This window comes from Bufo gargarizans, chromosome 3 (genome assembly GCF_014858855.1).
Source record: "Bufo gargarizans isolate SCDJY-AF-19 chromosome 3, ASM1485885v1, whole genome shotgun sequence".
Lineage (NCBI taxonomy): Eukaryota > Metazoa > Chordata > Amphibia > Anura > Bufonidae > Bufo > Bufo gargarizans.
The window spans coordinates 614,589,864-614,661,952 of NC_058082.1; positions in this window are offsets into that span (position 1 = coordinate 614,589,864).

The window sequence follows — 72,089 nt, forward strand, 5'->3', positions numbered from 1 at the left end:
CTGAATTTTCAAACAATTCTAATGAGCCCAAATTTTTGGGACTCAAATTGAATAAAATTGACAATTCAGTTGAACTGGACCCAAATCAATTAAAAAAATGCACATCTTTAATTATTTGTTATTGATATTATGTATTTCCAATAAATGCAATAATATAAATACAAAAACTAAAATATAACATTTATGGTGACTCAACAACATAATATAATGCAAAATTTAGTATGGCATTATATTAAAAAAATCCAACAAAGCCAAGATACTGTATACTCAGGCCAACACTGATAGCACTGTAGATACAGTAGTAAAGAGACATTTGAGCCAGGCATGTGGTGTCACACTTCCTGTGACAAGCACATAGAGACACTTTTGACCATGTGAATCTAGTACTCTGGGGCACTGGGAAACTTTACTAGCTCACTCTCATTAGTCCAGGATCTCCAGTGAAATTGCATATTATTTTTATTTATTTTTTTTATGGGAATAGAAAAATGGTATTGACACATGCAGCATATGGCAGACACCAACAAACCTAAGTGACTATATCGGGGTCCGTCAGGTTTCCAGTATGGAATCTGACATTCTGATGGACAAAATACCACTGTACATAGTTGTATCTTATCCATGCTTTGCCAGAACCTATTGTGAGGGGGGAAAGAGACCAAAAATAGCAAATTATAATGAATGCAACTTTTTATTTGCAATGTGAACAATTTTCCTTTTTTTTTATTTTTTTATTGCTTATTACCGTTCTTAGTGTTGAGCGGAATCAAAGTGTCCGAAGTTGATTTTGATCCGAATTTCAAGGAAAATTTGATTCGCCGTGAAACCAAATTTCTTCGTACTTCGTGGTAACAAATCAATTTTCCCTGAAATGGGGTTAAACAATATCATACTTACCTCATCCGCTTGTGCGCCAAGAGCCCACAATTGCCATCTTGATTGAAGATCAAAATCTTGTAAGCTGTGACGTATGACATCACCATGTCAGCCGATGCTATTAAACCATCACATGCTGTGTGAGATTTTGTCCTGGATGTTCAACCAAGATGGCAGAGGCTAGCTCTTCGTGATCAAATAAATGAGGTAAGTATGATTTTATTTTCTTATTTTCTTTTATTATAGACCTTAATATTAATGTCAGATGCCACAATCAGCGATGAATGTGGCGTCTGAGGGGTACAATGAGGGGTAATTCCTAACTAAGCAAATTTTTTTAGTAAAATTTGGCAAAGCAGCCAAATCGAATTTTCCCTTATACCTTCCAGTCTGGTGAAAAACTAGCATTCATTGGCTGTTGCATAGCAAGGGCTCAAGGGTGACAGAGTGACCAGCAATTTATAGTAATGCTGTGATTTTACCACAATTGTGTGCGACTCTGCACTGCAAATGTCATGCCCATGGTGCAATATTATAAGTATTGTAGTATTCAATTTTATATATATATATATATATATATACAGTAATTGTCTGCAACAGGATATGTCTCTTTTAACCTCCCTGGCGGTATGATTATGTCTGGAATTTTGTACCAAAAGTGGTACAATTTTTTGCATGAAATTTGGTGTTATGTTATAAATTTATTTTATGGGCACAAATTACAGTTAAATTGCAGGCAAGGGGCACTGTACAGTAATAAAATGTCAGATCTGAGGTTATACAGTGTAATCCTCTCAGATTACAATGTATAACCTATTTTATGTGTGTGTGTCACTTTTACTGTTTATATTTTTTTGAATTTCCCGCCCAGTTCCGCCCCCATGCGCAGCTGCTGCTCGCAGGGAACGGAACCAGGAACTAATATGCCAGCCGGCGCTCACAGCAGAGGACATCGCCGGATCGCCGGCAGAAGGTGAGGGAGGACTGCAATGTTACCCCGAGCGTGACTCGGGGTTACCGCTCCTGGCAGCGAAAATTAACCCCGAGTCACGCTCGGGAACACCGCCAGGGAGGTTAAGCATGCAATCATCACACCCATACTCAAGCTCTCCCTGGACCCATCATCTTTATCCAGCTATCATCCCATCTTACTACTCTTATTTGCATCAAAACTCCTAGAGTAACATGTCTATCTTAAACTGTTCTTCCACCTCCTATCCCACTCATTTTTTGATCTGTTGCAATCCGGCTTCAGACCCAATCACTTCACTGAAACTGCACTAACCAAAGTCGCCAATGATTTCCTTGCTTCCAAAGATAAACATCACTACTCTGTGCTCCTCCTCCTTTACCTTTCCTCTTCCTTTGATACTGTCAACCACCCTCTCCTGTTACAAACCCTCTCTTCCCTCAAGATCAAAGACCTGGCATTTGGCATTCTCTTGGATCTCCTCGTACCTCACCAATACAACCTTCAGAGTTTCCCTTTCATATACCACCTACTCATCACGCCACCTCTCTGTTGGTGCCCCTCAAGGCTCTGTTCTGTGTCTGCAGTGTCCTGAAACACACTGCTTAATATTTTGATTGTGTTTCATGAAAATGTGCCTGTTCCTCAGTTCCCATAAAGTTGCACAGGGAGGGGGAGGTTCTAAAAAACCTCACAGGGTGGCCTGCTCTCTGAGAAGAAAGAGGAAGGAGGGAAGTGTGAGGAAAATGCTGCACCTCAGCAGCCATTTTGGAGAGTTATCTAAACTCCAGAGTTAGTTCCATGTACCAGCCCAAGATTATAGAAGAAACAGGCAAACCAGAGAGGGAGTGAGATAATTGGCAAAGGTAATAGGTAATTGTCGCTTAATAGGCTCTAGTCTCCTTTGCATTTGGTGGAAGATTCTAAGCTACCAGCTGCACATCATGACTAGAGATGAGCAATTTTTTTTTTTAAATGATTCGGCCGGTTTGCCGAATTTTTCTGAAAAATTCAATTTGATCTGAATTTATTTGTGGCAAATCATGTTAAAAAAATGCAATTTCTTGGCAGCTGAGAGCCTTTATAGTGGTGTAGAATACTGCAGTAACACGCATAGGGAGTCTGCTTTAGTAGTGAAATAATACTGTGAGTCCGTATGACATGCAGATGACAGGTGTCGCTCTTATAATCACTGCATACTTCACTTATTTGGGCAGTCACGGGGCCAAAACTGACTAAATAACTCAATTATCAACTCAGCCTTACATGTAGATGTTAGCGTCAAGAAGAAGCGTGCTCCTTTTACACCATTGTCAGCTGATTCCACATAGATGACTACAGAACCTGTTCTATTAAACGCTTATACAAGTAGAGTCCCCCGACAGAGTGGAGAGGGTGTCAGCAGTAAGTTTGTGTTGACGTCACTGATTCATTTTCCCCATTCTCTCATCTGTCAGAACAATTACCCAGAAAAAACGGATCCTGTCTGTGGAGCATACGCCTTCACTCGGTCAGCATTTGCTCAATAATCCATCAGTATTGCTAAAGGCAAAAAAAACTGAGAGGATCTAAAACAGAGATGACACATGAATGGAATATTTGCATGTCTTCTGTGTTTTGTACCCACTCCTGCTTTTGGGTAACAAATCATAAGCTAATTATGATGGAACCATACAGGCCTTAAAGCTGCTACACCTCCAGACTCTGTTATGCATCTCATTGTTCCTTCCTTTTGACAGATCAGAATAAATCTCAAATAAATGATGATGTCAGCCAGGCCGAAAGTCAAAATAGTCAAAATAGTGGACCAGTCATCATGAAGTGGGGAGTGTGGGAACAGCATGAGAAGTCCACAGAATTGACCTATGACATAGTGGTGAGGTGAAAGCAGCATGAGGAGACTACATAGTGGCCCAATGACAGGGTCTGGAGGTGGCAGCAGCATGAAAAGACCATACAGCGGCACCATCAGAAGGCCACAGATTGGCAAGGCGACATACTGTGGAGGTTGGTGGCAATACCAGTACCCGCTCAAGATGGTAGGTGAAAGAAGAAGCAATTGGCATCAGATATGTGGCATCAGGTGGGTAACAGCATCAGAATAGTAGCTGAAGCAGATAGCCAGAAGAAACAAATCTCTTTTGTCAAATGATGATGAGCCACAGAGTGGGACAATGACAGGGTCTGTAGGTGGAAGCAGTATGAGGAGGGGCCACCGAGTGGCACAATGACAGAGTCTATAGGTGGCGGCAGCAGCATTAGGAGAAGTCTGGAGGTGGAGGCAGTGTGAGGAGGTCACCAAGTGGCACAATGACTGAGTCTGCAGATGGCAGCAGCATGAGGAGACTACAAAACGGCACAATTACAGAGTCTGGAGGTGGCAGCAGCATGAGGAGACTACAGAGCGGCACAATGGCAGAGTCTGGAAGTGGCAGTAGCATTAGGAGTAGGCCACAGAATGGCACAATGACAAAGTGTGGAGTTGGCAGCAGAATGAGTAGGCCACAGAGTGGCACAATGATCAAGTCTGGAAGTGGCGGCAGCAGCATCAGGAGTAGGCCACAGAGTGGCACAATGACAGAGTGTGGAGTTGGAAGCAGCATGAGTAGGCCACAGAGTGGCACAATGATCGAGTCTGGAAATGGTGGCAGCATCAGCATCTGGAAGAGGTCAAGGAGTGGCACAATGACAGAGTATGGAGGTGGCAGCAGCAAGAGGAGACCACAGAGCAGTACAAAGAGAGAGCCTGGAGGTGGCGGCAGCAGCATCAGGAGTAGACCACAGAGTGGCACAATGACAGAGTGTGGATGTGGCAGGAGCACGAGTAGACCACAGAGTGGCACAATGACAGAGTCTGTAGGTGGCAGCATCATCCGGAGGAGGCCACAGAGTGGCACAGTAACAGGGTCTGGAGGTGGCGGCAGCAGCATTAGGAGAAGTCTGGAGGGGGAGGCAGTGTGAGGAGGTCACCAAGTGGCACAATGACCGAGTCTGCAGATGGCAGCAGCATGAGGAGACCACAGAGCAGCACAATTACAGAGTCTGGAGGTGGCAGCAGCATTAGTAGGCCACAGAGAGGCACAATGACACAATCTGGAGGTGGTGGCAGCAGCATTAGGAGTAGGCCACAGAGTGGCACAATGATAAAGTGTGGAGGTGGCAGCAGCATAAGTAGGCGACAGAGTGGCACAATGATCAAGTCTGGAGGTGGTGGCAACAGCAGCATCAGGAGGAGGCTACAGAGTGGCACAATGACAGAGTGTGGAGTTGGAAGCAGCATGAGTAGGCCACAGAGTGGCACAATGATCGAGTCTGGAAGTGGTGGCAGCAGCAGCATCTGGAGTAGGCCACAGAGTGGCACAATGACAGGGTCTGGAGTTGGCAGAAGCATCAGGAGGAGGCCACAGAGTGGCACAGTAACAGGGTCTGGAGGTGGAAGCAGCATGAGGAGGCCAACGAGTAGCACAATGACAGAGTCTATAGGTGGCGGCAGCAGCAGAAGTCATGGCTGACTTCATATTAGGCTGCCTTTCCAGTGACCCGCACGTTATACACATTTTAGACAACACAGATTACTGGATGTTTACCCTTCTTGACCCCTGCTACAAAGAGAACTTCTCATCTCTCATTCCATTGGTGGAGAGGACGAGAAAAACGGTGCAATACCGGAAGATCCTTGTTGAAAAATTGATCCAAGAATTCCCCTCTAACAATGCTGGCGGCAAAGACTGTAGTTCCTTGGCCAACTGAGGAGGGGAGACAAGAGCAACACATAGCAGTTCCAACAGAGGCAGAGCAAAACACTCTCCAAAGCCTGGGACAGTTTTATGACACCCGCCAGCACCCTCACCCTGATGCGCTGCCTACTGTCACAAGGAGGGAACATTTTTGGAAGATGGTGAAGAATTACATAGCAGACCGTGTCAGCATCTTCAATGATCACTCAATGCCTTACAACTACTGGGTGTCCAAGCTGGACATGTGGCACAAACTGACAATCTACGCTTTGGAGGTGCTGACCTGCCCTGCCGCCAGCGTTTTGTCTGAGCGGCTGTTTAATGCTGCTGGTGGCATTATAACAGATAAGTGTATTCGCATGTCAACTTAAAATGCTGACAGGTTCACTGTTATAAAAATGAACAAGGCCTGGATTGACATAACTTCTCCACTCCACCAGAGGAAAGCTGATGAACATAAAGGCACTTTAAATGTGTTGTTTATAATGTACTGAATACACTGTATTCCCATGCACCCCTTCCACCACAAACAAGGGTATATGGTTGAATCTTCTTTGTCTCATCCTCCTTTTCCTCTTCCATTATATCAACATGCTTATTTGTTGCATATAATGCCCTTGCATATACGCCCTTGGCATATAATTCTTTACAGGGTCAGCTCAGCTTCAGGTCCTCGTATATAATTTTTTAGAGGGTCAGCCACCAGCAGGCCCCCACCTACAATGTTTTACAGGGTCAGCTCGACAGCAGGCCCTCACATATAATTTTTTAGAGGGTCAGATCACCAGCAGGCCCTAGCATATAATGTTTTACAGGGTCAGCTCACCAGCAGGCCCTGCACCTAAAATGTTTTGCAGGGTCAGCTCACCAGCAGGCCCGCACCTCAAATCTTTTACAAGCCCTCGCATATAATTTTTACAGGGTCAGCTAATAAGCAGTCCCGCACCTAAAATCTTTTACAGGGTCAGGTCACCTGCAGGCCCTCACATAATTTTACCTAATTGGTAATTTTCGTGCATGCTGCCTTGCTTGGATGCGGTAGACATAGCCGTTTCTCTGGCTCCCGCTCCATAATCGAACACTGATTCATCGTTACCCGTGATCACCATGGTTTGCGCTGAAAATAACATTGAAAGTTGATAAGGCAGATTTCCGAATGGATTGTTGCCGTCACGGGGATGTGCGATCGGCCCCAGGTTATCTAGAGTCACCAAAGCAGCAGCAGGCCCTCGCCCATTATGTTTTAAATGGTCAGATAAGCAGGCCCTTGCTCCAACTGTTTTTGAGGGTTACCAGCAGGCCATCAATCATAATTTTTCATGTATGATGCCCTCCTTTATGTGTAACAAAGGGTGCATTGGAGTGCCAATTCCTAGTGATTTTTGGCAGCCCTTCCACTTAGTGCATAGGCTTTATGAGTGTAGGAGTCCCACTACATGAACAATTGTACCACAATGTGAATGAAGCCCTCCTTTATGTGATAAATAGGTTGCATCGGAGTGCCTCTTCCTTGTAATTTTTGGCAGCACTTGCACTATATATACAAGTAAATATACAGGAAAGAATGTTTCCTATAAATTTTTTCTCTAAAATCGATTTCTTTCTTCGGTTTTGTGTGTATTATTGTCAGTCTGTAAATGTGGCATATTATTCAGGCAACATCATTCCCAGCAGCGATCTGCGAGTACAAGGTGCATCCAGACATCCGCCCCATGCTGTTCAAGAACCATTTGGGTGGTGTTTACATACATTTCTCACATTTTCCTATGAACCAGGCACCCTCCCCTCTTCAGAGCAGGTGGTACCTGGTTTATTGCTCGGGGCACTACGATGCTTGATCAAAACTAGTCATCAGCATTAGGAGCCTGGAAAACCCCTTTAACATGAAAATAATGCATTTTACAGCCATATAGTAGCCTGTGCCTAAATAGTGCAGTCGCCAGCTGTTTCCTGGTATTTATTTCTGGTTATAAAGAAAGGCAATATAAATATATTTTTTCCCCTGCACTTGTGTGTGCTCAGCCTGAATTACCATCAACATATGTGAGATAAAATATAACATCAGTTTATAAGATATGCTTGGGTTGGTAAAAACAGCTATTGTACAGCTGGATTTATTCCAAAGCAAATAAATTTCCTTTTATATATTTTTTCTCTCTTTAAGCCAATATTAAGAGAAACCTTTGTATTCCTATTTTTCTTTCTTACTTGTTTTAATCACTTTTTGTTCAGAAGCGCTTTTCATAAAATTCTATTTATTACAAAGTCTATGTCTCTCCAAGTTTCTTTCTAATGAAACCATATAAGATCTTAAACTAGTTATCTGAGGAAAGTAGTTTCTTAATATATTGCAGCATTGCAGGGTGCATTTGTAAGAAAAAGAAATTTAAACCCAATATAAACCTTTTCAAGTGTTCGGACTGTTACAGAGATTTTATAATATTCTCTCTTTCAAGTTTCCATGCTTAAAATTTTCTCTGTAGAGTTCTATGGATGAAGTTTTGTCTATTCATGCTTTCATCAATTATGAGACTAAGTAAGAGATAATGCTAGTTTTATAAACTGGTAATGTAAGTAAAATTGCATTTCACACTTGAGTTTCTGATAGCACACTACTTCTAGCTATCATAGGATTATGGATGATACTCAGATGTTATTCTTTTGTGTATTTCAGAATGCTTTAAGACTTTTTGAAATCCATTTTGTGATATGCTACAGCCAACATCCTCACAGGGAAGATGTACGTACTGATTAAAGAACATAGTTATAATCCATTTATTTTGGATGGTCAACTACAAAGTTCTAAGTATGCAAACTGTTAGTCTTCACAATCACTATCTTTATGAACACATTTAGGAGAATATCATGCACAGAAAATATTTCATAATACATCTAAACTATATACATGATTACCTAAATTTATTTGGCTGGATTCACACATGTAGGTTTGGACTAGTCCCTACTTTGTACTAGACTATGTCCACTCTGGAGATATCTTCTATTCTGTTGGGATTCCCGAATTTTTGATGCCAATAATAGCATAGTTTTACAATATATTTTTTTTGGTCAAAATATCAAATGGAGATTTTAAATACATCAAATATAAAAATATCTTATTCATTAGGACCCATATGGAAAGAGGATCTATTATTAAATCAGACTCTTTTATACTAACCTATAGACAAGCCTAAAGACAACATATGACTGCAGTACCACACTACATAGAAAGTTGGAATATAGTCTGTCACCATGGAGGCACATAGGTCCACATGGCTCATTTTTATCAAGAAAACATACATATGTTAAAATTGTCATCACCCCAGAGACTTTTGATCTACAACTCAAAGGCAATTATATTATTTTATCCACAGTGATATCTGCATGTAACTTATGTCTCAGATTTTTCTATGGAATTGCCAGCAGACTTTGCCCTTTTATTTGTAATGGATGGCATCAGTGACTACTGCACAAAATGTTTGCATTATGTAGCTATCTGCCACACACACACAAACCACCATGCATCAAGACTGTATATCCTAATGCTTTTGCTTAATTCTGGTAATTTAGGTTTACTTCTCAAGGACAGAGAAAATCGGCGTTCTATAAACTGAATGGCTCACTTGTTTATTAGACTCTGTTGGTCATTTTCAAGCTGAATTAAATACAAATAAACATGCTAATGAGCTCTGTGAGATTAGATTTTCATCCGAATAATGTGTCATGTGCTTTAAAATGTATATACTATTATTTAAAGTTTAATTGTGCAGTAATAACTTAAAAACTGCAGAAAATGCAGATATTTTGGATTTCACAATAAAATGTGCAACATCATCTAAAACAGTTTTCCAAATAATAATTGGCCAAATAATACACGCTACAGTCAAGAGATAAGCAAAGTGCACCCTCTTTGAGTTCTATAGTTTTTCATATCAGGACATAATAAAAAATAAATCTGGTACTTAGAAAATCTTAAAATTAGATAGATGCAACTCAGATAAACAACAACAAAATGGCAAATTACATATAATCTGTGTTTAAAAAAATTAAAGGGGTTTCCCTTTTGTGTTGCATTATGACAACTTGGTGCTATAGTACACTTTGATATTTATTATTATTATTTTTATTATTAACTGTCATATAACACACAGAGTAATGATATCTTTGAGTTACACAAAGTTTATCGTGCTAAATTGAGATTTGCTAATATATTTCTTATGTAATTTCAATAGATTTTATACCATTACAGATGGGTAAACCAATTCTAAACAAATCAAATTTCTCTCAAATGTAAAAAAAAAAAAGGATTCTACAGCCTATCGTGATTGTTCATTGCCACAATGTATCTGTGACTTTCACTTTGACATTACTAATGCTGTCTTAGAGTTAAAGGTCTTGAAAGAGGTTTTATACAGTCTCACAACTTTTTAGGGCAATTTAAGTCAAATTTATTTGTATCCAATTCAAATCTTGTGACTGATTTATTAGAATCTTAACTAAAACTAATAAAAAAAAATCTGCGTATCTCTATATACTGTATCTTGTGTTTATTTGACAAGTAGGGCTCAGTTATAGTTTTTACATATATTAAAGAGGTTGACTGGAATATACAAGCTCCTCCTAGAATTAAGCTACCTCAGCATTTAGCAGTTACGAATGGGTGCAGCTTGATGGGGTTGCTCAGAAGAAACATAATATTCACAACCATTCCAATAAATACACCAAGCCCCTTATACTGGAAGCTGATGTTACTGATAAATCTCTAATCAGACTCATGGGGGAAACTACACAATTAAGTCTCTCTTACACATAGGGACAGGGGTTGTTCAGAGAGGACAGCCCTTTTAATGATTCCCCTTAAGAAATTGCATTCAATTTGGGCCATAGTCAGTAGCACAATGATGAGGCATTAGGACATTGCTTGATGGCCCATCATCAACTGTGTTCAACAGTATCCTTCAGCACTCCTGGCCTCAAGACCTGTAATCTGCAAAAATGCATTTATTACCTAAAAAAAAAAAAAAAGTATGTCATGGCATTGGTAGTTGGTAAGGTGTTCAATGTACCCCTATGGTAGTCTGCATTACACCAAGCTCTATGCAATGATATAGACCGAGTTCAGATCATGGAGGCAATAATGACTGTGTTATTCATTGTAGTAGTATCTGGTAAGAGAGTAAAACAATGGATACATTCCCATCATGATTGACTGCTTCTTTACATGATTGATTTTGTATTAAAATCACTGAAATAACTGCTAATAGCAGCTTCAAGGAGTGAAATATAAAATCTTTTAAAGACTGGGGATTATAGAATTTCCCATATTTAGGAAAATAATTACCTAAACCAATGAAAGTATCTGCTGAATATTTAAAATCCTTCCTCTAATTTGTGGATACCCAGCAAATTTGTTTCTGGAGAAACACAATCAATTCAATTTGCTATACAGGACTAGTGATGAGCAGCATAGGCAATATTCAAATTTCGCAATTTTTTTGCTAAATATTCATTAACAATTAGCAAATTAGAGATTTTGTGATTGTAAAAATTGCCCATGTAATATGCAAGAACAATTTCATTACCTATAGCATATAACAAACAATCACACAAAATCTTTAAGCCAAAAGCCAGATATATGCAAGCCAACAACCTATCCATGAGACAGGTACAGTCAGCATACCTTACAATGGCAGCCTTGTTTGCTATGAGACATACAAGACCAGCTCTCTATCCAAAAGGGGAGAGCCAGCAAGCCTCAAAGTTGCATGATTTGGGTTGGATGGCTTGGGCGACCTGCGCAAGGGCCTGCTGATCTGACCATCTAAAATATTATGGGCGAGGGCCTGCTGCTGCTTTGGTGACTCTAGTTAGCCTGAGGCCGATCGCACGTCTCAGTGATGGCGACAATCCATTCGGATGTCTGGCCTATCAACTTTCGATGTTATTGTCAGTGCAAACTGTAAATTGTAAATATGGGTAACGGTGAATCAGTGTTTGATTCAGGAGAGGGAGCCTGAGAAACGGCTATGTCTACCACATCTAAGCAAGGCAGCATGCATGAAAATTACCTTTTAGGTATAATTAGGTGAGTGCCTGCAGGTGAGCTGACCCAGTAAAATCTTTTAGGTGGGGGCCTGCAGGTGAGCTGACCCTGTAAAAGATTTTAGGTGCGGGCCTGTAGGTGAGCTGACCCTCTAAAAAATTATATGCGAGCACCTGCTGGTGAGCTGACCCTATAAAACATTATTTGCAAGGGCCAGCAGGTGAGCTGACCATCTAAAAGATTTGAGGTGTGGGCCTGCAGGTGAGCTGACCCTCTAAAAAATTAAATGCGAGCGCCTTCAGGTGAGCTGACACTGTAAAAGATTTGAGTTGCAGGCCTGCTGGTAAGCTGACCCTGTAAAAGATTTGAGGTGCGGGCCTGCTGGTGAGCTGACCCTGTAAAAGATTTTATGTGCAGGCCTGCTGGTGAGCTGAGCCAGTAAAAGATTGTAGGTGAAGGCAAGCTGGGGAGCTGAATGTCTAAAAAATTATATGCAAAGGCCTGCAGCTGAGCTGACCCTGTAAAAAAATATACTGAGCTGACCCTGTAAAAAAATATATGCAAGGGCCTGCAGCTGAGTTGACACACTAAAAAAATAAATGTGAGGGCCTGCAGCTGAACGGACCCTCTAAAAAATTATATGCAAGGGCGTGTAGCTGAGCTGACCCTGTAAAACATTATATTTGAAGGGCATATATGCGAGGGCATTAAATGTGGCAAATTAGCATGTTGATAAGATGGAAGAGGAGGAGAAAAAGGAAGATTCAACCATATACCCTTGATTGTGGTGGAAGGGGTGCATGGGAATACAGTATATTTAGTACATTATAAACAACACATTTAAAGTGCCTTTATGTTCATCAGCTTTCCTCTGGTGGAGTCGAGAAGTCATGGTCAATCCAGGCCTTGTTCATTTTTATCAGAGTCAATCTGTCAGCATTTTCAGTTGATAGGCGGATATGCTTATCTGTTATAATGCCACCAGCAGCACTAAATACGCACTCAGAAAGGACGCTGACGGCAGGGCAGGCCAGCACCTCCAAAGCGTAGAGCGCAAGTTCATGCCACGTGTCCAGCTTGGATACCCAGTAGTTGTAAAGCATTGAGGGATCATTGAGGATGCTGACACGGTCTGCTAGGTACTCCTTCACCAGCTCACAAAATTTTTCTCTTCTTGTGACACTAGGCCGCGCATCAGGGTGAGGGTGCTGGCGGGGTGTCATGAAACTGTCCCAGGCTTTAGAGAGTGTTGCCCTGCCTCTGTTGGAACCACTGTGTGTTCCCCTTGTCTCCGCTCCTCGGTTGGCCAAGGAACTACGCACTCTGCCGCCAGCGTTGGCAGATGGAAATTCTTAGAGCAATTTTTCAGCAAGGATCTTCTGGTATTGCACCATTTTGCTTGTCCTCTCCACCAGAGGAATGAGAGATGAGAAGTTCTCTTTGTAGTGGGGGGGCAAAAAGGGTGAACAACCAGTAATCCGTGTTGTCTAAAATGTGTATAATGGGCGGGTCGCTGGAAAGGCAGCCTAACATGAAGTCAGCCATGTGTGCCATAGTACCAACAGGCAAGACTTTGCTGTCGTCATCAGGCGGATCACTCTCAATCTCCTCATCCTCTTCCTCCTCTTCAGCCCACCTACGCTGAACAGATGGAATTAAACTTCCATGAGTACTACCTTCTGTAGTGGAGACAACCATCTCCTGCTCCTCCTCCTCCTCCTCTTCATCATCCAATTTGCGCTGAGAAAACTAACTGAGGGTGGTCTGGTTATCACCCTGTGTAATATCTTTTTCAGTAGACACAGAAGTGGCATGGTTACGTTGATCATAGCGTTATTGCTGCTCACCATCTGTGTTGATTTCTCAAAGTTTCTTAAAACTTCAGAGACGTCAGGCATCTATGCCCACTCCTCGCTTGTGAATAGTGATAGCTCACTGGAAAGGCCACGACCATCCACCTCATTAAACTCTAATTGTTGTTCACCACCGTCATGTTCTTTCGAATCAAGTCACAAGATCTCATGTCCCTCTTTAAGCGTGCTTGGCAAGAGGGCCAAATCAAGTAATTACACTGTGGGAGTGTGGGATCACTTGTTTAGACGCACTGTAAATGGTGGGAGGAAAGAGGATCATGGTGAGGATTGTGTGGTCCAGACTCCTGGCTACTAAGACTGGACTTGGTGGAAGACAAGGTAATGCTTAACCGATTGGAAGCATTATCTGCTGCAATCCAACCGACCACCTGCTCACCCTTGGCTGACTTCAAGAGTGGTGTCCTGCACCTGCCTGCAAACTGGGACATGAAGCTAGGTATCTAGGATGATTGCTTTTCTTGTGCTCTGGCAGCAGGGACAGTTTCTCTGTGCCTAGGGCCACGGCTTCTGTGTGCACCATCAGCATCACTGCCACTTCCCCGTCCCCTACTGCTCACCTTCTTCATTTTAAATGTGATATATTCTTGAAAGTATGTCACACGTACAGTAGAGTAGGATTTAGAAGTGTATGTGCAAAAAAATTAATAACAGTATTTGTGATGAGTTAACGTTATACAGAACAGGTACCACAGGTAATGTCATAGTTCGCAGTGTCTACGGAAAAAGTGCACTGGATGTCACTGATATTTTAGGGATGTGCATACTTTAGACAGGAGATGTGTCGCGGATAGTTTAACTGTCCGCAGGGGACACCATGTACAGAAAAACTGCACTAGATGACACTGATATTTTAGGGTTGCGCACACTTGAAACAGGAGATGTGGCACGGACAATTTAACTTTCCGCAGCGGGCACTATTTACAGAAAAGTGTACTGGATGTCACTGATATTTTAGGGATGTGCACACTTTAGACAGGAGATGTGACGCGGATAATTTAACAGTCCGCAGCGGACACCATCTACTGAAAAACTGCACTGGATGTCACTGATATTTTAGGGATGCACACACTTTAGACAGGAGATATGGCACGGATAATTTAACTGTCCGCAGGGGACACCGTCTATTGAAAAACTGCACTGGATGTCACTAATATTTTAAGGATGCACTAGATGTCACTGATATTTTAGGGATGCACACACTTTAAACAGGAAATGTGGTCTGGAAAATTTAACAGTCCGCAAGGAACACCATCTACGGAAAACCTGCACTGGATATCACTGATATTTTATATAGCACCCGATGATGTGTTCCGGCCAGCCAATCACTGTAATGCCAGTAGCCAACATGGCTACTGGCATTACAGTGAGGGCAGTACTTACCTACACGTTTATTGGCTGCTTAGCAGCCACGAAACCTGCAGGAAGGAGACTCGAGCATTGCGCTCGAGCACATGCGATGCTGGAGCCGAACTGGTATTTGGCTAGGTGCATAATAATAATAATAATAATAATAATGATAATAATACTTATTATTATTATTATTATTATTATTAAGTGTTCTTGAATGGCAAGACCACTTACTGTTATCTCAAATATATATTTCTATTATTATAGCCAAATTTACCACCCTAATTCCCGCAGTTTTTACACTACATAGACAGTAATATACCGAAACATGCAGATTATTCCAGATCGGTGTGCTATTACTTTGTGGAACGTTTCGCCGAATGGTTCACAAAATATTGGCATTTTTGTGGTGAAATTGGTACCTTAGGAATCAATGGCAGAATGTTAAAAACTAGAGTGGGAGCTGACAAAAGCTAGAGTGTGAACTGAAAAATCAGGGCATGATTTCTAAACTGCCACTACTCCCTCATTTTCAAGCCCACCTGCACAAATCTTATATCAAAACGTTCAGCTATCACTGATGCCACAAAAAATGTCCACAGCTAAGCCATAGTCCTAATAGTTTTCACAATATGACAATTTGTTCACTCCGCCCATTGACATTTATTGAAACTCTACTCTAGCCACCTCAAATTTGAAGGGCAATTTCTAAACTTTGACTGTGCCTTAATTTTTCATATTTCAGAGACTATGCATCAAAATGTAGGTCTGGGTCTTGTGATTTTTTACAATATAAAGCTCTTCGCTGTAGGAGTTATAATTTTTAAACTACAACCGTTTGAAGATGGAAACCGCCAGTGAAGTGAGTAAGTTGGAGCAGTTTGTTTTTAACCGCTCTTCTCTGTCCTTGCTGTAGAGTGAGTTGCCATAGGAACCCAGGTGTGTGAGCAGCCAGCAGAGTGACAAAAGCTAGAGTCTGAGCTGAAAAATCAGGACATGATTTCTAAACTGCCACCACTCCCTCATTTTCAAGCCCACCTACACAAATCGACTGCTAATGTTTTAATGTAACTGTAAAGCACTTTGGGCAACAACATTGCAATTAAATGCATTTCTCACTCTATCAAGCCTGCCATGTGCACTTTTTAAATGTATTCAATCAATTGGTTAGTGTAATGTTTACTATCTTTACTCACTCCAAACACTGCACACAGTTACTCTGCCCACTCCATAAAGTTACTCTGCACAGTCCAACCTTTCCACAGTTACTCCAGCCACTCCAACCACACAACAGTTACTCAAGCCACTCCACCCAGTTACTCCACCCACTCAAGTTGTAGACTACTGGTGGAGGCAAGAACACTTCACACAATTTCCCCAGAAATTTTAGCTTTTCTATTTATTGTTATTATTATTATTTTTATTATTGAAATATTGTTATTATTCATGATAATAAACATATTTTTACATTTATTTTACATATCACATTTTCTTTTTAATTACTTTTTTGTTATTTTTTGTGTGTACCGTTCTGTGATAGTTTAGATGCTGACATCTAAGTGCGCAAATACTGTAAAGTATTACAAAACCTAATCCTCACCAGATCTTCTATTGTTGTTGTTGTTGTTTTCACAAAGTCCATTAACCAGTTTCTCTTATCAGTGATTTTAGTTCTGAAACTGCTCCTTACATGCCTTGGGCATTATCCATTTTGATGAATTACATTGTTCATCTATTAAAGCCTGTAACAATCTCACCATTTTCAGAACTTTGTTCTACAATAGATAGATGCTGAGCATTTGTCAGGACTGATGTGTCTGTATTGTTTATTATATTTCTTAATCCTTGTCATTGCACACGGTAATGGAACACAAGGGATCATGTTATGAAAGAAAGGATGAGTAAGGCTTCACAAACATAATCCAATATAGACAAGAATGGACAGACATTTGCACATTTGTAAAGAAAGTTGGCGTGGTTATTTTATCTGTAAAATTTTGACTAAACCATTTTGAAAACCCAATTTATTCACTATTATTCACTACTATAGTAATACTGTATATTTAGTAGGGCTCCCTTGGTATGGGTTAATCCCTTGTAGATCATACATTTTGGTCTATCTTATGGTCTTCATTCACATAATGTATTGTCAGCTGAATCTGCCACAAACGGCTGGTTTGGGCAAAAGTGTAAAAAGTGTGGGGAGCTCTCAGTGGTGTTTAATAATAAAAGAATCAGGCACTTTTTTACCTGGCCAACAGCTGTAGGTATCCTCTTAAATTTAATTGTATCTTTGCCCTGCCCTGCTGTTCAGCATCATAGGCCACAGCTATGTACAAAAGGCCTGTGGTCTGCACCAGAGTCTGTGACTTGGAGTACACAATGTGGAAGCTAATAGTGGCCACTAGTGTTGAACGAAGCAAAGTCCAAACATTTCAGGATAAATAGATTTGCTGCAAAGCTACATTTCCTTGTGCTTTGTGATAGATAAACAATTTAACCTAAAATAGTGTAAAAAACAAACAAAAAAAATCATACTTACCTGCTCCATTTTCAGCTTGCTAATGTAATCTCGGGCCACACGAGATTTTGTGCAAGATCTTCAAGTAAGATGGTCACTGCCAGTCTGTCATAAGCAAATGGAGCAGGTAAGCATGATTTATTTATTTTTAAAATTTTGCTATCTGATACCCCGATCATGTATGAATGTGGCATCTGAGCGGTAAAATGGTGGGGAGGGGGAGATTGGAATCATCATTCCCTGTCATTGTAACCACTACTTACAAAGAAATGCACTTCATGACAAAGTAATTCATATCACGACGCAGATTTTTTGGGTAAAACTCAGCGAAGCTGCTGAATTGAATTTTCAAGTACTTCGCTCATCTCTAGTGGCCACCACAGGAGTGCTTCTGGAGCAGAATATTGTGTTGCACTTTGGAATTTGATTCTGCAGGGATGGTATCTTCTACTACACTATGGTGATACTGACCCTGCCTACTTGAGTTGCCCCTTCCTACTTCTGTTAGACTGCCTTTTAAGAATTTGGAGCCACTTTTAGTTGGTTTTCAGGGCCAATTTAAACTCCCAATATGCTTCTGGGGTTCTGTAACACCCAAGAAAACTAACGGTACTGGAGCTGCAATAATGTCTTCCTTTGCCAGGGACTATTTCATGTTTCTAGATTCTAGAAGAGCATGTATAACATCTATATTAGGATAGCCCTATTTATTAATAGTGGACAGATAGGTACTACCTCCTCACACCTGATCATAAAGTATAATTGGGGAGTGTGAGTGGAGAAAAGTACAGTATTTGGTAAAGATGGATGCAATATAGCCATCTAATAAAAAAAAGTCATATTGATAAATAAATAGAACAAATATTGTGTGCTTGCTTTATAATGATACTATTAACATCAAGGCCACAGAATATCACAGATTTTTATTTTTGGTACCAAATTGCCCATAAGACTTTATGTCAGACACATTATTGTCAAGAGGAAGAGCTGGTATTAAAATTTCCATTTCCATTTGTTTTCTATGCTACAAAACTATCACAAATTGCAGCAAGTTACGGGCAACACAGAGCAGAGTATAATTTCAATGCAAGAGCAGTGGAAGAAATGCCATGTAAGTGCTCACGTCCTACCTGCATGGAAGACTAACAAAGGCTTCATTTGAAAACATTGTGTTAATCTCTGTAAGAAAATGTTAAATGCGCCATGGACAGAGCTCTGCCAGATGAAGATAAGCTGTGTTGATAGTCTGAACAAGGGAGTAGATATGTAACTTGCACAAACAAAGTCCGGTCTTAAGTGAATACACATTTGATGTTCGCTAATCCAGAGATCAGAGAATGGCAATAGCATTTAAAGTTTATAAGAACGTAAGATACAATTGGCCAATCTGCTGCTGTGGCATGATAAAATAGAGGAAAATATGGATTTTCCTTTTTTTTTTTAAGATGTAATGTGACATTCAGCTTTAGGAGCACAACAATTTACAATATAGGATTTTCAAAAGTTACAAGGAATATAATTTTTTTTGTCTGGTAAACATATAAAAGGGAATGTGAAGACTTTGCTAATGGTATAAGTTTTACATTGCCGACACAAAAAAAAGGTGATTTCCTTTTCCAGAAACAATGTCACTATTGCTCCATGGGCTGTGTCCTATATCTATCTATCTATCTATCCATCTATCCATCTATCCATCTATCTCTACACAAAAATGGCAGCTCTGGAGAATAAAAGACAAGAAAGCAATGTGTATGCCAAAGGGAACTTGACTATATCCCAATAGGTAAAATGTCAAAAAAGCAGCACACTCCAAAATCTATCTGTCCTTCTACATCTAAATCTGTCCGTCTATATTTATTATTTATCTATCTATTATCTATTGATTGATTGGCCGATCAACTTATCTGCATTGAGTGCACTTTGTTTTGCTAGATTAAATAATGATTTCCCTTTGTATTAAGACCCCATACAACTAATTCATTAATTGGGGATACATTATTGCAAAATATTAATCCAACAAACTATGGAGTAATTTCCACATATCCTTGGTAACATGAATCTCAAATTAAATTAATAATTAAATTATCTAAAATTATTTTAAGCAAAGTCACATCTGTAGAAATTAGTAAAACATAGCCCATGCCAGTGGAAGGCAAGGACCCTGTAATGCACACTCATCATAAACTTTCTAGATTAAGTTATAATTAGCAAAAAATTTGAACTGAACCCACTGGTTTAATTATTTTAATATTTCACCTTACGGTTTCTTGGGTTAATTATAGCAATTCACCATTCAAACAATAATAAAAAGCAGTTTGAGTTTAAGAAATGTTGTCCTTGCTGATGTCATTTGTATCTAATTACAAAAAAAAATACAGCAAGGCTGAATCTGTCATTTGCAGATGTAGCCAGGCTAAAATTGACTCTGATAAGACGTGGCACAGTGTTATCTTGTTTATCTCGTAACAAAAACCATTGAAATCCATTGAAAAGTCAGTTAACATTTTCTTTCCATTCTTTACTTGATGTGTTAAATATCAAGTTTAGCTTGTCTGCAACAGTTTCTTTCTTTCTTTCTACTATCTATCTTTCTATCTATTATCTATCGCATATCTATCTACAGGGCTTTTTTTCTCAGAGAAAAGGTGGTGGAACTCACCCCCCCCCCTCCCCTGGCCACGCCCCTACCCACCCCTAGGACCGCCCCCTAAAACCGCCCCTTTAGAGAACAGGGATGCAAGTAAAATTTGAGTGGGGTTTTAAAAGTCCAGCCCAGCAAAGAAACCCCCCAGATGGGGATGGCACTGTTAATGGGGGATCTGTGGATGGCACTGTTATGGGGGATCTGTGGATGGTATCCACAGATCCCCCATCCTATAACAGTGCCATCCACAGACCCCCCCCCATCCTATAACAGTGCCATCCACAGACCCCCCACCCCATAACAGTGCCATCCACAGACCCCCCCACCCCATAACAGTGCCATCCACAGACCCCCCCACCCCTTAACAGTGCCATCCACAGACCCCCCCACCCCTTAACAGTGCCATCCACAGACCCCCCCCCACCCCTTAACAGTGCCATCCACAGACCCCCCCACCCCATAACAGTGCCATCCACAGAACCCCCCCACCCCATAACAGTGCCATCCACACACCCCCCACCCCATAACAGTGCCATCCACAGACCCCCCCCACCCCATAACAGTGCCATCCACAGACCCCCCCCACCCCATAACAGTGCCATCCACAGACCCCCCCCACCCCATAACAGTGCCATCCACAGACCCCCCCACCCCATAACAGTGCCATCCACAGACCCCCCCACCCCATAACAGTGCCATCCACAGACCCCCCACCCCATAACAGTGCCATCCACAGACCCCCCCCACCCCTTAACAGTGCCATCCACAGACCCCCCCCCCACCCCTTAACAGTGCCATCCACAGACCCCCCCCCACCCCTTAACAGTGCCATCCAGACCCCCCCCCCCTTAACAGTGCCATCCACAGACCCCCCATTGCCGCTCCAGTAGAGTTATAGAATGTGGAAAATGAATAATGATTCTTCAATTCATGCTGCCCCCTCTGTGTACTTTATAACATTCAATATATCCATCCGATCCTACTCACAGGGGCAGGGCTACTGTTCTCTTAATGCAGGCCGGCCGGGCAGACGAGCGGCATCGTCACTGACTGACGTCACGTGCCTGCGCCGCCTACTTTATGAAGTAGGCGGCGCAGGCACGTGACGTCAGTCAGTGACGCTGCCGCTCATCTGCCCGGCCGCCCTGCATTAAGAGAACAGTAGCCCTGCCCCTGTGAGTAGGATCGGATGGATATATTGAATGTTATAAAGTACACAGAGGGGGCAGCATGAATAGAAGAATCATTATTCATTTTCCACATTCTATAACTCTACTGGAGCTGGGGGCCGGAGCACAGTGAACGCACCGGCCCCCAGCTCCTCCTCCCAGTCCCTCCACGCTGATACATCGCAGCCTGCGACGCTGGAGCACGGCAGGCTGCGATGTCAAAAGGTGGCGGAACGCCGTTCCGGTGCGTTCCGCCAGAAAAAAAGCCCTGGTCTATCTATCTATCTATCTATTTATCTATATCATACATATATATATATATATATATATATATATATATATATGTCTATCTACAGTACCTATCAATCCAACAACATAAGCCTTGATAACAGTTCCATAGTATAAGCTGAAATGTTACATTGTTACACAAATGGGTGAATAAATAATTCCTTGTTGTTACTCCATTTGCAAATGCTGCAACTTCTTTGGGCTAAATGCTATGCCTTCCAAGATCCGGAATGGGACTGCCGGCGTTCAACTACCTGCTTGTTTGGACAAAGTGCTGCTTTCCTTCTGCACATTTCACCTATATTATATATCTGAATATAAATGTACTTATTATGGATTCGCTTGTGCCCACAAACTGGTTTACATTTTAGCCTTTTGATTAATGCAGAATAAAACCACATTACGTATGGTTCATTTTAGTAACGCAATTTTCTTATCATGTGAAAATTTTGGGTTCACTTTACACCTTGTGTTTCTCTGTGCCACAGAAATAATTCAATCTGTGATCTAGCAACAAAAAAAGTAAGTCTGTGTAAATTTCTATTTTATAAAAAAAAATCGGACTGTAGTGTGCTATATATGTCACTGTGACATTATTCATGCTTTCTTGGCATTAAAGAGTTTAAAGGGAACCTATCATCAACTTTATGCTGCCCATATTAATGGCAGCATAAAGTAGAGACAGGTGAGTTGATTTCAGAAGTCTGTCATTAAAAAGTTAAAAGTAAGTGGTTGCTGAGAACCAACATCACAATCATTGCAGACTAGGCCTGAAAAAGAGTCATGGCCACCTGAGAAGAGTCATGGTTATTCATAAATTCCTGCTCTCCTGCTGATGACTGACAGTCTTCTACCTAGTTTTCTTCCTTTCTCTCTAGGAGAGAACTGCCAATCATCAGCAGATGGGAGAGAGAGCAGGAGATTATGAATAACCATGCCTTTTCTCAAATCGATTTGACTCTTTTCCAGGCCTGGGCTGCAATGATTATGATGCTGGTTCTCGGCAACCACTTACTTTTAGCTCATGAGTGACACACCAACTGAAATCAGCATTTCTTTCACTATTTTATGCTGCCCTCAGTGAGGTCAGCATAAAGTTAATGGCAGGTTCCCTTTAAAACTGTGAAAGGAGTTGGATACAGTCCTAGGATACCTCAGAGCATCATACACCACTTTTTAGAGCAACTGGATCATGGTCGACTGAGATCGCATTTATTCTGACCAAATCGAATATAACAGGCAATTGAAACTAATCAAACCCAAAACAAATTTGGTGAAATTTGCTCATCTCTGTTAGAAACATTCAATTAGTGAGAAATATTTAAACTATTTATTAAATTAATAAATTCTTTTATTTTAGTGTTCTAGTTTGGCTTGGCTGGAGAGGATTTGGAAATGTGACCTGACATTGCATTTATTCATTTTGATTTATATCATCAAAATCTAAACAAAATCTTTACTTCTCCTTGAACCGCAATCCCGGATTTGACCTTCAAGGCCCTTTCGATGCCTGCTTGTTTTCAGGCTTCCCAGGTTTTCAGTAGGTTGCATGTAAAACACACAGACCCTTGGGGAAACATCTTGGAAAATCAGTCATTTTCTGTTAGCATCCTGTGTATATTCAGGTCATTGTGTCTCCACAATTTCTATCTAAACACTTGTTTTATTTTACTGTGCACTAGAAGACATCTAGCACAGTCAGAACAGGCTTTGCAGGGTGATTTTGCATCTTTGATTTTATTGTGCAATTTGTTTGGAACCCGTTAACACTTTACCACCGCAGATAAAAGATAACTGCAGGGAATAAAACCGTATCTGTTTGCTTCTTATTAAGGAGACAAGAAGTTTTCTCCTCAAATATTTTTCTTTCATTTTATTGGACTTGTCTTTCTCAAAATCATTTACCTGTCTCGTCTATATACAGTATTACAGAATTCTCCAAAGAACCCTCTCCATGGGCTTTCTATGGAGTCTCAAACTTTCTGTTATGCTGATAGCAACCGAACTGCAGTCTGTAGCACATGTCTTATTAAAAAAAAAAAAATTATATGATAAAAGAAAACAGAATTGGGTCCATCGGTGAACATTTCAATACATTGAAAAAAATAATAATTACAAAGGTCATAAAGCCTCATTAAACGTCAGTGTTTTCTATAGTGATTGTAAGCCAGAACCAGGATTGGAGCCTCTACAGACATAAGGTATAAGGGAAAAATCTGCACCTGTTCTTTGTTTAGAGCCGCACCTGGTTTTGGCTCCAAATCACTGACTGAGATCACCGAACACTGACATGTAAATGAGGCATAACTTTGTTAAAAAAACGAAGATGGCGACTATGAAAACAGGTACTTGGTCTTGTACAGAATTTTGCAATACTATGGACTTACTCTTTCAATTATCTTAAAGTAAAACCCAAAAATTAAAAAGTGATCAACTCATTAGCTTTTGATTTGGACTTCTCATGTCTTAAGTTTTTAGCATAGGAGGGGACTAGTTCATATTCCCTCTTTTGTGTAAGGCGATGTCACACAGCAATTTTTAAAACCAAGTTAAGTCAAAGAGGCTTTTCCATATGGCCGTTTTTTTTTTAACGGCATGGAAAAGTGGCCATTAAAAATGAGGAAGACCTATTTTTGGTCATTTTTATAGCCAGAAAGACACTTTAACAGGTGTGCACCCGTCTAACGTCCATTAAAAACAGGTGCACTAGGTAAAAATAGGCCTTTCAGTGGTAAAAAGAATAAAATACCTCATCCACCTGCACACGGGACACTTATTTCCAATTGTGCTCCCATTGTAATGACGTGAATACTCTGGGAATGCAAGTCCTGCTGAGAGTGTCCGTCTGTGTGCAAGTGGATGAGTTTTATTTTTATTTTTTAAGAATGGGGGGCTTTCTTTATACTGGGAGCCATTAATGTTGGCGTTAATTATACTAGAGGGCACTAATAAAGGCATTAGTAATACCCCAAAACTTCTACGCTAAAGAGATGTTAATCATACTTAAAGCCACTAATGTATAAATTAATAATACTGGTAGGCAAAGGGCAATACTGTGGACGATAAATATGGATATTAATATTTGGGACCTTTATGGGGGCATTAAGCATATAGGGAGGCACTATGGTAGAGAATTTGAAATCTAGGGCAATATTGTGGGCAATAAATATACTGAGTGCCCTGCAGGGCTTGGGATAAAAAAAAAATAAAAAAAAAACTGAAGCCAATTGAATTAATCCGTTCATCCATTTTTAAACGCTGGCAAAAACAGATTCATAATGGCTTTAAAATGGATAGACATTCATAAAAATTGATATTAAAAAATAGCAGAAAAAACGGACAGTGTGTACATTGTTCATGACCATTTTTTTATTTTTTTTGCTGTTGTGTGAATGCAGTCTAAGGTTTACTCTCTCTCAGCTCTTCCTGGCAATCAATCACTGTATAACAAACCATCTTCACCAAATAATCAGTCGATCCTTAAAGCGAGTGTCCAAGATAATAAAAAATCTCAAAAGTCCCTGAATGGTGTACAATAAAAAAATAATGCATTACCTTCATGTGCACCACCAGTTCCTCCTTCTACTCCTTGTTTACAGATGGCAGCAGTGACGTTCAAGTACACAGCATGTGAACAGTGCACCCGATCACTGTTTTTAGCAGTATATCACTGAGGACAGTGATTGGCTGTATCACTCACATGCTGTGTACTGTACCTGAACACACCACATCGCTGCAATATGTAAACAAGAAGGACGACCAGCAGCAGAGAGAGTAGCACCAGATATACCTTATCTCTGCATTGACTCTTTGCTGCCATCCCTGATTTCAGACTGCTTATCAAATTGCTCATACCTTCCCTGACCTATGCCTGTCCATTACTACAGTTTTTCCTGTAGAGGTAGCTGTCTGATGGCCCCCCTGCAGCAAAGTTTTGATCCCTGTATTGTGGTTAACGGGAGAATATCAGAAAACTGCCAGGATAGCACCCTTAGGGTTAGTCCAAAGTAAAATTGGTTGGTTAATGCAATTGTTCCATATGTACTGCCATAACAGGAGCTGTTGACAACTTTTCATTGTACAGGTTCTATCACTTTTTTTCCCCAGAAAATGAAATATACCTTATCCGTTTCTACCAGCTTTGTTTTGCTTTGAGCTGTCATGCCTCTCTCCATGTCTACTCTGATTCTATAATCCTGATATATTTCTGGCTTTGCTTTTACATACTGATAATAATCTTATGCCCTTAATCTTCCGTTGGTCTTCCAATAAAACCTCCTTTTCCTTCCTAAATATATATTTCTACCTTGCATTTTACGATTTTGTTCATTGGTGATATTAGCTTGTCATTTTTGTTCTTTGAAAACAGGAAATTTGCTGCAATTTCCTATCCAGCTTTCAATGCTTAAAATGAGCTCAGCAGAGAATGTTTCAAAAATCAATGTGCTGAATGTATTTAAGAGGTGTCTGATTTACTAGCTCTTGAAGCTGTTTCTAGAAGAAGAACAAATTTTATAGTTTTTTTTTCTTCCTTTTTTTATTGTATAATATTTGGGTAGATAGATATGTTTGCTTATGCTTAACATTACACATTCTCCCTCTGCAGTCTGTGTTACTCTTCTGCATATGATCCGTGCAATGTCTCTAGCATTACATAAATAATGTAAATAATTTATTTACGGCTAATCACACATCTGGACACAAACTCACACAGCGACACTTCATATTTACAGCAAGAAAACCATTCTACTGCTTAGCTACCTCACTCTATTATTACAATATTTTACATTTTATTGCTAGAATAATCACTGGGGATTTGCACAGCCTGCATTGTATTTTGTTATTTTAATATGTACTGCCTTAAATGGTTTTTATTGCAGCACAACCAAATAATAGAAAGTTAAAGGAATATTCTTCAGTGCATGTCTTCATAGTCACTGACCAGTTAAAAAAATAGAATTAAAGAAAAAAATAACTTTGAAATGGAGACATAACATCCCTGACTGATCGTAACTGAGTAAAGACTAGAAAATCTGTACTTTTACATTTATCTAGAAGATTAAGAAACATACAGTATGTTCATACAAACTCACCAACATTTGTCGTATAGATACATGGAGAATGGGATACGGACAAATAATTAATATATTGTTCAAATGACTTAGAAAACCAAAATTCTGCTATATATCCCTCATTTATTCCCCAAAATATCGGCCTGTATGGGATCAGTCCAGTAAAATATATATTTATATACCTTTTCACATATATATGTTTCTCAATCATGTAACTAATCAATTTCCTCATTTGCCGTCTTTTATACACCATTAGAATCATGTGCAATTTATATACATATTTATCCTTTACTCATGAAGTTGTGAGAATCCGGATTTATTTATTGAATTATTCATTTTTTATATTTATTAATTTATGTATGTATACTAAGCTAATGAGATTCCCCATTAACTACAGCCCATCATGTTAGCCATCCAGTGCCCCCTCCTAACATGATATAGTGGATATGTACTTGTACTTGTAAATGGATTTGCCACTTTTCCACTATTATCGACCATTTAGTGACATTCTAATTGATAGTATCCAATGTGGATTTGTGAACATATGACATTACTATTAATATTATTATAATATCTCATAGTATTTTATTTTATATTACCAATAGCAATTCTGACTATATATGTGGTTATGTGTATATGTGTACGTATATATATATATATATATATATATATATGCACTTTTTATTATTATTATTTATTTTCTGCCTTCATTTTATGATATATATCCATACATGCGTGTACAATTTTAATCCCTCCCAACCACGTATTTATTGATTTTTGTGTGTGTACACATATTTATGTGTATATTTATTTATATATTTATATGTGTATATATATATATAACTTATTTTTGCACAAAACCCCCCTTTTAATTTTATGATTTTTTAGACTTAAAAAATGAGTATATTGACTCCGAAATGCGTTATCACTCATCAATAAAAGATCCTTTATCTATCTACTGAGGTTGTGTCTTTGCGCCAGACGGTATCAATTGGTATACTGTTATAGTACACAAAACTCTTCCTACTGTGCAAGATGACACTGAGTTAGTTGAGTGCTCTCATTGAGAGAAACAAAATAAGATTATTGCAGGTTTCATACCTTTTTATGGCTAACAAAAATAGAAGTAATGATGTTACATAGCGAACTTTCAGGACATCACCAGTCCCTTCATCAGGCATACTACAAGAATATATGAAGAAACACTAATATATATACAATATGAACAGAGACATGGGGGAATTAATGGACATGGTCTTGAACTTGATCTGATCAGAATATTCCTTAGATTTGGAGGTTGTCGGTTAGCTAGTAAGGGGGGATCTGGGAAGATTGTTTTTAGTTGTTTATCCTTACCTAGGACATGATGTAACTTTTTGGAAGTTTTCCTCAGTACCTCTAGTTGTGGGTTGTAGGTCACAACCATGGGTATGCGCTGGTTCTGTTTCTTTTCATTGTATTGGAGAAGTTGACTTCTGGGGATTTTGGTGGCTCTTGTGATCTGATCTGCAACTGAAGCAGGATGATAGCCCTGGTGTAAAAATGTCATTTTTTCAGAAATTGTAGATGCTCATCCCTGTCTGATGGGCTGGAAAAGATTTGATTATATCTGATGGCTTGACTATAGATGATGGACTTTTTAATATGTTTGGGGTGGAAGCTGTCCCATTTGAGGTATGTAGGCCGATCAATAGGTTTTCGATACAGGGATGTCTGTATTGAGCCGTCTTGAAGCTTTATGGTGGTGTCCAGAAAAATGACTTCTGTGTGTGAATAGTTCAGAGTCAGGTTTATGGTGGGATGGAATTTGTTGAATTGTTCCTGAAATTTTATCAGTTCATGTTCAGAGTCGGTCCAGATTATTAGGATGTCATCAATGAAACGGAAGTATGCCAAGGGTTTTTTGGGGCAGGATACCAAAAGGTCATTTTCCAGTTTTGCCATGAAAAGATTTGCATATTGCGGTGCCATTTTACTGCCCATAGCGTTCCCAGTGCACTGTAAATATATCTCCTTGTGAAAAGAGAAATAGTTATGGGTGAGGATGAATTTGGTCAGTTGTAGACTCTGAGACGATCCCATTTGCCTCCAAGTATACTCGGCAAGCAGTTAATCCATTATTGTGCAGGATATTTGAATACAAAGATTCCACATCCATGGTTGCCAAGATTGTGCCTTTAGGGAGGGGACCTATAGTTGACAGTTTGTTCAATAAGTCAGTGGTGTCCTGTAGATAACTTGTTGTGTTAATCACTAATGGTTTGAGGATGCCCACTATCAAACCTGAGATTTTTTCAGTGAGGGTTCCTACACATGAAGTGATTGGTCTGCCTGGATTCCCTGCTTTGTGTATTTTGGGAAGCATGTAGAATACTCCGATCCTGAGATTCTCAGGTACCAAGTCTAAAAGTTGCGTGGATCCTGCAGGAAGACCCCTGTATGTTGATGTTGAATGTTTATTTTATATGTTTGTCCAGTATTGCAGACTTTTTTTTAAATATATAATTAAACATTTTGCATAGCCACTAGTTTTTCAATAAAAAGTATTTCCATAGCACCACCTATTGTTTGTTCTTCTCCCAAGTTCTCTGTCCACCTCAGTGAAGTGCTCAGTTCCACCAGTTATAGTTACTGTAGCAGTGAGATTTACGTAAGTCCTGAGAAAGGACTAGCTCCCTAAGCTACCAGCTTGATATAAATCTAGTTGGAGCAATTGGAACAAAGAATGGGGGGCGCTCTGAATCCATATGAGGTGCAGGGCTGATTGTAGCTTTGTTGGAAACAGATTGCCATGTAATATATGATGTTTGATTTTTTTTGCATTAATCATGAAATAACCCCATTAAAGGGGTTCTGCACTTTGTTTCAACTGATGATCTTTCCTCTGAATAGATCATCAGCTTCTGATCGGCAGGGGTCTGACACCCGGGACCCCCACCGATCAGCTATTTGAGAAGACAACGGCACTCCAGTAGCGCCGCGGCCTTCTCACTGCCGGCCCACTGACGTCATGACTAGTATCATCTAGCGTGGGCGCGGCTAAGCTCCATTCAAATAAACAGAGCTTAGCCCCACCCACGCTAGTTGATACTAGTCGTGACATCAGTGGGCTGGCGGTAAACAGTGAGAAAGCAGCGGCGCTACTAGTTTTTCAATAAAAAGTATTTCCATAGCACCACCTATAGTTTGTTCTGATCGGCGGGGGTCCCAGGTGTCGGACCCCCGCCGATCAGAAGCTGATTATCTATCCAGAGGAGAGATCATCAGTTAAAACAAAGTGCAGAACCCCTTTAACTTTGGGTCACCATTAATGCCATGGTTCTAATTTGACCCCATTAGACCCTTTTTGCAACCCAACAATTGGGATTTCATGATACCATTACCGTAACATTTATTAAAAAAAAACAGTACCTCCCTTCCATTTCATACCATATCCTATCATATATAATTCTATGTATATTAACATATTGTTATAGTGATCAGTCATCCATTTTTTAGCTACAGAGTCCAGCTCGGCTTGATTCATATATCTCTCCCTGTAGGCTCATATTAAAACTATTACGCAGCATTTCAGGGTGAAACATAACTCTTTGTAATATATATATCCATTCCATCTATATATATATATATATATATATATATATATATATATATACAGTACAGACCAAAAGTTTGTACACACCTTCTCATTCAAAAAGTTTTCTTTATTTTCATGACTATGAAAATTGTAGATTCACACTGAAGGCATCAAAACTATGAATTAACACATGTGGAATTATATACATAACAAAAAAGTGTAAAACTACTGAAAATATGTCATATTCTAGGTTCTTCAAAGTAGCCACCTTTTGCTTTGATTACTGCTTTGCACACTCTTGGCATTCTCTTGATGAGCTTCAAGAGGTAGTCACCTGAAATGGTTTTCACTTCACAGGTGTGCCCTGTCAGGTTTAATAAGTGGGATTTCTTGCCTTATAAATGGGGTTGGGACCATCAGTTGCGTTGTGGATAAGTCAGGTGGATACACAGCTGATAGTCCTACTGAATAGACTGTTAGAATTTGTATTATGGCAAGAAAAAAGCAGCTAAGTAAAGAAAAACGAGTGGCCATCATTACTTTAAGAAATGAAGGTCAGTCAGTCCGAAAAATTGGGAAAACTTTGAAAGTGTCCCCAAGTGCAGTCACAAAAACCATCAAGCGCTACAAAGAAACTGGCTCACATGCGGACCGCCCCAGGAAAGGAAGACCAAGAGTCACCTCTGCTGCGGAGGATAAGTTCATCCAAGTCACCAGCCTCAGAAATCGCAGGTTAACAGCAGCTCAGATTAGATGCAACACAGAGTTCTAGCAGCAGACACATCTCTAGTACAACTGTTAAGAGGAGACTGTGTGAATCAGGCCTTCATGGTAGAATATCTGCTAGGAAACCACTGCTAAGGACAGGCAACAAGCAGAAGAGACTTGTTTGGGCTAAAGAACACAAGGAATGGACATTAGACCAGTGGAAATCTGTGCTTTGGTCTGATGAGTCCAAATTTGAGATCTTTGGTTCCAACCACCGTGTCTTTGTGCGACGCAGAAAAGGTGAACGGATGGACTCTACATGCCTGGTTCCCACTGTGAAGCATGGAGGAGGAGGTGTGATGGTGTGGGGGTGCTTTGCTGGTGACACTGTTGGGGATTTATTCAAAATTGAAGGCATACTGAACCAGCATGGCTACCACAGCATCTTGCAGCGGCAATATGCTATTCCATCCGGTTTGCGTTTAGTTGGACCATCATTTATTTTTCAACAGGACAATGACCCCAAACACACCTCCAGGCTGTGTAAGGGCTATTTGACCATGAAGGAGAGTGATGGGGTGCTGCGCCAGATGACCTGGCCTCCACAGTCACCGGACCTGAACCCAATTGAGATGGTTTGGGGTGAGCTGGACCGCAGAGTGAAGGCAAAAGGGCCAACAAGTGCTAAGCATCTCTGGGAACTCCTTCAAGACTGTTGGAAGACCATTTCAGGTGACTACCTCTTGAAGCTCATCAAGAGAATGCCAAGAGTGTGCAAAGCAGTAATCAAAGCAAAAGGTGGCTACTTTGAAGAACCTAGAATATGACATATTTTCAGTTGTTTCACACTTTTTTGTTATGTATATAATTCCACATGTGTTAATTCATAGTTTTGATGCCTTCAGTGTGAATCTACAATTTTCATAGTCATGAAAATAAAGAAAACTCTTTGAATGAGAAGGTGTGTCCAAACTTTTGGTCTGTACTGTATATATATGTATATATCAAAACATCCGGCGAATGGGGGAGTGGCTGAGAGCAGGCCGTGATGGGGAGGAGCCTCCCTAGTTGTGTGGGGATCAGGAGCAATGCTAGTACAGGTGAGAGGGTTAAAGAGCGGCCCGGGCATTGGGGGAAATGTGTTAGATATTGGATAACCCCTTTAGAGACTTTTTTTCTATAGGTAGAGTTAGCTTACTCCCATTATTAGAAAATAAATTACCATGTATCAGCAAAGAATCACTTTGCAACAAAAATTAAAGGGAATCTGTAACAACATAGCTCCACAAAAGATTGCAAACACATTCCAAACATACCTGTGTATATTTGGTGTCTTTATTCCATTTCCAGGAAAATCACATTTACTCTGATGAAAAATGGCTCCCAAGTGCCCAGCTAGGCAGGGTTTGCTTTTTTTAAGGCACGTGGATCAGCAAAGCCTACCCAGCTGGGCACTTGGGAGTCATTTTTCTGCTGAATTAAAGTGATTTTCATGGAAATGGAATAAAGAAGCAAAGTGCATATAGGTATGATTAGAATGTGTTTGCAATCTTCTTTATGGCGATACTGTTAGTTATATTGGTGAAAATGAACAATGTGTATATATATATATATATATATATATATACAGAGAGAGAGAGAGAGAGAGAGACAGGCACACTACAAGTGGGAGTACTAAATCCACCAAGTGGATGTAATTTATTAAAACATATACATTTTAAATACTAACACATATAAAAATGCTATAAAAGGCAACATAGTATACACCATAAACCCTCAGCACACAAAAACCACAAAGCACAAAATGATCTTAAACTGGCTATAACCTCCCTCTCCTTTATCCAGTATAAAAATGCTCCTAGTATCGTCCAGCTAAGGCAAATGTCAATCAACTAGTGAATTCAACCTGCCGATGTAATATGTGCAGGTGGCTACAACACTATGGAGAACTGTATCATCATTGCATTCAGAGTCCAGGCATAGTCCAGTATGTACTTCTATTAAATCAATAGGCAGTCACTGATAACTTCGGAGCAGCCACAACAGCTGTGCCTACAAGTGCACAAACAACAGGCACACTCCTAACAGGAGCTGGGTCTTACCCTTCTTCACTGCGTTGTGGCAGCGCTGGTTCCAGGCGGCCGCACACCTGCGGCGTCCCACATGGTGTGCTGAACCTGTACGTGGCGTCCCACGTGACCTGGTTGCTCCGGAGATCGAATGGAACTGAAATGACGTCACTGGTAAGCGACGTTTTTTCCCGGATTCAAATGTCTCTGAATTTTTTGATTTTCTCTATTTTTTGGATTTTTTCTTTAGATGGTGATATTGTTTCTCCTTATTTAATGAGACAAACACTCACTCCTTCCACCAGACGCGTTTCGAGGTACTGTACCTCTTCCTCAGTGGCCCTATATTGGTGAAAATGACATGACAGACTCCCTTGAAGGGACAAAACTAATCACAAAATGGTCCACAGTGACTAGGGATGAGTGGAATTCTTAAAATGTGATTCCGGTCTGGTTTTATTTGGGTCTCTCCCTCTCATATCGTTGATTCTCCTGTATAATTTGGGCTGAAATTCTAAATTTTACAATCGATTCACTTATGTCCAAATAACATATTACACTATTTTACTGTATAGACAATAAAACTAATACAAAATCCTAAGCTCTGGGAACTGACTAGCCAAAGACATGATACGCTTATATTACAAAAAAGAGGTCAATTTACACGGCTGTAGTATGTCAATATTTTAAAAAGTTAATTATTTTAGTAGCTTATTCTGTTCAGGCCATTTACATGAGTTTGTCGACTATTAATGTCAATTAACATTTATTAAAATGTCAAACAATCCTGTGCTCTTTATTAAGGCTATGCTACATGAAATGTTTTTGTTAAATGAATAAATTCATGTAATTTGCTAAAGTTTTCTGCCATACACATGCTGTTGATAAAGGATCAGAACCCAATATTTCATTTGTCTGTGCAGGTTCCTAGATTACATAGCAAACAAATGTACAAATGGACACAAATGTTGCATTTATAAAAAAAAAAAATCTATGTATTCATAAGTCCAAAAACATTGCAGCTTTGAATATATTATGTGGGAGGACTTAAACATAAATTCAAGAGTGCAGTCTTCAAAAATGATTTCTATATGTTAATTTGTTTCAGCAGGAAGAATAGTTTAGTGTTAGCACATTTTGTCTCAGCCCATTATCATAATAAGGGCACTTTAATATTTATTTTTCTATACTAAGGGAGAGTGAGAAATGATTGGCTGTACCCTACATGTTTTAGAACTAGGTCAACAAAATACATGTTGCAATTGAAGAAGATAGAGGCAATATTTGAAGTTCCTAGGCTTCAGCGCAAAATCTGACTTTGAGTCTCTCACTTAGCATGTATTATTTATAATACTAGTTCATTATTATATGGCAAATGTGCCTTTGTGGCCCCTCAGGTTCTATAGCCTCGGTGCAACTGCTATGCCCCTAGAGATAAGCTCCAACCTATTCTCTAAGTCAGTTGTTTGCAAGTCCATTTTGCAATTGTTAATGAGATAATAAAATAATATTATGTTCTTGTGTAGGCTCTGAAGTAAAATGATCATGATTATGAAGATGGTGATTGATATTACTTTTAGAGATAAGCAAAATTCCTAAAACTCTTTTCAGGTTGGATTCGTCCAAAATTGGGCAAATACAGGTACAAATCAAAACTACCTGAATCGAAAGTATGCCTGGAAAAGTCTCTCTCTCTCTCTCTCTCTCTCAAATCTCAAGATATTCTGATCCAAATGATTCAGAATTTTTTTGTCAAATTTTTTCAATGACATCTTATTAGATCCTTCTATCTGCTACCTAAACAATGTCACTGTCAATTCAAAAATAAAATAAAAAACTCTTTAGTAGAAATTTATTTTTTTAGCATGAATTCTGAAATTTGATCTGAGTTAAAAAAAATAAAAAATACGATTCTAACTAGAGATAAGCTAATTTCTCCAAAATTCGATTCAGATGATTTGCCAAATTTCCCAAAAATATTTGATACGATCTGAATGTATTTGTGACAAATCGTGTTAAAAAACAGCTATTTTCTGGCTAGAAAGAGCCTGTATAGTGGTGTAGAACACGGTGCCTTGCAGTAACACGCATAGGGAGTCTGCTATGGTAGTGAAATAATACTGTGAGTCAGTTTGACATGTAGATGACAGGCGTCGCTCTTAGAATCACTTCACTCATTTGGTTAATTACGTGAACTTAGCCTTATAGGTGAATGTTAGCGTCAAGAAGAAGCACACTTCTTTTACTATGTCGTCAGCTGATTCCACATAGATTTCTACAGAACCTGTTCTGTTACACGCTATATACCTTATATAGGAAATAAACACACCTCAAAACTGGTTGTATCAGACCACACTTTCACCCCATAAGCAAGGATAAATGGACATAATTTTATATATTTAAAATAAATACACCCCAAAACTGGTTATATCAGACTGCTAATTCACCCTAGAAGCAAGGATATATGGATATACTTTTCATATTTAAAAAAATACACCCCAAAACTGGTTGTATCAGACCCCACTTTCAACCCAGTAACAGATGCTAGGATTACTGCAATTACTCTTTAAAACAACTTCAAATATGTAAATTATGTAGTATTAGATCTCTTTTAGATCTCTTTTAGTAACCCCAATTAATGCAGCAAGGTGTAATAGAATAGCTCCTATTACCCAGGCTTTACACTCTCCCATTGGTCCCTGCTCTCATCCTACAGTATGGATAATGCATCCCCATTCCTTTCCCTACACTATGGGTCAGCAGGCTTCGGCACTCCAGGTGTTGTGAAACTGCAATTACCAGCATACTCAATTCATTGCTATGGGAGTTATGAGAAGAGCAAGTGTGCATGCTGGGAGTTGTGGTTTCACAACACCTAGAGTGCCAGAGGTTGCCTATCCCTGACCTAAACTATGAATAATCTTTCCCTGAACTGCTCAATAGTTATTTTTTTTTATAAAGTCTTTCCTAATCATTGTCCCTGGTGTCTGCAATGTCTCTCCCTGCAATAAGTTCACTGTAAAATGGTGGAGACTGGGCTTGAGGAAGCTTTATATTGGGCTGTGACATCACATGGTCTGGCTATCTGCTGATTGGCTGCCTGCATAGCATTATGGGTGCTCTCTCGTTCCTGGGCTTCTTACTTTCACTTTGTAACATGTGCAGCAGCAATTTTTTTTAAAATGTGATTCGTTGTGACAAATTTGGAAATTCGACTTCGAGGCAAATTAATTTCCTGAAATTTTGATTGAATTCCACGTCGTCAACTTTGTCAAGTAAGCTGATGGTTGATGACCCCAGCAGTGGACCATACTGCATTCAGTCTTTCATCTCTGATGAAATGGGATTCAAGGTGGAGAAACTATGCTGTATTTGGTGATTGTTTTAAAAGCAATTCTAAAACAATTGCTGAATTTTGTAGTTTAAAATGGCTGTTTGGTTTAAGAAACAAATTTTACAACCCTTGCGGTCCACCTGCCATAAGGAATACATTGTTACTTTCCCAAGAACTCCCATGTGGCTGCTCCAGTTCAACTAGCAGAACTCTGTTTATGTGGCTGCCTCATGTCGACCACATGTGACTGCTGCAGCCAATCACTAGCCTTAGCAGTGCACATAAGAAGCCAGTGATTGTCCACAGTGGTCAGATGTCCATGTGACATCACTGCTGCAGACAAGTAAACAGAGCCCTGCCTGGAGAACTAATTGCTCCTGATGAAGGGACGTGCCTGTCCTGAAACGTGTAGAGCTGGAATTTTACCACAATAAAGACAACTGAACAGAAGCCCCCTTGTGATTGGCTGCCTTCATCTTTTAACATCCTAGAAGTGATCCAGGCTGGGGGGGTGTTTGGTTTACAGGTTTATTATGCTTATCCTGATAAACCGCCCCCCTCGTGAAGTGAGTAAAAGTATACTTTAGTATTTATCTGATACATGTATCCTTTTATACACTCTTTTTATCTATATGTTTTAACCTATATGCTGTAATTACCGGCCATACATTGTCCTGGTCGATCCTACGTACATATTTATTTACTAATCATTATAATATATACCCATCAAATACGAATACTGGCGCTTGCTACGGGTTTTCAGGAACAGGTGGATCTGGGTGAAATTCCCACCCACCAATCCTCCCTTTTCCTATCTATGCCACTTGGAGAATTAGAGCCATGGCACAGGATCTGTTGAGTCATAAGATCTGTTGGGTAACAATCTATTTTTGCTGCAGGTAGAACACATATATTGCCCAGTTTGTCTGTGAAACTGGATACCACCTTAAAAAAGATTTAAATATAAGATGACAAAAAGGGAAAATAATATAATACAAGAAATATACATCAGTAACAACTCCATAGAATGGTAAATTAAACTAATTGAATCTGAATTTATCATAATTATACCCACCATTGTGTCACACAATATCATCATTATTTGTGCAATATGCATTGTAATAAGTACTGTTTAACATTATATAATATGGAGAAAGTGTAGCACAACAAGACATAAGAAAGAAAGGTATCATTTATAAGACTATCGGTGACATTTATAAGTAATGTAAGAAAAGTTACTCTTAATTTCTATTTGCTACCAGACTCCCAGAGAGCGATTACTGCCTTAGAAATTATAATGCAGGTGTAATTATAATGCACTGCTATGGATATTTTTCAGTTAACTAAAAGGGAAACCTGTCAGCAGATCTTTCAATATACTCAATTATAACAATAATGCCATGATTACTGCTGGCTGCAGGATTTAGACCCCGAATTAACGTAACATTGTGCAATATATTTACAGAGGATGTTGAATAAACAATATGGCTTAATTCATGCATTACAAATAATAATTGCATTTTACAGAAGGATATTGTAATTATTATGTTAACTGGAAATAATAGAAAGTGAACTAAGGCCCATAGGAAGAAATGTTTTAACCACGATTGCCTGACATTACTACTAGACAAATGCTACACTATTTCAGATGATATAATTCTGAACAAGGCAGCGTACATGTAGTTCTGGGGATAATACACCTTGGTGGAGGCTGAAAACAATGTATCACAGTGTACCATTAGTATCGGACAGGGATCGGTAACTTCCGGCACTCCAGTTGCGGTGAAACTTCAAATCTCAGCATGATCCATTTACTTCTGACAACACTCAAGCAAGTGTGCATGCTGGGAGTGGTAGTTTCATTACAGCCGGAGCACCAGAGGTTGCTGACCTCTGAGATGAAGAATGTTGTATCTTCAACAATTTACTATTTGTAAAGTAAAGATGTATGGCACCCATTTATAAATTTCAAATGCAATACCATACCTAACCACATGGCGTGCTATTTAAAAAAAATAATATACATGAGCAGTAAGATATTTTTATTAAGACATCTATTTTACAACACTTTAGTGAGACACCTAGTGGTGGAAGGATATATAGGAATATGTGTTATAATTAACATACTCATACATCAGAGGCCTAAAAAAAAATCCATTCATCCAGTTCAGCTTATTATCCTGCAAAGCTAAAGTCGAAACTCCTCATGGGGAAGAACCCAATTCTTCTTATATTTAAGTAAAACTTCCAACACCAAAACGTATTATTCATTGCTTTGTAAAACACAAATAGGATATAATGATATTTTTTTATATACCAAAATACAAATAGTAATATCAACTACCCGTTGACTATTCAGAATTAGGACGGAAAAAAAGGCCGGAAAGAAACACATGTTCCTTTATTTTTTTTCCATAAAACAAATCTTGAAAGCTTGAAAACATGAAAAAATTGCAAATGTCATTCCTCTAGAATTCCTTGGTCCGCGGTGCATAATTCCTTATTTAAATATTAGCAGGTGTTATATCCAATAAGAGCTGGGAATACTTTGTGACATATATGTTTAATGTCTACAGGAAAACAATATTAAAATTAATGTATAGCAAGATTCACAGCAACAGTGTCTACTAAAGTGGACATAGAAAATTCCATACAGTGTAAAATAATGATATTATGTCACTTACATATCAGAAATAATAGTTCACAGGGTCAGTAAAACTAAGAGAAAAGTCAATTACTATAAATATATTCTCATTACATTGCTACATAACCTAAGCATTTCATTCTATGCAGCAACTATTGCAAATGTTAATAAGAAGAACTATAGTAAATATATAGTATAGAGTACCTGCATATATTCAGCACAATGTGCAGGGTCAGAGGATAAATGTTCACAGTGTGTTTCTGTAACAGAAGTCCTCTGTTTGTCTGTTGAGATATTTTGTTTAATTATGTTGAACCCACAAACGAGGTTTATGGACAAAATAAAGTTGCAAACTGTTGAGTATTAAAATAAATTTTGACTCTTGAAAGGAGACCGATTGCGCAGCCTGATTCAATGGAACTAATTTGGGCAGGAGCCTCGTATGCGGTCGGTCAGAAACAAGACCTCCAGTAAATTCTTTAACCCCTTAACGCAAAACGCCATTTATGTACGGCAGGGGATGCATTGCCAGAATGCATTCCGCTGAAAATGCACAGCGGGCTGATCGGGCGGGTGCAAGAGCTGCGCCTGCCTGATCACTGCAGGGGAACGGCAGTCCCTGGTAGCCGGGCCCCTGCTGTATCCGCCAACATCACTGTTTACAGCGATGCCGGTGGATTAACCCCTTCTTTGGCGCTGTCAGAGATGACCGCGACATAGAAGTGGTTTGTGGCGGGTGAAGGAGCGCATCAGGACCGATGTGTGACAAGGCAGCCCGATGCCATGCAGAGGCTGCCAAATCCCTTGTACGACATTGGGACCTGCCTTCTTCGGGCACCGAGGAGATCCAGCCTTAGGCCTCTTTCACACGACCGTTTTTTTTTTCCGTTTTGCGGGCCATTTTTTGTGGTCCGTATACGGTCCGTATACGGAACCATTCATTTCAATGGTTCCGCAAAAAAAACGGAATGTACTCCGTGTGCATTCCGTTTCCGTATTTCCGTTTTTCCGTTCCGTTTAAAGATAGAACATGTCCTATATTTGGCCGCAAATCACGTTCCGTGGCTCCATTAAAGTCTATGGGTCCGCAAAAAAACGGAATGCATACGGAAATGCATCCGTATGTCTTCCGTATCCGTTCCGTTTTTTGCGGAACCATCTATTGAAAAAGTTATGCCCAGCCCAATTTTTTATATGAAATTACTGTATACTGTATTTGCCATACGGAAAAACGGAACGGAACAACGGAACGGAAACGGAACCACAACGGAAGCAAAAAACGGAACAACGGATCCGTGAAAAACGGACCGCAAAACACTGAAATGGACATACTGTCGTGTGAAAGAGGCCTTACTCTGTGTAATACACTAACAGGCAATGCATTACAATACAGATGTATTGTAATGCATTGCATAGGGGATCATACCCCCAAAAGTTGAAGTCCCAGAGTAGGACAGAAATTAAGTTATTTTTAAAGTTTAAAAAAAAGGCTTTTCAATAAAAAAAATTAAGTTTCAGGTTAAAAAAGAAAAAATAAACACCCCTTTCCCCTGATTTTATAGAAAAAAAAGAAAAACACACATATTAAGTATCGCCACGTCCGTAACGACCAGCTCTATATCACATGATTCACCCCATCCGATAGACATCACAAAAAATAATTGAATAAAAACTGTGTCAAAAAATTCAATTTTTGTAACCTTACATCACTAAAAGTGCAACACCAAGTGATCAAAAATGCGTATGCTCCCAGAAATAGTACCAATCTAACCGTCACTTCAACCCACAAAGAATGAGCCCCTACATAAGACAATGATATTAGTGTATAAAACTTAAATAACTAAAAAAGTATACATATTAGTTATTGCTGCATCCGCAACAAACTTCTCTATAAAAATATTACACAATTTACCCCCTCAGGTGAACACTGTTAAAAAAATTAAATAAAAAGTGTCAAAAAGCTATTTTGTCACCTTGCATCGCAAAAAGTGTAATAGCAAGCAATCAAAAAGTCATATGCACCCCAAAATCGTACCATTCAAACTGTCAACTCATCCCACAAAAATTATACCCTACCTAAGACAATCTCTCTCAAAAAAATAAAATAAAATATGGCTCCCAGACTATGGAGACACTAAAACATGATTATTTTTTTTGTTTAAAAAATGATAATAGTGTGTAAAAAAGAAATAATAAAAAGTAGACATATTAGGTATCGCCATGTCTGTAACGACCTGCTCTATAAAGAGATAACATGGTTTAACCCCTAGATGAACACCATAAAAAATCAATAAAAAATGGTATCAAAAAGCCATTTTGACAATTTACATCACAAAAAGTGTAATAGCATGCGATCAAACACACCCCAAAATAGTGCCAATCAAACCGTCATCTCAACCCGCAAAAATGATATACTACCTAAAAAAAAAAAAATGTCTCTCAGACTATGGAGACACTAAAACATGATTTTTTAGTTTGTTGTGTAAAACTTAAATAAATAAAAAAGTATACATATTAGGTATTGGCATGTCCGTAATGACCTTCTCTATAAAGATATCACATGACCTAACCCCTCAGGTGAACACCGTAAAAAAATAAAACATTGTATCAAAAAGCCATTTTGTCACTTTGCATCACGAAAAGTGTAACAGTAAGCGATTAAACAGTCATACGCACCCCAAAATAGTACCAATCAAACCGTCATCTTATACTGAAAAAAATGAGCCCCTACATAAGACAGTCGCCTAAAAAAATAAAAAATATGGCTTTCAGAATATGGAGACACTAAAAAATATTATTTTTTCCAAAATGCTTTATTATGTAAAACTGAAACAAACAACCAAAAAAAGTCATATTTGGTATTTTCATGCCCGTAAACAACCTGCTCTATAAAAATACCACATTATCTAACCTGTCAGAAGAATGTTGTAAATAACAAAAAGTAAAAACTGTGCAAAACAGCTATTTTTTGTTACCTTGCCTCACAAAAAGTGTAATATAGATCAACCAAAAATTATATGTACCCTAAAATAGTACAAAACTGCCACCTTATCCCGTAGTTCCAAAATGGGGTAACATTTTTGAGTTTCTACTCTAGGGGTGCATCAAGGGATCTTCAAATGTGACATGGCAAGTTAAAATTATCCCAGTGAAATCTGCCCTCCAAAAACCATATGGCATTCCTTTCCTTCTGCGCCCTGTCGTGTGCCCCCTACAGCAGTTTACAACCATATATGGGGTGTTTCTGTAAACTACAGAATCAGAGCAATAAATATTGAGTTTAGTTTGGCTGTTAATCCTGACTTTGTTAGCGGAAAAAATTATTAAAATTGAAAATCTGCCCCTAAATTTTGAAATTTCATATAAATTTTTTATCAATTCTTGTGGAACACCTAAAAGATTAACAAAGGTAGTAAAATCAGTTTTGCATACCTTGAGGGGTGTAGTTTCTAAAATCTGGTCACTTTTTGGGGAGTTTCTTCTCTAGGGGTGCATCATGGGGCTTCAAATGGGATATGGTGTCAAAAAAAACTGTCATTCAAAATCTGCCTTCCAAAACCCATATGGCGTTCCTTTCCTTCTGTGCAATGTTGTGTGCCCGTACAGCAGTTTATGACCATATATGGGGTGTTTCTGTAAACTACAGTATCAGGGCAATAAATATTGAGTTTTGCTTGGCTGTTAACCTTTGCTTTGTTAGCGGGGAAAAAATTATTAAAATGAAAAAAACTGCCAAAAAAGGGAAATTCTGAAATTCCATAATCATTTTCGATTATTTCTTGTTAAAGGGTTAACAACATTTGTAAAAAGAGTTTTTAATACCTTGAGGGGTGTAGTTTCTAATATAGGGGTGTTTTTTTATGTAAGCTTTACAAAGTGACTTCAGACCTGAACTGCTCCTTAAAAACAGGTTTTGGAAATTTTCTGAAAAATTTCAAGATTTGCTTCTGAACTTCTAAGCCTTCTAACGTCCCCCCAAAATAAAATGGCATTCACAAAATGATCCAAACATGAAGGTTATTACACTTCCGATACATCTAATGTGATATACCTGATTAAATGCCCTTGTAGTTTTCTACGTATAGAAGAGACCATGCAGACCATTAGAAACCGAATTTATCAGCACAAGTCAACAATTCGCAAGAAAAATCTACTGCTACCGATACCCTTCCATTTTGAGAATTGCAGGCACTCCATTTCACAGTTAAAATACCAGGTGATAGAGCAGGTTTGCTCTCCACGAAGAGGAGGTGATATAAAAAAAACTTTTATTAAGGAGGAAAGCATTCTGGATCCACACTTTAGATACACTGTAGCCCAGAGGTCTGAGCAGGGATTATGAAGTTATGGCATTTTAACTGCATAGAGTTTTACTGCATAGAGATCATTAGATTACATACAGTATCTAACCTAATTATCGCCCAGGCAGAGGGGAGGCATTGTGTGCCCTGTATGGGAGTCTTTATAAACAATGTGGTTTTACTTTCTGAGTTACCTACAGTATCTGACCTAATTATCTCCCAGGTAGAGGGGAGGCATTGTGTGGGAATGTCACAGATTGTGTGGTTATTTCCATTGGTCTGTGTGTTTGCCACCTAGTTCTCCATCAGGTCCAGATGGGAGGTCCCCTTGCATGAGGACTTGTATATAAGGCCAAGTGTAGCACCAATAAAGACTGATCTTCTTACCCTCAACTTGCAGCCTCGTCTCGTGTTGTAGGGAACAGCTATATCACTACTAGCTCTTCATGACTTTGACTGATCTAGTGCCACTTCTAAAGTGAGCAGGAAAAAGTCGCAGCAACTAACTGTTGCGCCACAATCTGTGCCTGAAATACACCTAATATAGGCATATTTCAGCTTCATAAATAAACCCTTTAGTGTCTAAGTCCTGGAAAACATCTGTAAAGAATACATAGGCCATTAAAAAAAGAAGACAATAGCATGAAACAGCACCTACAGTTTCCAGTTACTTTTACTGCTAAGAAGCCAAAGTTGTTCTTAGAGCTCCCACTGTATGAACATATTGTACACTTAGTGAGACAAACTGTTCTAACATAGACTATTGGGTAGCAAGACCATATGATAAAATTTTTATATTAATTTAAAAAAAATGTTAATTAAAAAGTATAAACATAAAACATTAATTATTTTTATTTGGCAGAAATTAATGAGGAAAAAAATATTTTTTTCTAATATTTGATTAATATCTTACGCAGCAAATGCCTTACATAAAACAAGAATATTAAAATTTTACAAGAAGACTCACAGCAAGTGGTAAGGAACGCATGAAGATAAATCAAATCCTGTTTCTTGCCATGCTGTGAAACGTCTGCTGGTTTTTAATCTTCCTGATGTGCCAAATGTAAATTCCATCAAAAAGGAAGTTTGGCAAATATTAAACATCACACGGCAACCATGTATATATACAGTAACAGTATATATATATATATATATATATATATATAGAGAGAGAGAGAGAAAGAGAGAAACAGTCATGTCATTATCACACCATTCGCAATAGGTAATGGGCGCTGCACACGTACTCCCCCTCCCTGCACAATGACCTCTGAACAGGTCACAAAACATGCTTTACAATATTCTCTTATAGAAGTCAATGAACATCTTTAGTCGATGTTGTCCGCTAAATGCTGTTAGCAGCTCAGCCAAGATGTCTGCCTCCATAATCATGTTTAGAAAATAAAATATCATAATCATTAAATACTAAACTATAAACACATCAGAAAAAGGAATATGTTTCAATATGTGATTTTGATTAGTTAATAAGTAAAAAAAAAAAAAATGGTGATGTTTTCAGTTTCATGTTAAGCCGCTGTCTATATTAACTGGGTAACAAACAAAACACTTAGTTGGTGCCCTCCCCTTCACTTTCTTAGCTACAGATCTGCCAATTCCTGGACTTCTCTTCTTATATCATCCAATATTGCTGGACCACTTCTCGGACTACACTCAGTGGTATTCTAAGACGCTTCCTACTTATCCAGTCCTGCTCTTAGATTGGCCAGCACTGCTCATGTGAGCAGTGCCGTCAAATCCAAGGGCAGAAGGCAGCAAAATGAATAGTATGCACTCAGAAGTGGTCCAGCTATCTTGTTTTGTTCACTATTTAGTTAATGTGATTAATGTGATTTTATTTTTTACTGAGGGGCCCTTTAATGGGACAGAAAACAAGGTAAATGGAAATAAATGTTTACTATTTTAATAATCTCAAGTTCTGTAAGACACAATTAGGTCTGGTACATACTGTTACCATAAATGTCATATTGGCCTGAAAATGTCATTCTTAACTGAACGCACCATTCTATGCGCTGGATGTCAGCAGCAATTATTACAGCCAAAGCTGCAATACATTTTAAGTGAAAGTTTGTTAGAAAGTTGCTCTATTTTTCCCATGAATAATGAGATAAATTAATTGAGTTAGAAAAAAAAAATACATGTGGAAAAACCATAGTGATGTGCTAAAAGCCCTTTAATCAGAACCAGAATCCAGGAGATGCTGAATGTACGAGGTGCAAATTAAATAATTAAACCATTCTTTATCTGACAATTTATAGTTATATATATATATATATATATATATATATATATATATATATATATAAAAGGCAGGAACTTGTGTAGTATGCTAAATGGATTGTATAACCAGTGCTAAAATGTGAGGGCATTCTTAACATTTTGACACTCTGTAGGGCTGCTATGGGGACCATGGAAAAGTGAACCCAAGCCCTGGTTGGGACCATTTTTATTTATTGTCATTGTTAGCATGAGTCTAGGGCTCTTTTTTTTCACAGGAATGGCATTATATGAAAACAAGAAGGAAACTAGGTGGGTGAAAGGACAAGAGGGTAAGAAAACTATATTTTTTTTTCTGGGTGGCCTACCTATAATGAAGTCAATTTCTATCTTTTACTGGGTGGCCAAACCATAATGGAGTGTATTTCTATCCTTTAATAGGTGGCCAAGCCATAATGGAGTCTATTTCTATCTTTTCCTTGGTATCCAAACCATAATGGAGCTCATTTCCATTTTAGTATTATTGCTGAAATTAATAGGGCATTTCAAATAAAGTATGATTTCAGTATACATCTAATAATAATATTGTGCTTCGCTCAACGAGGCAGAATCTAAAAGTCCGCACGGGCGCATCAGGCACAGGCCTGTGCGCACGCGCGGGATCTTTGAAAAGGAGGAGGGGGCACTGAGGAGAGCCGGAGGCGGATTTCATTACATCCAGGTGGCGCTGAAAGGATCATGGGAGGAGCTGGGCACCAACGGCGGCGCGGAGAGCGGCAGATTCAGACCTTCAGAAACGCCCTGGGCACCTTATCCAGAAGATTGACAGGTTAGATAAAAGCGATTTTTATCAAAACTAGACGGCGGATTTATCTTATAACAACAGCTTTGTAATGACAAGGGCACCATGGAGAGAACAATAGTTTTAAAAGGGGGGGTTAGAAACTGGTGACAGAGTCCCTTTAAAGCTCTAACCATCAGATTTAGCTTGGCTACATCTGTACTTTTAATTCATTCATCCATACTTCTACAGTAAATTCATATAAATATATTGCTATATCCCTTGCTCCAGACAGTGGACAAGGAAAATTTTGCAAATATTACATACCAAACATATCTCTGGGGTTATATGTAAGGGACTATTTTCTATTCAGGGAAGGGGGAAGCTAATAAAAACTGCCTGCAATGCATTCTGGGAGATTCAGGTGCTTGATTGCCACATATGAGCTGCTGCTCACCCACAGAAAGGGAAGAAAACAGGTGAGTTAAAAAAATATTTACAGTAAGTTCTTGGAATAACCCCTTTAAGGATCCCTCTCGTCTGCCACTTCTGGCACTGTTCAGACACAAGGGTATTTCTGTATGTACTAAGACCATATTAACAGTTGTATGCAAACAGCCCACCCTATAAATAAAGTATCCTGCATGCTAAAATGGAAAAACACGGCCATACACATCAGATGAATGTAGAATGAATTTGCCTATTGTTTCAGAACCAAGCCGGATGTGCATGAATGTGAGGGTCAGGAGGAATAGTTGTTGGCCAAACGAGCATTTAGACATGTATGGCCAGCTTATGACATATATGTGATTGCTTGCAAGGTGCAAAAAATAAAATAAAAATATCCTCACTCAATTGGTAACAATTAGTAACATTAGCTAAAGCCTCCAAATATAAGCAGCACCCTATAGTAAATGTTAGTCCTCTTCCATTTATTGAACATGTTTTTTATTTTTTTTTACTTTTGCTTTCTATATATTATATATGCTTCCATTCTGTAATTTGAGCAATAAAAAAAAGGAAAGGTAATAAATAAAACTAGCCATCAAAAATGCTCTTTGTTACTATGTTAATGTATTAGGAGCTAGAAAAGTATTTTCTATGTCAAGTTTTCAGCATCTAATACTATTATAGAATACAGCAGGTAGCCACTTAAGACGCATTGAGGAACATCGTTTTTTGCAGAGAGTGCTATAGGAGGACCAAGGAGGACCACATGCAATTTTTATATGCCTTAGATATAATGACTTCACATATTTATTTTTAAAGGTTATATAGTGTGAGTTTATTTGCTTATAAAATGCAGACAGCAAACTCATCTAAGCCAATAAATATATCATAGCAAGTAAATACTAAAGTGATATCAACTTATAGTATTGTCTTATTTAATATTATGCCTTATTCATAATAGTTTTTTTAAACTTTTTTTTTTTAAAGCTATATAGAGATATGTAAATTTCTTGACATTCTGTTGTAGTCTGATTCTAAAGAATAGGACAGAAAATTCTATTTGGGTCTGAATCAATTCTACCCAAATCGAAAGTGCTCTAATTGACTTGAAAATTGGTGTATGACACTAAGAGGTTTTGTATCACTTATATTTTTTCTTTCTTGTCTTTTTTTTTTTCAAAATGTCTCTCTCTGTCTCTTCTTAGGGAAAGAGCGCCTTAATCGGTGTGAGGAGACTTAAAGGCCATACATGCTCCTCTGCAATTCTGAGAAGAAAGAGATACAAATGAGCTCTTAACAAGCTCTGCCTTTAATGTCACCATATGTAAGGCAGCTATCCTATAAGTCAATGTTCAACCCTTTAAATAAGCCTTGAGACATGACTTGGATATTAAATAAGCCAGGACCTCATCTGCAGACAGCTGTTTCAGGGTTATTGCCTTTTATCAGTGCAGAGCATAGAGTACTTACTTAACTGGGTGGGAGGCCTAAGTCAGGATCCGGAGGGTACTATTTCTCCTTGGTTAGAGAGTGCCTTAATTGGTGTGAGGAGACTTATAGACCATATACACTCCTCTGGATTTCCAGGAAAAAAGGGATGCAAATGAGCTTTTAACAAGCTCTGCCTCTAATGTCACCAGATGTAAGGCAACTATCCTATGTCAATTTTCAACCCTTTAAATAGGCCTTGAGAAATGACTCGGCTATTAAATAAGCCAGCATCTCATCTGTAGACAGCTGATTCGGCATGATTACCCCTCATCAGTGCAGAGCACAGAGTACCGGCTTAACTGTGTGAGAGGCCTAAGTTAGGATTCGGTGGGTGCTATCTATTATCTCTAGCACCTTAATTGGCATGAAGAGACCTATAGGCCATACATGCTCCGCTGAAATTCTGAGAAAAAAGGATGCTGCATATCATGTTGTTTTTCATAGCTAGTCATCTCACATCACACATCTTGGGAAATGTTAAGTCAAGAGGAATAGTAAGAAAAAACACAATACTTGAATTGCCATGTAGGTAGGAAATTACTACCTGGCTGATAATGCCTGTTCACGCAGAGCAAAGCTCTGCAAAAAGCATGAAAATATTTTTAATTCATGCAATGCATGTCAATCAGATGGAAGAAATATATTAATTAGCAAAGAAATCCGGGTTAATATCTACAATCATTTGGTACAAAACTTTTGCAAGGCTATAAGACCTCCCTTCTTCATCCTATATTAATGGAAGGTGGGTGACAACTTGGAGTGCTGCAAAATAGCTTGAGACAGTCTTGTCACTTTTTTTTTATACCTAACACTAAATAATCAATTTAACCCTTCACTATTTTTATGTTACTGTGCAGATCAGATAATGAGAATACATTTTGTATAATTTACATTTATATAAAGCTTTAAGTCTTTTGTGATCCTCTTAGAATTTCAAGCCGAAAGTTCATAAAACTGATGCTCAGGCATAACTAGACTACTATGCAATCATAGTAGATGTTAATAAGGTAGCAAATGCTGACTAAAGAAAATGCTGCATTAAATGAACCTAAGCCTTTATTATTCACAGCTTCACATTGCTGGGGAAACAAATCTAATTTCCGTCTCTATCAAAGTCCTTCTCGTTAACTACTTCTTCAAATTTGTGATCTGTGTCTCAATAATCAACAATTCAGGAAAACATTTTATCCAATGACCTTAATTAGCTTTTCAAGTCAAGAATGTGCCTCTCTAGCATATTCAGCGGTGTCAGTGTTGGTGGGAACAATTCTATCTCCTCCACTGTTTGCAAAATGTAATTCTCCAACTTCCTGCACTGATTGCTGCCGCCACTAAACTGACTGCTACGGCGTGATGAACGGCAGGTGACATTTCATGAGAATTAAATAAGACAAGAAATTAATCAAATTAACATACTGTTTTTCTAAAGTATAATGAGTCATTTGCATATAAAGTGTAATCAAGCCTGCAAATACAAATTGAAATAAATATTACTAAAGATATTCTTGTTCCATTTTAAGAGCGACACATAGTTGATGGTTTTTCAACACCCAGAAACCCAGGATGATTTATTCTGATGAAGTGATGCTCGCTGCTTGAAGCTCAGCATCTCATGCATTATACCATAGAATTTACTAAAAAGGCCCATTGAGATGTGCTTATTCCAAATCAAAGGCACAGGCGGCAGTGTTGTTTATAATAGGAGGCACTCAGTAGCAATATTAAACTACTTATGGTCTTATCTGGGTGAGGATTTTAAGAATAATGAAAAAACAATATAGTCTTGACTTCTAATAAGATATCCCAATTAAAATCTCAGATGTTGAAGCAATATGGAAAATGGGCCTCTGCGGTAACTGAGATTGTATAGGAGATTGTTGATTACAGGAGAATGAAACGGGCACTCATTTAAAATGGTTTTCCAAGTGTTTGATATATGATGACCTATCCTCAGGATAAGCCAATAACAAATCACCTGTCTGAGGAGGCCGAGGTGTTCCCAAGAGCAATGCAACCTTCTCGCAGCTTATCAAGCACATCATTGGATAGCAGCTGTGCTTGATCGGTGGAAGTGCTAGAAGTCTTACCCTTACTGATCAAATACTGATGACCTATTTTAAGGATAGTTATTCAGTATAAAATTCTTGGAAAACCCACTCAAAGGGTTTTTTCTCAAAATGATAACACCTTTTTAAACAGAGGTAGCCCTGCCAAATACTGATGACTGTGCATCTAGCTAATCCAATGAGATGCTATTACCAGGGAAGGCCATATGTGTGGGTTATTTTTATCCATACGGTATGTTGGTTGCTGGTCTTATAAATTAGATCAATGGTGGTCAGACCTTCAAATGTGTACTGAGGTATCTCGACTTTCCTCCTAACAGCAGATGTTGGCATAACGAAGAATTGGGCTGTTAAATTTGTACCTACTTTTCTTTTAACGAAGATCGGCCACCATAGTTGTCTGGCAGTGACATACTCTCCTCTCCCAATTTATTTTACATGCATGTTCAGCTTTGGAAAAAACAGCTGTCAGCCAAAAGACAGCTAGCTCATTTTGTATGGACATCTTAAGGCTGAAAGTGTCCATAATATAGCTCTGTGTAGGAACCATATATATTTTATGCCAGGAATGTGACTGGATCCCATCCAGAAAAAAGGCTACGCCGTGGGCCAAGAAAAAATACAACCACTTACCCTATATCAAAATACTAATTAGAGACCTCCTGAGGGCCTGGTCACATCTGCATTAGAAGTTCCATTTGGGGCATCCATCGTAGATTCCACCAAAAAGAGTGGACCAAAAAGTTTTACATGCAAGACTTTTTTCCCCTTAAAAAGCAGACACCCAAATGGAAACTGAATGGGCCCCATTTATAGTGATATGGGATTGTTCACTTCCCTTGGTTCCAGTTATGTGCTTGATCCAGCCATACTTTTATTTTTTTATATGAACGTGGCCTTATCCATCTAATTTGTCACTTTGACTTGATATTCATCCTCATGATATGTTCGCATTTGACTAGGAAGTGGCTTTAAACCTGCCTTTCATAATGACGTGTGAACAAAAAATTGTTGTTTTTTTTTGTGTGTGACTTGTACAGTAACCATTGACATAGGTTGAGGGCTAGAATACATTGACGAAAATGTCAGTGAATATCACTTTCTGAATTTCATTTTGGGTGCAGGCTCCCATGTGTTGTGTTAACCTTATGTGCTGACCAGCTGGCCAGATATTATAGCATTTGCATTGCCCACTACATATGACAGTGTAGCTACCCTTGCAAGTATGTATATTACTGAACCTTTATGCTGAGCTGCTCTCTTCACTGCTCTTATAGAATTACAAGCTGGATTTAGAAAGAAAATGCATTACTGTAAGACAATAAAAAATAGTATCTTCACATTTTTTTTGTATTATAATTCATATTCTTAGACCCATATGGTTGCACTGTTTTAGAGTGGATATGACTCATACACAGAGTCGTCAGTGACTCATACCTATAGTCTCTCCTGATTGTGCTATTTGAAAGGCTACCTAGGATGCATTATTGAGAACATTACCAGGCCACCACCCAAAGTATTATGATCTGCAAAAAAGTGGCCCCATTTTGAGCGACACATCAAGAACGAATCCCCAAAATTTCAGATTCACTGACATCCCCAAAAATTTTAGAAATTATTTGTGCCAAATCAATTCTCTCATCTCTAGAATTGCAACTTATTTCTATTCATTTCTATGAAGCTGAGTAACAATATCTGAAACAACCTTGGAATAGTAGTGGCGCTACTGTGAGAAGAGAGTAGCTATGTTTTTCTAACCCTGGACAGCTTGCGTTGTCTTTATTTCTACATTCTAAGACACATTTAGAAAAGCTGTATGGCAGTTTTCCGGAGAACAAAAGTCACAAACAGCTTATTTTTGTGCAAAATAAGTGACTTTATATGATTCTCCTCTGCTCTTACCACTTTTAAAAAATAGGGCAGAGCTTAGCGTAAGGGATAAAATCATCACGGCCTGATACTTTTATCATAAGGTGTACACCAGAAAAACTGCATAAATACTAGCCCATAAATGGAATGTATTTCAGCACAAGATGTGACAATTTTTTAAGAGGTGTCTGCCTTTTAATAAATTTACATCTTCGTAATCCCCATTAGTCCTATTCACTTAATAGAGGTGTATCCTCCATTAAGAAGCTCAATATTCCTTTGTAGGCATCTATGGAAAGCATATGATGCCCAAAAGATAGATTTTTTTTTTACAGAAAAATAAGCATTTATACAGCAACATACACAGGACCTATTTACATACCTAAGAGAAAACATAAAAAAAATGAAAATAATCCAAATTGGTTTCTATATTTTTTTTAGCAGTAATCCAGGTAACCAATGAATTTACCTATATTAGTGTTAAGCGGTGCTAAGACTTTGTACTGGGACTATCTCGGTGGCCACAAACTGGTCATTTTTCTAAACCAGCGCATTGAAAGCTTGATATCTTTGGACCCAGAGGGCACCCTGCAGCTGAAATGATAGAGTCTGTCCAAATCAGATAATGTAAAAAGCAAAAGCAAAAAAAAAAAAAGCTTTCTAGTTGAAACAAGTCCCAAAGTGGTTTGTGTTTCTAGAGATATTTTACATAGTACTAGGAACCCTCCTTCTCCTTCTAACTTTGTAGATGGTTAGAAAAGAGAGAGATATAGGTTGTCAAACTGTGTGTTTCATGTAAGATTAGCAGCAGCGGTAAAAAGGGAAGGGGAAGGAGTCTAAGGTAAAGAGCCTGGAAAAATGAAAGTTTAGTTTTTTTATTGACAAAGGAGAGCAGCAGGGTCCGGCCAAAAAAGAAGTCTGAGGCAGCAAGACTATCCAAAGACTCAGCGTAACAAGGTTAACAGGAAAACCGAGGATGACATGTTGTAATCAAGCAGCACAGCAGCCAGCACAAAGCAATGCTTCAATCTAAGCAGCAGGGGGCAGAAGTAAGAATGAAGGCTTTAGTTCAAGCAAGACCTCGGTGAATATTCCCCTTTAGCAAGCCAGCAAGGAAGCCACAGGGAAAGAAACCAAGTTGTTTAAAAACAAACTGGGAACAGCAGTAGAAAAGCAGATAGCAAGCAGCTAATACTGGGATTTACCAGGCTTTCTGCAAAGTTATTCTGCATGTCTCTACTTAGGGCATCAAACTTGCAAATTAGTCCCCATTGTAAATCTTTGGCCCTTGTAAATAAACGTTGGTTTTCACTTTAGAATTATCCCTGACAGCAAACCTTTTTGGCTTTATACAAAGATTGTTATCAATCAGACTCTATTTTCTCTTGACAATCCAAAGGGTGAGTTCATTATATGAAGGTTTTGATTGTCACCGAGAAAAATAGGCTCCATCTACAGTATTCAAATGTCACTTTTCTCAGTGTCCTAGGAACGCCTCAGAGTGTTGACAGGTTAACTTCAAACAAAATGTTATGAAATCGTACAAGTGGATTAAAAGACTGGATGTAAGCCTGGCATTATAGAATCTGTACATTGGCTTGTAGTGGAGTTTTATCTTTTTTTGTTTTTTTTGTTTTGTAGAAACATGCAAAGGAAGATCACTTTTCAAAAACATGATAGTGTTGATAGTTCATAGTGAATAGGATTGTTGTCACGAGAAGTCCTCCATAGACAGTAAATATTATGTCAATTAATAAGTATTTGACAAAAAAAATTGGCAACATAATTTAAAAAATTAAAATATGTCCCTTCATCAAACACAAATGATGACAAATAAAATCTGGCGCTGTAAACAAATAAAATTGCAGTCAGGGCTGTCATATATTCAGGAAACCCACAATGTTTCAAATATGAGTATTTACTCTATAGGAAGTAATCACCCAGGGTGTGTGGCTGTGACTAATGTTTGCCCTCTTTCATGGTGCTGAAGGATTTGTACCCTCCTGCCCATTTAACCTCTTCAGCACCATGATCAATACTGATAGAGGTATTCATTCTTGTCAGCCAGCTCCATCATTGCTATTTTTGGGATTGATGCACTTATATGGACAGCTCAAAGGCTTAAAAATAATCTCAAGAGGCGCCCAGATAGTTCTTATACCTTTGGTATAGCTACTGTTCTTAAAAGGGTTTTACCTTAATGATCCCTTGCTATTTTAAAGATGATTGGGTCCCTGTTGTACTTTACTTCTTGGAGCTAAATGTTGCCTTTCGAGGAACATGCCTCAGCCATTAATTGGCTAAATAGGCATTTCCAGCGATCTTCTGTTTGTCAATTTAGGAGCAGGAATTAGCAGGGATCGGAGAAGCATCAGAATGGCATAGGCAGGGGATTGAAGAAGTAAATAAGTTATCAAAAATGCATTCTCTTTTGAGTGCAGCCACATGTGTACAATGGACCCAACTAACAGCTTCTTAAAGGGACTCTGTCACCAGTTTCTAACCCCCACTTTTAAAAATATTGTTCTGTCCATGGAGCCCTTGTGATTACTAAGGTGTTGTTATAAGCTAAATCTGCTGGCTCGTTGTGATAAAAAAACGTTTTATCTAACCTGTCAGTCATATAGATAAGGTGCCCAGGGCGTTTCTCATGGTCTGAAGATGCCGCCCGCCGCCGCCGTTGGTGCCCAGCTCCTCCTCTGCTCTCGTCAGCGCCGCCTGAAAATCATGAGATACGCCTCTGGCTCTCCCTCACTCCCCCCTCCTTCTTTTCTAAGATCCCGCGCGTGCGCACAGGCCTGTGCCTGATGCGCCCGTGCAGACTTTTCGGTTCAGCCTCATTGAGCGAAGTGCGCATGCGCGAGCACTTCGCTCAACCTCCCGATAACGCGAACACTGCCGCACGCACGGGATCTTAGAAAAGAAGGAGGGGGGAGTGAGGGAGAGCCGGAGGCGTATCTCATGATTTTCAGGCGGCGCTGATGAGAGCAGAGGAGGAGCTGGGCACCAACGGCGGCGGGCGGCATCTTCAGACCATGAGAAACGCCCTGGGCACCTTATCTATATGACTGACAGGTTAGATAAAACGTTTTTTTATCACAACGAGCCAGCAGATTTAGCTTATAACAACACCTTAGTAATCACAAGGGCTCCATGGACAGAACAATATTTTTAAAAGTGGGGGTTAGAAACTGGTGACAGAGTCCCTTTAAAGTGGTCATGCACATTTTTCAAGATCCTGTTTTATTGAGAAGGATAAAGCCCAGATCCATGTACAAGGAGAGAGGAGTATGGAAATGAATGGGATGAATTACATTGTTTGCTGTAGCCCCAGGAAGCTAGAGGGCTGCATTTCCAGTCAATGGAAGTTATAGAAAGCCAAAACCAGGACTAAATCCAAAACACAGAAGTACAAATCTACTTTTTATTTGTAAGTTCCATTCCTAAAGTGGATTTACATGTGCAGAGGAGCTGCCAATTATCGGGAAGGTAGCATTCCTTCCTGATAACTGGTTGCTCATTCAGTAGCGGTGAAGCACCTCCACAGTATGATAACGAGCAATCACTATTGTGATCACTTGTCCTCTTGTTAGCTGCATTGCTTCTGGGCAGCAGAGTAATGTTTAGACCAGTGTTTCCCAACCAGTGTGCCTCCAGCTGTTGCAAAACTACAGCTCCCAGCATGCCTGGACAGCCTTTGGCAACAGTAGTTTTGCAACAGCTGGAGGCGCACTGGTTGGGAAACACTGGTTTAGACAGCGTGATCTGCTGCCCAGAAGCCATAATTTACTTGCCTGTGACATGAACAGTTTCATTCAATAAACAAGCATTTTGCTCGTTCATCAGTTGATCGGCTACACTTTTAGGCCTCATGCACACGACCGTTGTTCTGGTCCGCATCCGAGCCACAGTTTTTGCGGATCGGGTGCGGACCGATTCACTTCAATGTGGCCGCAAAAAATGCGGACAGCGCTCCGTGTGCTGTCCGCATCTGTTGCTTCATTCTGTGGCCCCGCAAAAAAAATATAACGTCCTATTTTTGTCCATTTTGCGGACAAGAATAGGCATTTCTACAATGGGCCGCCCGTTCCGTAAATTGCGAAAGGCATACGGGCGGCTTCTGTGTTTCGCGGATCCGCAATTTGCGGACCGCAAAAAATGGAACGGCCGTGTGCATGAGGCCTTAGAAAGGAAGATTGTCTGGGAGGAGCGTTCATAGGAACGTTCATCCTCAATAAACTGCTCAGCTGTCCTTTTCAGCTTCCGAACACTTATGCAAAATACTGACCAACTTACTGCCATGTAAAAATGGCCTAAATCTAAGTCTTAGTGATTGTTTAAAAATAATAATAATAGTACTAAACTTTTTGGATATAATACAATATAGACATGACCAATACATATAGAATATTCTAACTTTTAAAAGCATAAGGGTTTTCTTTACTGATGAAAACTAAAATTAGTTCCTCGTGTTTAAACTTGCTTAGCACAAAGGGATAATTTGGTAATTTGGTGCAACTGCTTTGCTTCAATATTCACTCATTTAATACTAGAGTCGCACAGGTGCAGCAGCAAAATGTCCTAAGTGAATACCCAATCTGCAATTTCATCAGAGCTAAAAGTGTAAATGTGCATTTACAGCAGTATCAAAAGATACAAATCAAAAAGCATTGAGCGGGTAATTAACAGAGATCTAGGATGACAGCCAGGTGACCTGGATCAAAGCCACAGTCAAATTATTTGCAAAGATCATTTCTTATTAAAATGTCACCTGAAACTGTAACATATTCAATCCTGTCAGGCTTACATAAATATGCTTGAAAGTAAAACTCCAAAACTTTCAGCTTTTCTGTAGCAAAGAGAAAGTTGTGCCTTTACTAGTTGCAGAAATGTTTGTGACTTCAAATCAGTACCATTCATCTGAATAGGCGTCGTTTGATGGCGAACGCATGAAATTCTAAAAACCCCAGTTAGATGAAAGGGACAGTCACTGAATTTTTATAACAGATCTTTTATGCATGAATTCAGCCTAATAAATGGATAGTAATCATTACTCAACAAGCTTGTAGGAACCATGAGGGTGTGACCCAAAGGAGCGACTGACCACAAGTCACACGGCAAAGTCATGTGGCCTTTAGTCGCTGCAGGTGTCTATGGCATGGCTATATGTAGAAACTCCTATAACAACTAATAGTAATAGTTATGAGCGTGGTACAATGACCCTATTAACACCAAAAAAGCCATGCAACAGTAAATAGTAAAATTCACAATCTTTATTCAATCCAATATAATAAAAATACATATTAAAATAATTGCTTCAAAGCGGTTAAAATAGGATCCTATGTAGCAGCACTAGGTAAATCACCCACACTAAAAGTGGTCTCCAAATACCAACAATATAGCAACTGGACCACCAAAACATGGAGTCTATAAACCACTGTGCAACTTAGCAAAAGTGAGTAGGAAAATGGGAACATCTAGTCACATAATTACAATACCGGGAGAGCCAGAAGAAAGTACCAAAAAATCCCATCAAACTCCCTCTAAAAGGTAATGACTAATGCACAGGGTTATGGAAGCCCATGTAGCTGTGTATGCAGCAGTGTGCCACCACACCAGATAGGTAAGCAATCACTGAATACTGCTGACAAACTACAAGTGGAACAAGTAAAGTATTATACACATGGTAGAGACCGCAAGGTGGTGTGACCTCCAGCGACTCCCTAACGCACGTTTCGCCCAGCGGCTTCTTCCAGGGGGCATATCTACATAGCTCTAGGTGCGCTATTTTAAAGCATTATTGCTCTGAGTGTCACTCCCACTCAAACCAGAATCAGACAATATCAATCAGTTGTCACTGCCTACATGAAAACATCCCCCATCTCGTCTTGAGGTGTATCACTGAGGAACACCGCCCGCCTACAGGCGCGGCATGTCACAGTCAGTGTGCAATCTCACGCGAGATTGCGGCATGCCACGCATGTGCAGAAGGAGGGAAAGATGAAGTGGATACCATCTTGGAATAAGCTACCCCGCCAGCATGGTGAGCCGCAGTCTGAGTGCCAACACCTACAAGATCGTGGCGTGGAAACAGGAGGAAAATCAGGAGACACTATTTTGGAATAGGTCAAATGCCAAAAAAGATGACAGTCTCACCTTATCCCTAATGCCACCAGCATTTTAATAACCCCTGTATATTCTAATCAGAATATCTACAGTGAGAGGAATAAAATTAATACTATAGGCAAGTATAGTTCTATTAAAAAACATAATCACCGGTGATCAATAAGGTATATAAAAACATCAGTGTCAATTCATATGTATACATATCACATGTGCAAAAAAGTTCTTATGATGTTTTTGGTGTTACGATCTTTTTTGGTGTTACAGTAAAAGAATAAAAAAAGTAAGGGGACACCAAGACAGACAACGGTGAAGGAATGGCGGGGAAAAGCCACTCACCGCGCCGTCAGCGGCGAAACCCCCAAAACGCTCTCCCTTCCGGAGAACGCGCATGCACTCCACAAACGTATGGCGATGCATGCTGCACCCTCTTCCGAAGGTGAAACCAAGTGAGGATCCTTTGTGGTCATACTGTCACGGCTGTGGATGGGGAAAACCCTCAGCCGTGCGATGCCAGATGATGTTGGTCGCTGCTCGTCTAGGACGACAGAATTAGGGAGCAGGTCACCTCCTAACGCGTCCCTAACACTGACCCTGACTCCTAGCCATATGAGCCAACCCTGATGGTAGCAGGGCTCATACACCGGAACCTATTAGTCCCTGCTAGCCCTCAGGGTGGCCCTGAACTAGGAGCAGGGTAAGACAACCTGTTCCTCCTAGGCAGGAGTTCAGCCGCTGGCGCTCCACAGCTGTAGCAGGATGTAGTGTCACACACTGCTCTTCTGGTCTGTGTAGGAGGGCCGCACTGCTCCTCCTCATAAACAGACCAGCAGTGTGATGTGTGACACTACATCCTGCTACTGCTGTGGAGCCAGGTCCATATTTAGATTGATGCTGCCCTAGTCACTTTAGTGCCAGCTTCTTCCCTCCAATGAAGTCCATAGCTGTAAAATGCTCCCTAAGCCTTCAGTTATCCCTCAGGACTCCCTCATACATTTGGACAATTAAAGGACTGACCTGTTACTTGTGCGCTTGGCAGCTGAAGGCATCTGTGTTGGTCCCATGTTCTTATGTGCCCGCATTGCTGAGAAAAATTATGTTTTATTTTTATACAAATGGGGGCATTAACATTACACCTAGATGCTCCGCTCTCTTTGTAACTGCTGCACCCTCTGCACTTTAACATGGCCCGGTGGGATGACATTTTCACTGCCAGGCCCTGTCAAAGTAGACAGAGAGCGGCAGTTGCAGAGACAGCAGAGCCTCTAGGTGTAATGGTAACGCCCCGTTGCTCCTAGAGGATTATTTGCATATATTCAAATATTCATTTTTTTTCTCAATAATGCAGGCATATATGAACATGGGCCCAACACAGACCAGCACTAATGGGTGGCTTTAGTGCTGCCCTGGCCATTTTACAGGCTAAGGGAGTGCTAAAGCATGTCCATTAGTGCCAGTGACATCACCGGGCTTACTCGCCCAAATAGTATCCCCAGTGGTAATAAGGCTCCCTACAGTGCCCTCATTACTTATAAGGCCTCCTTATAGGGCACCTCTTATAATCTATAAGGCACTTCTATAGAGCCTTCAGTAGTAGTAACCCCCTCCACCACTGCCCACAGTATTTATAATGTTCCCTGCAGTGCCCCCTGTAATTATAATACCTCCTGCCATAACCTCCATAGTTATAATCATCTTTGTAGTGCACCCATAAATTATAATGCCCATCCTCTACCTTCAGTCTTTTATACCATGCAGTCCCATGTAAATAACACCAGTCCTCGCTAAACCAGTCTTCTATACAATACAATCCCATGTAAATAACCTATCTTCCTTACAGTCTTCTATACCATGCAGTCCCATGTAAATAACTTCACTCCTCTCCCTTCAGTCTTCTATACCATGCAGTCCCATGTAAATAACACCACTCCGCTTCCTCCAGTACCATGTAAATAACTTCTCTTTCTTACAGTTCTCTATAACATACAGTCTCATGTCAATAACTTAAATCCCCTCCTTCACCGCCCTCCAACACATAGTCCCATATAAATAACATCACTCCTTACCCTCCAGTCTTCTAAAATATCCAGTCCCATGTACATAATACCAGTCATCTCCCTCCAATCTTCTATAACATACAGTCCCATGTAAAAAAACGTATATTTCTTATAGTCTTCTATAACATACAGTCCTATGTAACTGACACCCCTCCTCTCCCTTCAGCCCCTCTAAAATACAGTCCTAGTTAAATAACATATTTCCCTCGCAGGGAGGAGGTATAATGGGGAGAACCACATCTCCCAGCATTTCTCTGGCACTTACATTCATCCCATGGCATCATAGGTCTCCACTGCTGAGCGCTTCCTCTTTCTGCACTGGTCACATGACAGTGACCTCATCACAGGTCCTACCTCCACTTTCACTGCTGAAAAGATCACATGACTATGATATCATCGAAGGTCCTTCATGGAGTGTAGACACAAACGATCAGCAGATTTACAGTAAGTTCTAATCAGCCCCCCCAACTCCGCCCCCTCCCGACCTCCACCCCAAGGTACCCAGGTTACCCTGTTGGCAGAGGTAGGGAATGAAAAATACGATAAGATTAAAAAAACACCTCTGCTGGCACTGGGATGGGCCCCCTCCCTTGCTGGGCCCCTGAGCAGCTGAACCAGCTGCACAGGCAGTATGTTTGCCCCTGCTCTCCAGTAGATGCTACTGCATTAACCAGGTACCTCACTTGCCTATCTCCAGAAGCCCAACATAATTTGAAAGAATCAGAAACAGGAATACTTAATTTCTGCTCCATTCAATTGGGGGTGGCCTTCATTCTCATGACGGATGGGTTAGATCCAATGGTTAGACCCCCATCAATCAGGCACTTAAAAAGGTTGTCTGATCATAGACAATAGAGAAATATTGCTAGGATATGCTCCCATTGTCTTATAGGTGCGGGTCTCACTGCTGGGACCCGCACCTATATCGAGAATGGAGCTCTGCAAGGTGGTGGCTGGAGGACTCCGGTCCGGCCACCACCAAGCTGGTTCCCCATAGAAGTGAATAGGAGTACACTGTGCATGACCAGCCACCACTCCCATTCACTTCTATGGGCTTGATGGTAATAGCCGAGCCAGCACTCAGCTATTTCTGCCGGCCCCATAGAAAATTAATGGAGGGTGGCTGCGCATGCGTAGTGCGCCCTCCTTCACTTTAGGGGTACCGTTCTTGATATAGGTGTGGGTCCCAGCAGTGGTACCAGAACCTATAAGACAATGGGGGAATATGCTATGCTTGTCATGAGACAACCCCTTTAACATCTTTCCAATTGATAGGTGATAAACTGTCATTCTGAGACAACCTTTTTTAAGTCTATAGTTACAAAGATTAATGTAGGAATAGTTTTGCAATGGTTTAAAGCTGCTTTTACCAAAACATTTTCAGGCAATCACAGGTCCATTTCACTTTTGTCCGGGTCATAAAAGGATTGATTGTTGCATATCTCTAGTTTCCTCGAATCTATGATGACTACTTGAATCATCTTAAAAAGCTGAGAGGTTTAACTATTTCTGTCAATACAATTCAAAACACCATTTGCCTTTAACATTCAATTCTTTTAAAAAGAAGGCAATAGAGACTGTACAGTCCCATATCAGTCACATAAAAGGCTAATCTTATGCCTGTGAGCCCATGAGAAGTATGAGCATGCTCATTTACCTAAATTCTCAGTCCTGAACTAGTTAACGTATACTTGTACTAATCTTAAAATGCATGGTTCACAATAATTTATTTTATGGTCTCAAGAGAAAGAATATTATTAGGAAGGTTTAAAGAAAAGGGAAAGTTTCTTCTGAGGCTCTATGCTATCTAATTCTGCTGGTGCCAATTACTATACGATTACTGTACGTTGCTTCACAGAAAAGAAATACTGGAGTTTTACCCTAAACCACTGATATAGCAAATGTTAAATAATGTCAGATTACCATTTGACAAATTCAATCTCTTAAAGCCAGGGTTTTATCGTGTTGAACTCAAAGATCAAAGATTGTGAAAAGGGCAATCAGCGTTACAATGGGAAGACAGAATACTTTGGAATAAACCTTTTAAAATGATCTATTTCCGACATCAATACTCTAAACAGCGGTATAATTTCTACATATAATAACATTAATAACAGTCAGTACAAGTGATGTGGCTTCTATATCAGAAGAATGCAATGAGCGCTTCATTTTGCATAACAAATAGTAAGAATGGCTCTAGGAGCTATCTATGCTCTTGCTAAAAGGATAAGAATGAAATATGATTCAGAGTAGGGTTGAGCGAACCCGTAGAAGTTTGGGTTCGCCAGGTTCGGCCAAACTTCAGGTCAAAGTTCGGGACCCGAACTTGACCCGAACTTCACCCTGAATCCGGACCCCATTTAAGTCAATGGGGACCCGAACTTCACTTTATTTTTTTTCAGTTATTACATGGTTATGACAGAAAATAATAGCATTCTTGAGACAGAGTGCTAAATAAAATGGCCATGGAGGAGTTAAAAATAATTACAAAAACCTCAGCTCATCCACTTGATCACACAGCCGGTGTCTTCTTTTCTTTAGGACCTGCAAAAGGACCTGTGTTGACCTGCAGGGCCTGAAGAAAAGAAGGTACCGGCTCCATGATCCAGTGGATGAGGTGAGTTTTTTTATTTTTTAACATCTCAATAGACATTTTTTTTAGCATTCTGTTTTAAGAATGCTATTATTTTCCATTATAACCATGTTATAATGGAACATAATAAAATTACCTGAACACAGAACACGAAATTCTGTGAAAAAGTCCGGGTTGGGGTCCGGTTACACGAACTCACAAAGTTCGGTATGAGCCCGAACTTTGCAGTTGAGGTTCGCTCAACTCTAATTCAGAGGTGAGATAGAAAAATTGTATTGGGGTAGATATGCATTTAGTGGAACGGGATTTATGAAAGCCTTTTTAGATATTGTCAGTCTTAACATTAGAACAGTAAGGAACAGAAGATTTCACTGTCTACTTTGCATAGTGCTAATCATTTAACATAATAAGATTGAGACTGCAGAATTATGGGGCAGAATCAAGTGACTTGTACATACAATTGTATTCAAAAGACTCAACTAAAGCACTTGAGATAGTCTCCGAAACTGGAGATGGATGCATTACAGCGAACGTACTTTGCACTGCTGCACATGACCATGGCAGGTCCATGCCTTTATTGCGGGCTGCAAACAGCGGGTCCACAACATATGGTCACCAACTATGTGTGCACCATATCATGCATGCGGACCCATTCACTTAGATTGGTCCGCAATCCAGAAAATCAGTATGGTGCAGTGCTTCCATAGGTTTTCTGTCTGTCCCTCCTTTCTGCCTGTATGCACTACTTTTTTGTGGTGTAGACCATCGGATGTGGATCACAGACCCCATGCAAGTGAATGGGTTAACATCCGCAGATCGTAGGCACACGGTCGGTGTCCATGCATTGCGGACCACAAATTGTGGTCCGCAGCATGGGCAGGCCAGCACATGAGGCCTAAGGGAAGACATACTGTGAAATGATATGCTAATACAGTATATACACACCAAAGATCTTCTCCCAGGCTAAAAAAAAAAGTTGGTGGCTTTCTTCCTAAATTTGCATCACACCTGTCCATAGGTTGTGTGTTGTATTAGAGCTCAGCCCCATTCACTTCAATAGCACTGAGCTGCAATATTGGAATCAAACAATGGACAGGTGTGCGGCTATGACTGAAATAAAGCAGCCATGTTTTAATCCTGGACAACCCCTTTAAATAAAGTCAGACTGGTCATTGAGAAGATCAGAGGCTTTATAACAAGTCCCACGATAAAACCGAGGGGTGGAGGTTTCTCAGCTTTTTGTGGTTTAAGGCTCAAATTGCCTATTATTTCTTATAACCTATGTGTTCTGTAAGTAGTGTTAACATTATAGTATACAATTTAGATAAAGGAGGACATGTACTTGTTCTTTACAGTTATGTCATGGTTTACATTAGGCAATTATCGAGCCAATAATCTTGAACAAACGGTAGTATAAGAGAGCATTATAGTAATAGACCCATGTAAAAGGTGCCAATCATCATCCAATGAACTAGCAAAATAATCCTTCATTGGGTGAAATGATTGCTTACGCAGGCACTAAAATCATCATTTCTGGCCAGCAGATCGTGTTGTGTCTAGAGTTGTTGCGGGTATCAAAATTTCGATACCCAATCTATACTTTTGTCCTGGTATCCATACAATACCGGGATTTCAGTTTTTTCGATACTGGGCTGCGCTTCTGCGCAGTCTAGTATCTCTAAACATGAGCGCGCTGCTATCGGCACGCTCATGTTCTCTCAGCAGCACAGGGAAGAAGGAAGCTGTCCTCCCTCCCCCTGTGCTGCTGCTGTCACCAATGAGAAGAGAGGGGCGGGTGCACTGCGCCACCAATGATAGGACTATTCCCACACAGAGCGGCACCCAGCGATGTCCCAGCACTCACTATTATTCCTGGGCACCGCTCCGTTCCCCTGCTGTGCCCAATTACTGCCTACTTTCCTGCTTCACATGCTGACTACTATCGGAGTGATGGGGAGGAGACATCAGCTTTACTAGTGGGCGTTCCTTCTCCCTGCACTGTGATTGGACAGCACTACAGCCAGGGAGAAGGAACGACCACGAGTGAAGCTGATGTCTCCTTCCCATCGCTCCGATAGTAATCAGCATGTGGAGCAGGAGAGGAGACAGTAATGGGGCACTGCGGGCGAACGGAGCGGCGCCCAGAAATAATAGTGAGTGCTGGGACATCGCTGGGCGCCGCTCTGTGTAGCCTGATACTTAGTCTGGACCCAGGAAAAGTAGTCAGTCAGTCTTTAGCACATAATACAGGAGGCGGGTTCCGGCAGCAGAATCACATTGCCGGCACCCTGCCCCTGACAGTGCGGCACCTGAGGGGTTAACTGCCGCTGATCTGCCAATACCCGCTTCCTATATTAAGGGGTAATTATAATTGGTGGTGCAGTGTGCCCCCCTCAACCCTCCATCCCATTAAAATCATTGGTGGCACAGTGCGCCGGCCCCTTTCAACCCCTCAGTATTAAAATCATTGGTGGCAGTGGCCACAGGGTCCTCTCCCCTCCCCATCATTGGTGGTGCAGTGACAGCTTCTGATCGGAGCCCCAGCTGTGTAAGCCTGGGGCTCCGATCGGTTACCATGGCAGCCAAGACGCTACAGAACCACTGGCTGCCATGGTAACATCCCTGATGCTGTGTGCACAAAGCACAGAGCAGCAGGGAGAGTGTGAAGTCCTATTCACCCTGATAGAGCTCTATCAGGGTGAATAGGACAAGGGATGAAAGATCCCAGGTTCTGGCCTGTAAGGGGGGAAATAGTTATTAAATAAAAAGTGTAAAAAAAATAAAAAAATAAAAGTAACCCCCCCCACCAAAATATGAAGTATAAATCACCCCTTTTTCCCAATTACACATATAAAATATATAAATAATAAACATATTACATATCGCCATGTCAGAAAAGTCCAAACTATTAAAATATTTAAAAAAATCTATGTGGTGAATGCCGGAACAGAAAAAATAAATTAAAACTGCGCGATTCGCCATTTTTTTAAATGCGGAATGCACGTGGCTTTTTTGGTTTATTTTTTCGCGTGGTATCGAATGGTATCAAGTATCGCAATACTTTTTCATGGTATCGAAACCGAATAAAAAATTTGGTATCGCAACAACTCTAGTTGTGTCAGCAGTGATCTGCTGCCCAGAAAAAAGGAAACCGTATGAGGATGAGCAATGGCAGTAGCCAGCACTCATCCCCATACAGTGGAGGTGATTGTTGCATGTAAATGTAGCTCTTTCATATACTGATGAGCAGGCAGTTATCAGGAAGGAACAGCCTGTTCCGGTATCTGCTTGCTCAGTTTGCGCATGTAAACACTCTATGTCTCATTAACCTAACATTAGAGGTAGATAACAGGGCTTTTGAACTGAGGACGCTATCATCAATTAATAGCTATAAGAATTTTATTTTTGCAATTCACAAACTAAAAAGTATGGTAGGCAGAAGAGCTAAGGAGGAGGACATTGTGCGATTTATTAATATTACACGACTATATGAAGCTTCAGTGAGTAGAGGGATACACTTGCCTTCATAAACAATTCAGATCACCTTCTTGTGCTGTCCTCTGATGAAAAGACTTTTATGTTCTAACCATCTAGTTTCTAGTTGAATTATTTTAATGTGAATAAAGAAGAGATGAATTGTGAAGCTCCTGGGCCCTAATGCAAACTCCTTAGCAAGCCCCCACAGCTACCATGTGCCACATATAATACTGGTGTCTTCTTATGTAGCAAGGGGGCTTTTCATCCACTCATGTACCAGGGTCTGGGCATAACTTCTACCTCCGCACCCCCTATGGCTACATCCCTGGTGACAACCAAATTGTTAGCCTACATATATAGCTAGACAGTGATAGGAAGTTTATCAATATTTTGCTGATTACATTTAAAGTTCAGTCGCAATGAGTTTTGTCACGTCATTCCATGTTTGCCATTTTCTTATCTCTTCCTCCTTGGCAATAGGCTAAATGTTGTCAGCATTTCTCTCTAAGAGCTCTTTATTACAGTGCATGCTTGTTATTATCGCAAAACAAAATGTACAGAATGACTTTCAACTAATTCCTCTGGATCCCCAATCAGCGGTCATCACAATCACACTGATTTGCTGAAATGTGTCACTGGCTATGCTTCTTGTACTAGCAGACAATGGATGAATAATGGGACCAAGATTCTAACAGTCTCTTCTCTTATTCCAAATGTCACTGAACTACTTTAAGTTTACATTGTACAGATGGTATCACAATATCTAAACATATGAACCTCTTTAAGTGATCATACACATCAGTTTAAGTTCAGTCTAATGGCCAGTGTTGGGGGAAAGAAGGATTGGGCATTTAGAACTAGTAGTGATGTCTGACAATGGCCTACTACCCGCCATCAATTCAGAATACATTTTTTATTGTTACTGCATTGTACTTATTTTGAGCAAATTTTTTTTTTACTAATTGCTCTTTATAACAAAAAACTGAACCCCTTTCTCGGTACAGCCTTGAGATTCTCTAGTAGCATGCTCTGTATTTTTCTTGTTATTCCATTGGGTAGCTTAACTGATGGCTCCTTATTTCTGGCCTCTGACCTCCTAAATACTCATTATACTGTTGCTCAATTCTTATCTTACTGATAAGAATGTGGCTTAAATAAATTTTTATGACCTTTTAGTAATTTAGATGACCAACACAAAGTGAAAAGTGAAAGCACAATTCACTTAGCTAGACAAACGGTTAACCATTTGTGACAAAATGGCTGAATATTTTTAACAAAGATGAATCTAAAAGGGATTTTTAAGGCCAAAATGAGTACTGTATAATGCAATTATAAAAAATGCCTGAAAGGTTTACATATCCTTTAACTATAGCCATATAATAATTGTGAGAATATATCAACAGGCAGAGTAAGCTTGCAGTCATTGGCACAAAGTACCCAACTTCCAAGCATACATAATATGGACCAGGGATATTGTAGAGAAAACTCCCCAATAATGTTCAATGGTAGAATTACACTAATAGTACAAAAAAGACATAGGAAAATCAGCTTTACAATATTTCACAAATTAATATGATTTTATACTACAATATGTAAAATATAAAAAAATATTCTTTCCCGAGAATTAGACATTGATGATCTATCCTCAACATTAAATTGATGGGGGTCCAACACCCAGCACTCCTAATGATCAGCTGTTTCAGGCAGTTACCAGTGCCAGAAACTATACAGTGAAAGGAACCATAAACATAAGGATTCAAGTAAAAGAGAGCTGAGCTGACATAGTCCAGCATGGCCATTACACAGTGGATGGAGTCTTCCACTGTAGAGTCTCCCACACCAATGGTTGCCTGAAACAGCTGATCAGTGGATGTTGGACCCCACGACTTTCCTGAGGAGGTCATCAATATGTAAATTCTGGAAAAGCTGATTAATAAAACATGGGGGAATCAGTTCAAACGTTTGATATCTGAAAAATTATTTCACAATCATACTCCTTTCTTAAAGGGAACCTGTCAAGTTGAACATAATGTGTGAGGTGAAGACTGAATGTTACAGAGCAGGAGGAGCTGAGCAGATTGATATATAGTTTGGGAAAGATTCAGTATAACTTGTATTTCATTTAAATTCCTGCTCATTATAGGCTTTGAAGTCCAGGAGGTGGTCCTATCAGTGATTGACAGCCTTCCCTCTATGACTGTATATAGAGAGATAGCTGTCAATCGCTGATAGGACCGCCTCCTTGACTTTAAAGCCCAGAATGTGCAGGAATTTGAGTGAAATACAAGTTATAATGAATATTTTCCAACAAAACTATATATCAATCTGCTCAGCTCCTACTGCTCTATAACATGCTGCCTTCACCTCTGACACAATGTTCCACTTGACAGGTTCCTTTTAAAATTCACTTTTCATTTGATATGGTCTGATATATTAATCAGTATATAATCAGTGCAATATGCTATAAAGAGTTTTATATGTGTACAGGGCAATTGGCCATCTCTTATTCCCAACATGTTACAAATTTTAATATAAGACCTCTGCTGTAGGAGGAGCCACATAAGAACTCTTGAGCCACTCCTTTTGGCTAAACCCCACCTCTTTCCATCTACAACCTCAAAATGGAAGCGACTGTTAATTTCAGGAGCATGTAGAAAATGCTGCAAACTGGCAAATACCAGGAAGGGCTCAAGCTTATCTCCTGTTTACTTTTATTGTTCATTTCTAGGTTTAATATTTGCTTATCTTTAGATACAGTAAAATTGATTTTCCTGATCCCTTATCACTCTTCTCTGTTCATAATGCAGATCAAGTATCCTAGAAAGTGTCAGAAGTATTGTAACTAGTAACTTAACCATCTTAAATAAGTGGAAAGCAGAGTTATAAAAGGCTGAATCCCATAAAGTATTTAGGCTAATTGTATTACATTGCCAATGTTAAAAGTAGCTACCAAAGCAAGACATACAAGAACAAAGCCAACGCAGATAATGTCATTTTCACTATAGGTATAAGTAATAGGTGTTAAACGCAACTGTATAATTTTGCATTTAGCATTGCAATTTTGCAGTTATTGTTTTATGAAAGCAAAACCAATTTACATATTAAGAATGTATCAGTTACACTGTGATCATGGGGATCTTGGAGGCTGGAAAAGCACCATAAATGTTTACACAATTAAATTCCAGCAAAGCAACTGTTCAAAATATGCAAATACAGTGAGTATTTCTGGTGTATTTTGGTTGCATTACTGTGTATTTTCCACTAGTCAATGTTCCGCATTAAAAAAAAGACCAAGAAAAGGGTCTTTTCATAGCATTATTTTTAATATTTGCATACTTCATATCACAGAGCATGAGCTATCACATTTGGAGATGAAGTTTGGAGCTGTCTAGACCAGTGATGGCTAACCTTGGCACTCCAGCTGTGGTAAAACTACAACTCCCAAGATGCCCCCCTTATTTGGCTGCTCTCAGAACTCTGTAGAAATAAATGGAGCATGTTGGGAGTCGTAGTTTCATAAAAGCTGGTTAGCCATCACTGGTCTAGACTGATAATATAAAATGCTAAAATCAAAACAGATACTCGTGTCTATAACAGTATGTGACAGTAGTATTGAAGCACACTTAATTACCGTTCTATCTATCTATCTAATTGAAAGTTTGTTTTTGTTCTTCATAAGCCTCTACATGCCTTGATGGATCTCAGCCAAATTTAGTACAGAGACTCTTCATGATCCAACTTAAAATAACAACAGGGTTATGGAAAGTTCTAATTAGATATGCAAATTTCTTGAAATTTGTTTTGTGTTGGATTCTGCAAATTTTATTTTTATATGATTCAGGCCTGAATCAAATATGTTTCAATTTCCATGTAAATATGTATATAGCAATCTATGGTCTCCTAGGAATTAAAGAGAACCTGTCACCAAAAAATATAATGCAATCGTTTACAGAACCAGATACACTGCCTGTCCAAAAATAAAGTCGCCACCTGGATTTAACTAAGCAAATAGTTATAAGCCTCCTATTGAATAATTACTGCATTGGTGATTATCTTTCAGCTTCTCATTTCTTAAACAACCATGTCGAAAGAATCATCTTGTGGTCATGGAAAAGATGTTAGTCTGTTTGAGAAGGGTCAAATCATTGGCATGCATCAAGCAGAGAAAACATCTAAGGAGATTGCAGAAACTACTAAAATTGGGTTTTAGAACTGTCCAACGCATTATTAAAAACTGTATGGATAGTGGGGACCCATCGTATTCAAGGAAGAAATGTGGTGGAAAAAAAATCCTGAATGATCGTGATCGGCGATCACTTAAATTTTTGGCAAAATTAAATCGAAGAAAAACAATAGTAGAACTCAGGGCTATGTTTAATAGTTAAAGTAAGAGCATTTACACACACACAATGCAAAGGGAACTCAAGGGATTGGGACTGAACAGCTTTGTAGCCGTAAGAAAACCACTAATCAGTGAGGCAAACCAGAAAAAAAAGGTTTAAATTTGCTAGGGAGGATAAAGATTGGACTCTGGAGCGATGGAAGAGGGGCATGTGGTCTAATGAGTCAAGATTTACCCTGTTCTAGAGTGATGGGCGCATCAGGGTAAGAAGAGAGGCAGATGAAGTGATGCACCCATCATGCCTAGTGCCTACTGTACAAGCCTGTGGGGGCAGTGCTATGATCTGGGGTTGCTGCAGTTGGTCAGGTCTAGGTTCAGCAACAGTATATGCTCCAAGAATGAGGTCAGCTGACTACCTGAACATACTGAAGGACCAGGTTATTCCATCAATGGATTTTTTTTCTTACCTGATGGCACAAGCATATTCCAAGATGACAATGCCAGGATTCATTGGGCTCAAATTGTGAGAGAGTGGTTCAGGGAGCATGAGACATGATTTTCACACATGCATTGGCCACCACAGAGTCCAGACTTTAACCCCATTGAGAATCTTTGGGATGTGCTGGAGAAGGCTTTGTGCAGCAGTCAGACTCTGCCATCATCAATGCAAGATCTTGGTTAACAATGTATGCAACACTGGATGGAAATACATCCTGTAACGATCGCAGTAGCTTATCGAAACAATGCCACAGCGAATGTGTGCCATAATCAAAGATAAAGGCGGTCCAACAAAATATTTTTAGTGGTGACTTTTTTTTTGACGGGCAGTGTATAATGCCAGGATGTTACAGAACCAGAGAAGATAAGCAGATTAATATATATTTTTGTGGGAAAAAACTAATTTATACATTTATATCTTTGCTTTTTTCACTTCCTGTGAATACCCATTGTTACAGGAGGGAGGGGTTATCAGTGATTGATAGCAGTGTGTATATAAGTGTGCTAACAGAGATAGCTGTCAGTCACTGGTAACTCCTTCCTCCTTTACCAATGGGTATTTACAGGAAGTGAAAAAGCTAAGATATAAAAGTTCTCTATAAAGAGTAACTACACTTTTCTACGACCTTCCTTTAAAATCTTCTAAATAGCCTAAAATGTTTTTGTAATATATTTGATTAATCATAAATGCAGTTTTCCTGCTCAAATAGGCATCCAAAATTCTGGGTGCTATAACGTCTTAAAATGATTAATCTAGTACTAGTGTATGGATTTCACTCGGGGCTACAGGGAACAGTGCACTGGCCAAAGCATAGATTGCTGTTCCTGCTTGTGGTCCCCTAAAGCTTGGCTAAATTCTGCCACAGCACATCGGTAACCTGTACCCTGTACAGTTGTGCTAGGATTTAGCTGAGCGAATCAAGCTCCTGCCCAAGCCCG